The sequence below is a fragment of the Peromyscus californicus genome, unplaced genomic scaffold, assembly GCF_007827085.1.
Source record: "Peromyscus californicus insignis strain IS unplaced genomic scaffold, ASM782708v3 Scaffold_1__1_contigs__length_55948999, whole genome shotgun sequence".
Classification (NCBI taxonomy): domain Eukaryota; kingdom Metazoa; phylum Chordata; class Mammalia; order Rodentia; family Cricetidae; genus Peromyscus; species Peromyscus californicus.
In genome coordinates this window covers 29,868,753-29,940,841 of record NW_026294492.1, presented here as the reverse complement: position 1 = coordinate 29,940,841, position 72,089 = coordinate 29,868,753, and the positions used below count along the sequence as shown (strand labels likewise).

Sequence of the window (72,089 nt, the reverse complement as noted above, 5' to 3'; positions counted from 1 at the left end):
GTTGGAGCAGTTGAGCCCACTGTTTGGGGGCAGGTGATGGTAGGAAAATAAATGAGAGAGGGATCAATAGGGATCAGGTTTCAGACATAAGGGGTCCCAGAGGCTCAAGACAGCATCAGAGCTCTTCTTATCTCCCGGCTCTGAGAGCCTCTCCCAGCTCCCTCAGGGGTTTACCTCTGCGGCTGAGCCGGCCCTGAGATTGCAGTCTTCTCACTGACTGCCAAGGAGCATCTGGGGTGAATGCAGATCCACCCTGCTGGCTCACACATGTGTCTCTGAAGAAATCAATGTAGCTAGGGAAGTGGGAGCTGTTGAATTGACTGGGCCACTTGCCCACTCTTATAAAGATTGTCTTAGGGTTTGGGGGGGTAGCGGGGAGTTCGGCCCCAACTGGGATGTGTGACTTGGGTTCCTCATAGGAAAGGACTTCTTTTGTCAGGGGGAAGGGAACAGATTGTTTAAAAAAAAAAATGAGCCGGGCGGTGGTGGCGCACGCCTTTAATCCCAGCACTCGGGAGGCAGAGCCAGGCGGATCTCTGTGAGTTCGAGGCCAGCCTGGGCTACCAAGTGAGTCCCAGGAAAGGCGCAAAGCTACACAGAGAAACCCTGTCTCGAAAAACAAAAAAACAACAAAAAAAAAAAAATGAAAGAAAGAAAGGAAAGGTAAGAGTTACCTATTACAAATTCATTACCAAGGATGGACTAGAGTCTCATCCTAACACTGGCTAGCACAGTCCCTGACAGATTGCGTCATTCAATACAAGACATTCTGAACTTTCAGAAAGAACATATGAATTTATTCCATGTAGTTTGATGCAAATTTTAATTTAATTTGGAGTGATGATCATAGTAACTTGGAGAAGCGGTGCCAGTGTAGGTTTGCTCTTCATGCTTTATAAATATGAGCTTAAAAATATATTAATGGCTGTAGGGCTGAGGATGTAGCTCAGTGGTAGAACACTGGCCTAGCAAGTGCAAGACCCTGGTTCAAACCCCAGCATTGACAAAGAAGGAACATTCTGGGAGCTCGGAGATGGCAGTGGCTAGTGGAGAGGCAATTTGGAGATAGGAAGTTTGTTGCTGTTGACTTGCAGTAGCCAGCCTCCATCTGAATGCCCTTCATTATCAAAATCTTTTTTTTTTGTTTTTTGTTTTGGTTTTTGAAGACAGAGTTTCTCTGTGTAGCTTTGTGCCTTATTGGAACTCGATCTGTAGACCAGGTGGGCCTCAAACTCACAGAGATCTGCCTGCCTCTGCCTCCCGAGTGCTGGGATTAAAGGCATGCCCACTCCATTATCAAAATTTTTTTTGTTGTTGTTTTTTTGTTTTTCGAGACAGGGTTTCTCTGTACTTTGGAGCCTGTCCTGGAACTCGCTTTTTAGACCAGGCTGGCCTCGAACTCACAGAGATCCTCCTGGCTCTGCCTCCCGAGTGCCAGGATTAAAGGCGTGAGTTTAACCCAATTCATGGAACTATTTTGTCCATGAGAAAATAATTTAATGATGTCTGCTTATGTAAATTATAAAAGAAATAGGGGGTTGATTTATAGTTTACTTCCAATAACATTGCATTTATAGCCAACTTTTCTGAAAATTCTTTTCGATGTATGCAAAGCAAGCTGTAGAATATTAGTTAAAGATGTATTACATTCGTTTATGCTGTGGAATATTTGTTTAATGATGCAAAGATGTGTTACGTTCTTTTATGTTGCATTTGTTTAGCTCTGTGAAGCTGTGTTACGGTGATCTGCCTAAAATGCCTGATTGGTCTAATAAAGAGCTGAATGGCCAACAGCTAGGCAGAAGAGAGAAATAGGCAGGGCTGGTGGGCAGAGAGAATAAAGAGAGGGGAGAGAGAAAAGAAGAAGGAAAGGAGGACATCAGGGACCAGCCACTCAGCCACACAGCCAGCCATGGAGTAAGAAGGAAAGAAAAATATATAGAACAGAGAAAAAGATAAAATCCCTGAGGCAAAAGGTAGATGGGATAATTTAGGAAAAGCTGGCTAGAAATAAGCCAAGCTAAGGCCGGGCATTCATAAGAAACAATCAGTCTCGGTGTATTTATTTAGGAGCTGGGTCCCCCAAAAGAGCAAAGGAATTAAAAACAAAACAAAACAGAAATGAAAAACAAAACAAAACAAAAAACCCCAACTACAAAACCATATGGAATCTAGAGCTGGGGATTAGTGAGATATTTTTTGGTGAAGCAGATGTGATCTGCCTGTTCCCACACTTAGTCAACACATAAGAACCTAAAAAGTCCCACAGAAGAGAAATGCCTACCTAAAAGCCTTCAGGAATGTCCCTTCCCCGATCTCTACTGGGTAACCAGCGAGATGGCTTCTTGCGTGCTCTGTGGGGGACAAGTCTGCTCATGTCCCTGAGTTTTATCAGTCTCCTGAAGATACGCCACAGACACTGTGGGCATCGCTTTGCCTATCACAGTCCTGAAACAACAGACCCCACCCCCACCCCACTGGACCCTCCCCAGAACCTCTGTTGAGATCAGGCTATGCTGTTCCTCTACATTGTGTAAAGCTGGTTTCTGTTTGTTTTCTTTTCAAACTGTTCATTGCTCTGGAAGGCTCCATTTTAAACGGAACCATCTATCAGGCACAGACTGACACATGACTTATTCCTGGGGATAGAAAGGGAGCCATCCTTTAGGTTTAATGGGGTCAATTGTGACTGTAGGGGTACATGGACATATCAGAAGAACCAGGCCCCAAAATTTATCAGGCACACCACATCAAGGAAAGACTGTAACTCCAGGCTGGCCTCAAACTCACTGAGCAGCCAAGGATGACCTTGGACTTCTGATATTCCTCTTAATGGGATGACAGACGTGTACCATCACATCCAGTTTGTGTAATTCGAGAACTGAACCCAGGGAGGGCTTCATTGATGCTAGACAAACTGTATACCAACTGAGCTATATCCCCAGCCCTCTTCAGATTTATTTGATTAATGCTGAGGATTGAAGCTACAACCTTATGTTTGCTAAGGAAGTGTTCTACCCAGCCCCAGATTGCTTATAATCTCTCTTTTCCCTTCCTTCTCAGCTGCCAAATTCCTAAGCCTCAAGGCATAACAAGTATCACACACCCATGTGCTTGTTCGTTGATTCAAATATATGCCCCAGAATGGAGTGGGTGTGCCAACTATTCAGTCTACTTCTCAAGATTTAGGCTAAAGCTAGGTGGTGGTGGCGGCGGCGGCGGCGGCGCACGCCTTTGATCCCAGCACTCGGGCGGCAGAGCCAGGTGGATCTCCATGAGTTCGAGGCCAGCCTGGTCTATAGAGTGAGTTCCAGGACAGGCTCCAAAGCTACACAGAGAAACCCTGTCCTGTCTCGAAAAACCAAAAAACAAACAAACCAACCAACCAAACCAAACCAAAACAAAAAGATTTAGGCTAAGTACCTACTTCTCAGAATAATATTATGAAGACTTTGAAAATGGTTGATCATGTGTTTGAATGGAACAAGGAACGTAATGGTTATATGAGTTTGTACTTTATACAGTTTATACAGTGGGTTTGTACTTTCTTATTCCTACAGTATTAGAGCCTACATTCTTTTTTGTTTGTCTGCTTTTATTTTTCAAGACAGGGTTTCTCTATGTAGCCTTGGTTGTCCTGGAACTCACTCTGTAGACCAGGCTGTCCTGGAACTCACAGAGATCTTCCAGCCTCTGCCTCCCAAGTGTTGGGATCAAAGGCGTGCGCCACCACCGCTGGGCCAAGTCTACATTCTTTATTTCTGCGTTATATACTTATACGACTCTGTTCAGTCATAATAGAAGTTTTGTTTCTTGTGCTCACATCCATTAAATGAGAAAATGAACACTGTGTTCTGCAAATGTTACAGGCTGTAATCTTTAATGCTTTTTAAAAAATGAAATTGGAATTGTCAATATGTTTTAAGTAACTTTCCAGTTGATGCCAAACATATGTTATGTACTTACTCAAATCCAGTGTTGGGTATCAGTGATTAAAAATCCAGAATTCATTTTTTTTTCTTATACAGCATTTCCTTAGAAATCTGTGGCAATTCTGAATTTGGGGATGCTCCAAAAAATACTGCTCAGAAAGAGGAATTCAATCCAAATGAGTCAGTTTGCCCTTCTCCAGCTGAGTCACACGCCACATGGGTTTTCTTAAAAATGATTTTGCAATCCTCTAAATCAAGTTTCTTTTGTTGATATCATGATGGAATGATCAAAATTTCTTTTTTTTTGGTTTTTCGAGACAGGGTTTCTCTGTGTAGTTTTGATGCCTGTCCTGGATCTCGCTCTGTAGCCCAGGCTGGCCTCGAACTTGCAAAGATGCTCCTGCCTCTGCCTCCCAAGTGCTGGGATTAAAGGCGTGCACCAACACCACCACCCGGCAAAATTTCTTATGGCAGTGAAAATATATAATACTCTCAGACTCCTTGGAAATGTGATCATAGCAGTACTTGAATTTTATTTCAACCCTTTCTAATATTTTCATTTAAAAATATTAAAGATAATGTTCTAAAGCTTTAACTTCTTCATTTTATTAATTTTTTTTAAAATTTTTGTGAATTTTGTCCTGATTGCAGGGAAATTTGAGGTGTCATTGAGTTTGAAGCAGGCCTTTCCTCACACCTCAGGGGGCTTAAACTCGGGAGTCAGTGTCAGACGTTCATGGTCACACACAATATCCATTGAGTCAGTGGCCTCTCGTCTAGCGATTTAGAGGGATGATGTTCCTGGACCACAGAGTGAGTTTTAGAAAGAGTTTGTTATGAATTCACAGGTGGGAGAGAAGGGATACTTCCTCCTCTGCAGTAGTCAGATGCCAAGGAACTGCTACTCTGGGGACTTTTTGTAGGATTAATGGTGGAAACTGGGGTGAGTCCCGGGAAGGGGGATGAGCTGATCATCCACTTGGCCCAACCATGAGTTATCCAGTTGCTGACTCTCAGTTTTAGTCATGTCTCACATACAGCTTCTGGACAAGGCTGAGAGATAACAAGGAACCAGGAACCAGAACTTTTCTGGTGTCTCTGGCCTCTTGGAACCACTGCTCCGGAGTCGGTCTTAGGGTTTCTATTGCTGTAATAAACACCATGACCAAAAGCAACTTGGGGAGGAAAGGGATGATTTCATTTTATAGCTTGTAGTCCATCATCCAGGAAAGTCAGGGCAGGAATTCAAGGCGGCATCCTGGAGGCTGGAACAGAATAGAGACCATGAGGAATGCTGATTATTGGCTCGCTCTTCCTGGCTTGCTCAGTTTAATTTCTCCTATCACCTAGGACTATCTGTCCAAGGGTGGCACTGTCCCCAGTGGGTTGGGTCCTCCCACATCAGTCACAGTCAAGAAAATGCCCCACAGACTTGTCTACAGACCAATCCTATAGAGACATTTCTCAATTAAGATCCCCTCTTCCGGCCCCCAACTGGATCAGGCCCTCTAAATAGGTGAGACAGTTGATTGGCTTGATCTGTCTGGGAGGCATCCAGGCAGTGGGACCGGGTCCTGTGCTCAGTGCATGAGTCGGCTGTTTGGAACCTGGGGCTTATGCAGGGACGCTTGGCTCGGCCTGGGAGGACTGGACCTGCCTGGACTGAGTCTACCAGGTTGATCTCAATCCTTGGGGGAGTCTTTGTCCTGGAGGAGGTGGGAATGGGGAGTGGACTGGGGGGAAGGGGAGAGGGGTGGGAGGGGGGAGAACAAGGGAATCCGTGGTTGATATGTAGAATTAAATTATATTGTAAAATAAAATGGAAAAAAAAACGTAAAAAAAAAAAAAAGATCCCCTCTTCCAAGACATATCCATGTTTGTGTCAAGTGGACACAACCAGTCAGCACAGGGTCCCCGCCCCCACCCTGACCAACTTCTGTCTCTTGTCTCATCACTTCCAGCTTTATCTGTTTATGCACACATTTGATATAGCTTTGATCACGAAATGTACATTTGCAGTTTTCAACTGTAATTGACTTTGTTCCCTGAGACAGTTGGAGATATCCGAAGACATTTCTGAAGCAGTAAAAGCAAGTGGTGTGTTGGAAGGAAAGGCAAAGTCCACCACTAAATATTCTACAATTTCAGCTCCATAGCAGCAAAGAATAAACTCATCCCCAATGTCAGTGTGCCAAGGTCGAGAAACCCAGGCACACACACTGCCTACACACACACACACACACACACACACACACACACACCACACACACACACACGAGAGAGAGAGAGAGAGAGAGAGAGAGAGAGAGAGAGAGAGAGAGAGTTTTGAATTATTCAATTATTCTTTAATTTTTCCGTTAAATAATATTTTTTGTCACAAGGCTCTTACACTTCTCTTTTTTATAAATGGACAATTGATCTACTGGCTTCTATACATTTACATGTCACCAATAATGATATGAATACCCCTATGTTTATGGTTCTTCTAATAGTTTGGATTAAATTTCAGTTCTTCTAAGTAGGGGCTGGAGAGATGGCTCAGAGGTTAGGAACACTTGTTGGTCTTGCAGAGGACCCAGGTTCGATTCCCAGCACACACCTGGTGATTCACAATCGTCCACAACTCGAGTTTCAGGGGATCCTGCTCTCTCCTCTGACCTCTGTGGCACCAGGCATGTAAGCAGTGAACATACATACACACAGGCAAACCCTCACACACATAAACTAAATAAACCTAAAAGAAAATTTACCTTCCTAGAGAGTGCTTTTCACTACCTATTCTAGCTGAGAGTCCTCAGACATTTGATATTTTACCACCTTTAGGATATTTCTAGCCCGGTCTGAGAGCAAAAAGAAAAGCCTTTGAACAGCTAAGTAAAATAAGACCTAATTATAGCATAATAACTTTATGACAACACAAATCTATGTCCTCATCTGCCCTTGTAAAGTCAAGTACATTCATTTTAGTTCCTCTATGTGCTTCTGCTTGAACTCCCTCCCCTCTGTCCGTTGACTAAACATCTCTCTCTCTCTTTCTCTGTATTCCAAAGTGATAATAGCCCAGTTTGTCCTCGAATTCATGGAGTCCTCTTGCCCCTCCCATGTGCAGGGATTATGGGCACGAGCCACGGTACCCAGCTTAAGTTGCCCATTTTCAGTAGCAGCCTGGGGTGGACACCGCTGTAAAGATGGGTAAGACACAGGTTCTGTATCCACGCTGACTTGTTTGTATCTTAAAGAAGTTTGGACAATGGATATGTGTTTGTGCTCCCATCACTACTTACATGATAGTTCAAAGCGGGTGACAGAGAGGAGGGTGAAGATATCTCCCCAAAAATCACATTGTCTACTCAAAAAGCTCAAATGCCTCAGCTACAATCTCCCCCCCCACACACACCATTATTTCCCACTTACAAAATCATAGCATTGGAAACTGTGGACAAAGGCACACCAAGTTTTAGAAACTCCTTATAGCCAATGCATATTTTGTTAAAGTTAATGCTTATTAGGGCTTTGCTGTATAAAGTGCAAGAGACATAAAAGTAATAGTATTTGTCAAAGTAATTTTACTTAGGGGATATTTTTAAACATTTATTTTTGTTGTTTTGTTTTGTTTGTTTGTTTGTTTTTCCATACAGGGTTGCTCTGTGTAGCCCTGGCTGTCCTGACACTTTCAGTCCTTCTACTCAGTCATCTCTTACAGTGCTGTGTATGGTAGAAGCTAACTCCCAGCAGATATGTATTCTAGAAGACAGAAGAAATGGAGGACATGAAGGACAAACAAATGATACAGATATTCCATTGGCCAGAACTTTGTCATGTGCCATATGTAGCTGCAAGGGAGGCTGGTAAATGGAGTCTCTAGATAGGGAGTCATATCCCTAGAAGAATCTTGCACCACAACAGGATGGGAGACATAAATTCACAGTTGAGGCATGGGATCATCTAAGAATAAGAATCAATTCATAGTGGGGCATAGTGGCACATGCCTATAATCCAACAATTTGGGAGGCAGGAGGATTAGAAATTCAAGATCAGTCTTGTCTGTACAGTGACTTTGAGGCCAGTATTGGCTACATGGGACCCTGTCTCAAAATAAAATAAAATAACTAATTCTTTCACAAGGCATCAGTGATGTCAGTTGGATAATGAATCATTAAATCTGTCTCAGTAGCAAACTCTTATTCCTGGCACCTCCAAAATGTCAGAAAGTAAGTAAACAGCAGTTAATGGAAATGTGGAGTCAGTCCATTTATTTTCTAGATATTTCTTGAATATATATGTATTTTAAAGTTGAATTTTTAAGACTGAGGTTGGAAATCTGGAGGTTATTAGGCAATCTATCTGTTTTGCTACAGCACAGGGCTGAAGTAATCTAAAGCTGATAAGTAGGTAAAATTTGTTTGTTGACTTCTGCTTTCTTCATGGAACAATCGGTGCTTCTGTGTTTCTGCTGATGGATGTGGTTGCAGAACATTTTTTTTCTTTTTTTCCTGTGGTCTCTGCTTTGTGACTATCAAAAGCATTCATGGTGTGCCCATCATGTCTGTTGAACAGCATGGTATGATTCTGCAGTGCCCTGATCATGGAGTCTTCCACGACTGCAGTCAGTGTTCTAGGTCTTGTAGCTGTGGTTTCTACACTCCTGCTTCTCTAGCTCAGAGCTGTGGTTTTGAGAGTCACTCCATCAGTATGCTTAATCCTTTTGTTGTTGTTTTGAGACACATCTCACTGTGTAGCTCTGGCTGTCCTGGAACTCACTATATAGACAAGACCGACCTTGAACTCACAGAGATCTACCTGCCTCTGCCTCCTGAGTGCTGGGAGTAAAGGCACTGAGCCACCATACCCAGCAGTATTCTAGTTTATTTTATTTATTTATTTATTTTTTTAAATTTTTTGTTTTTTTAGACAGTGTCTCTCTGCATAACTCTGACTGTTCTGGAACTCACTAAATAGACCAGTCTGACCTTGAACTCAAAGGGATCTGCCTGCTTCTGCCTCTTGAATGCTGGGATTAAAGTCATGTACCACCATGCCCAGTCTCCAGGAAGTATTCTTTATTCCCCAAGATTTATTTATGTTTATTTGTTTGTTTACTTCACAGGGTTTCTCTGTGTAGCTCTGGCTGTCCTGGAACTTTCTCTGTAGACCAGGCTGACCTCAAACTCACAGAGATCTATCCACATCTGCCTCCCGAGTGCTGGGATTAAAGGCATGTGCCACCACTGCCCAGCTTATGTTTATATTTTTATGTACACGAGTACTCTGTCTTCATCACACCAGAAGAGGGCACCAGATCTCATTACAGATGATTGTGAGCCACCATGTGGTTGCTGGGAATTGAACTCAGGACCTCTGGAAGAACAGCCAGTGCTCTTAACCTCTGAGCCACCTCTCCAGCCTGTATTCTTCATTCTTTAATGCTTCACTACTTCTAATTTAAAACAACTGAAATGAATTCTGTCAGTTGAACTTTGACTGATACTGTTGACTTTATATGCTATCAAGACTGCCCCTGCCCAGTGTGGTAACTCCCATCTGTAACCTTAGCACTCAGGAAGAGAGCCATAAGATGGAGGCTAGCCTGGGCTAGCTCACAGAGTGAGCTCCAAGACAGCGTGGGTTGCAGAGTAAGACCCTGTTCTCAAATAACAATAATAACTGGGCAGTGGTGGCAAACACCTTGAATCCTAGCACTTGGGAGGCAGAGACAGGTGGATCTCAGTTCAAGACCAGCCTGGTCTACAGATTGAGTTCGAAGACAGCCAGGGCTACACAGAGAAACCCTGCCTCAAAAAACCAAAAAACCAAACTAAGCCAAAACAAACAAAAAACCCAATAATAACTAAATAAAACTTCAAAAAAGACCATGAATGTATTTAACAATACTTCAACAAATGTTTATTGATTGAAGTCCTTTTACTAAAAGGTATTGAGGTAAAATTTTTATCTAGAGATAAAAAGACAATAGCTTACAAAAATTATAGGTTGCTTAAAAATTATATTCCTGGGAAAGTAGTTCTGTCCAGAAAGAGAGGAAAAATGAAGGGTTCCAATTCTGGTATAATCAGCATAGATTATACATGTAATAATTCATATGTAATTATTTATATAGTGAAAAACGGAAGAGAATTTAGCAAAAAGAAAAAAAAAAAACATAAGCCTTTCTAAACTTCATCTGCCAGATGGAGACTAGGGATCTGCATGGTCTGCTTTATAAAAGGCTGTTGTGACAGTCAGATGGGTCCGGTTTTGTACACAGTGAAGTTCTACTCGGTGCACAAACATACATGTGTGGATATCGGAGGAGAGTTTTGTGGCTGGTTCTCTCCTACCCTGTGCTGCGGTTCTGGGACTTGAACTGTCAGGCCTGGCAGTAAGGGCCATTACCCAATAAGTCATTTCATTGGGCCTAAAGGACTTTTTGCTTTTGAAAACATTCATAACAGGCATTTTGTTTTTGTTAGAATACCTCTTATGGGGCTGGGGCTGGGAAGATGCCTTAGTGGTTAAGAGAACTTTCAGAGGACCCAGGCTCGATTTCCAGCACCCACATGACAACTTACAACTGTAACTCCAATATCAGAGCATTTGGTGCCGATGCTGTTTCTTCTGACCTTTGTAGGTCCCAGGCATGCACATGGTGCACAGACATACATGCAGGCAAAACACTCACACACATAAAATAAAATTTTAAAAAATAAAAAACCCTCTCACATGCTTATTTCAATTGTTTTACCAACTTAAACCATACACATTTTGATATGTCTAGTGCACAAAGGAGCCATATCTGTTTAGTTATTTAAATAAATAGAATATTTTTATGTGACCTCATTTTAAATATGATTGCAGAGTAAACTATAGATCAGTCTTTGAGATACTCAAGCACACATAATTTGCATTCACTGTTTCATGTAATTTAGGGTGTTGGGGGGCAAGGTCTCACATAGTCCAGGCTGGCCCCTAAGTCTCTGTATAGCCAAAATGTGATAACTAAAGAAACTCAATTTTATGCTAGGCATTCACCTTGATTCCCACCAGTGGTTTGTCTCTCAACTCTAGTCCCCGCAAGATAAATTCTCAGTAACCCTGACTCAGTGACTCCTCCACCCAAAAATATACAGCTGTAAGATATGACTGATTTTTAGCTACAACCCACAGAACCAGGGAGGCTACATAGCAGGGGGGACCCTAGGATGACTGTGGCTTATAATAAGTTTTGCTTTTACTCAATCACTGGGCAAGCTTCAGTGAAACATTTCACTATTAGGATAAGAATTTGTACTGTATCAAACTGATAATAAAAAAATAATAAAAGATATGACTGATTTGTATTTGTTTCTGTAATGCAGATACCCAAAGATTGTTTGGGGTCACTTAATTTGGGGTCACAAACTCTATAACAAAGGATTACCTCAGATTCCCGCCCGTCTTTTCCCTACCTCCTGCATGCTGGGATTAGTACAGCACCCCTATGCCTGGCCTCAGTAGTGCAGGGGGACTTAACCCAGGTTTTCCAGCATGCTAGACTAGCGCTCTGTCAACTAAGCCACATCCTCAGCCGTCATATACTTTTTCCTGACCCAGATAAAGAGCTTAATTCAGGCTGATAAGCATCTGGTCATGGTCTACACTATGTACCAGGTGGTGTTGTAGGTGATAAATGAACATCAGTTATTTCCTATGCTATGTTCCAGTTCTGATAGCGCTGTCCAAAGTGGTAGCCACTTGTATTTGTGGCTCTTGGTCATTTCAAGTGTGGCTAGTATGTTTGCTTGTTTTTTTTGTTTTTGTTTTTGTTTTGTTTTTTTTGTTTTTTTTTTCGAGACAGGGTTTCTCTGTGTAACTTTGCATCTTTCCTGGAACTCGCTTTGTAGACCAGGCTAAGCCTCGAACTCACAGAGATCCGCCTGCCTCTGCCTCCCGAGCGCTGGGATCAAAGGTGTGTGCCACCACCACCCGGCCTCAAGTGTGGCTAGTATGATTCAGACATTGACTCTCAAGTTTTGTTTCCATTAATTTAAACAGCAAATATGACCACAAGTTGGCCAAATCCAACAGCTCACTGGTGCTACTAAAACATTTCTATTTTAAATAAAGATGGACTATTAATACTTTGGTTTGTGGATGAGGATGATAAAAGTATTGCAGCAGTTGGGGGAAGAAAATTGCAATAAAAGAAACAATTACATAATTCTGATTAAAATCTGTCCTACTGGGGCTGGAGAGATGGCTCAGTAATTAAGAGCACTGGCTGCTCTTCCAAAGGACCCAGGTTCAATTCCCAGCTCATACCTGTCTGTAACTCCAGTTCCAAGGCTTCTGACACCCTCACACAGATATACATGCAGGCAAAACACCAATGAACATAAAATAAAAATAATTTATATATATATCTGTCCTGTCTGATTAAATGTTGCTTTTTTTTTTCCAAGACTGGGTTTCTCTGTGTAGTTTTGGTGCCTGTCCTAGATCTCGCTCTGTAGACCAGGCTGGCCTCGAACTCACAGAGATCTGCCTGGCTCTGCCTCCTGAGTGCTGGGATTAAAGGCATGCATCACTGCTACTGGGCTTAAAGTGTTTCTTTCTTTCTTTTTTAAAGATTTATTTATTTATTATGTACACAGAAGAGGGTGCCAGATCTCATTACAGATGGCTGTGAGCAACCATGTGGCTGCTGGGAATTGAACTGAGGACCTCTGGAAGAACAGTCGGTGCTCTTAACCTCTGAGCCATCTCTCCAGCCCTTAAAGTGTTTCTTAACATATTCAGAATAGAAAGACATTGCCGAGTCAGGAAAACCAAAGGTAGCAAGGTCAATAAAGGGAGATATAAAAACCTTAGGTTACCTTTTTTTTTTTTTTTTTTTTTTTTTTTTGAGACAGGATCTTGCTATGTAGCCTAGGATGGCCTTGAGTTCTTGATCCCCCTGCCTCTTGGAGTGCTTGGGTTCAAGGCATCTGCCACCATTATTGGCTATAAAATTATCTTTTTAACATCTAAAATACTCTCAATTGATATGTCAGAGAGAAAAGTAAAGATAATTTTACTTATTTATTTAGTTTTTTCAAGATAGGGATTCTCTGTGTATTCTTGGCTACCCTAGACCTTGCTCTGTAATCCAGGTTGGCCTTGAATTCAGAGATCCACTTGCCTCTGCCTCCTCAGTGCTGGGATCACAGGCTTGTGGCACCATCACTCAGCCAAGATAATTTAAATATTTCTAAAGTTAATGGGAAGTGTCTATTATGTATACCTAGAACCTGAATTTTATCATCTGGCATATAAGTGAGTAGTTCTAAGGCCAATTTCATTTTTTGCAGATTTATCACAAATTTTCCCCTCTGATGAGACAGATTCATTATTAGTAGAGGCTGACCTTAAACTCTGGGTCCTTTTATTGGCATTATAGGCACTCATCACCATTTACCAGCTTTTTATCTTTTATTTTATTTTTGTGGTGCTTGGGATCATATTCAAGGTCCCACAAACACTCTACAATTGAGTTACATCTCCAGCATGATCAGATTTCCTTTTCTTTCTTTTCTTTAGGGGGGTTTCACTATGTAGCCATGGATGGCTTAAACTCACCATGTCGACCAACCAGGCTGACCTTGATCACTCTGCCTTGGCTTCCTAACTCCTGGGATTAAAGGTGGGCACCACCATCTCCAGCCCCGGACTTTTTTAAAACAACAGAGTCCAAACACCGTGGAGGTAAGCTGGAGCTCCCAAACAGATGTGCACAACTCTCGAAAGCATACACCACTGTGGTTACACTTGACTACGCTTGGAGTTAATATCGCCTCAGACACTTCCTGTATGGTGTAATCTTCCCGAACAGTGACTTTTCATCACTACTAACCAAAGTCTAGTTGAGTAAAAGGAACAAGTTACAATACTTGTTCCAGGTGATTTCTGTCAAACTAACAGAAAGGGCCCTAGAAATAGGGTGTTTGGGGTTCAACAAAATTTTGCAGAAATAGTGGCTTCTTTGTATATAGCTGGATTTCAAAAACAAACAAACAACAACAACAACAACAACAAAACCATGGGTCTTGACGTAAAACATCTTTACAGCTCCACCCAATCTTCTGGAAATGGGACTCACAGTAAAGTGTACAGGAGGGCTTATTAATTTTTTACAGGAGTTCAGGCATAAAACCGAAGTGTGGTGTATTCAATAAATAGCATCACCGTTGAAAACTGAGTTTGGGTATGAAAATCCCACAATTTGTAACTCCACTTCAAATGATGTAGGGATCAGAAAATGGTGATACTTTTCAACAAAATGTGATATGGTATCAGGCAGTTGTTTGATCTATGAGCAATGTTTCAGCTTGTTATGGATAAGTCATTCAGACAGCAACAGTAGGTTCTCTGAGGAAAGCGTGGTGGTAAAAGCATACCTTTAATACTGGCACTTGGGAGGCACAGGCAGGCCAGGTCTACATAGAGAGTTTTAGGACGGCGAGGGATATGTGGAGAGAATCCCATCTAAAACAATTTTTAAAAAGAAAGCAAAGTGCTAGATAGCTCATCACTATATCCTGAAAAGATTCGAGAAAAAGACGATAAATCCCAATAATAAATCATATTTGAACAAGAGATAAAGAAATTACACAGTGCTTAGTGGCCAGAAATGCCAAGAAAGTCAGGAGTAACTCCCTCCTGAAGGCCATCACTGTCTGGAATCTCTTATGCATTACAGACTTGACTTTTGGCTATTGATTCCCCAGGGTCCAAGGGGGCTTTACTATGTCCGGCGTGGGATATTGGGGGGGAAAAATCTACGTATATATACAATGTTCTTTTTTTTTTTTTTTTTTTTTTTCGAGACAGGGTTTCTCTGTGTAGCTTTGTGCCTTTTCTGGAACTTACTTGGTAGCCCAGGCTGGCCTCGAACTCGCAGAGATCCGCCTGGCTCTGCCTCCCGAGTGCTGGGATTAAAGGCGTGCGCCACCACCGCCCGGCCACTATGTTCTTATGTCTGTTAACTTTATTCCTCTAAGACAAAATTACATCAATTCAGCTATAGCTCCATCAGGCATTCTAACTCTAGACATAACAAGCTCTATATCCATCTACTCTATTTCTCTGGGATGAAATCCTGTCTTCATAACTACAGTTCCATCCAGCTCCCCAGCTCATAGTCCTGCTAAGGACTAACTCCTATGCTTCCAGCCTCATCTTCGTCCTCTGTATCCTCTTTCTCCATCTTGGCTTCTCTCTACTCCTGGCACGCAGAAAACTCTACCCGAGATCTGCTTACCCTCTAGGGAACCTCTGTCGTCCTTTCTTCTCTCTCTCTCTCTCTTTCTCTCTCTCTCTCTCTCTCTCTCTCTCTCTCTCTCTCTCTCTCTCTCTCTCTCTCTCTCTCTCTCTCCCCGTGGCTCCCTGCCTTCTCAGGAATGTTGTTTTATCTCTCACCTTGATATGTAAAAACCTCTTTTGTTCTCAAAGTGCTCTGGAGAATCACTAGGCCTCCTCAAGGCGAAGGAATGGTCTGAGCTTCCTTAGCTCAGGAAACAAAGCTATGTGTCTCCAGCCAGCTTGTCTCCTAAACTCAGCAGGGCAGTTAGTAACTTAGTAGGTTCAGCAGGTCTGGGAAGCTGAACTGTTGACCAATTGGTCTGGGCACGCAAGGATTTCGTAGCAGAAGACAGTTGGAATATTAAAGGCTGGGTAACACCAAATATTCAAAATAATTGGCTTTGCCTTTTGACAGACCCTTGGCCAGCTAAAGTTCAGCTTTAATACACAGTTGAATCTCTATGATATATTCTTGCGGCCCACAAGATTTGGCCACTTTTCCAAGCCTCTAATTAGACTGGCTATTGTTGAGGAGGGCAGGCAGCAACCAAGAATTTCCATTGCCACAACTCACTGGGGATGCAGCAGCAATACTGTAGGGCGAGCCTAGGAAACCGATAGTCAAAGGTCTTCATAGCAGAGCCCCAAATGTTGCTTACAATTTCAAATCTCATTGCTGACCTGTGTGAACAATAAGACATCCAGGTGATATGGTACTGGAGAGCTAGGAGCTTGCCCCTGCCTTCTCCTTTGTCTTGTTCTCATTTTGTGACAGGGACTCACTGTGCATGTAGCTAAGGGTTGGCCTCAAACATGAGATCTTCATACCCTGTCCTTCCAAATGGGGGATTATAGGAGTGCACCTCAGTGTCTGAATTTTGGTACCTGCTTTTCAGATCTTACAATCAAGTTGATACAGTACATAGCTGAGAGATATAAGCATGCATCTATATATCTATATCTATCTATCTATCTATCTATCTATCTATCTATCTATCTATCTATCTATCTATATGCATATATGTAATAGTTCACATGCAATAATAATAACCATCATTTATGTGCCATTTCATGTGCTAATCACTGAAAGGGTCATATTGATACATTTTGACACAAGCTCTCTACCAGAGGCATTTATTATTACTCTGTCCATTCTACATTAATCAGTTTCAGGAAAGTTTAAAACAAAACAAACAAAGAAAAAACTGCTCTAGGGATGCAGTTAAGAACCCGGCTATTGCCAGAGGCAGAGGCAGAAGAATCTCTGAGTTCAAGGTCAGCCTGGTCTACAAAGTGAGTTCCAGGGTGGCCAGGGCTACACAGAGAAAAACTGTCTTGAAAAACAAACAAACAAACAAACCTGACTCTCTCTCTAGGTCTAGAACCCAACCCTGATACCAGAGCCAGGGTTATTTATGAATGAAAATGATTTCATGACTGTCTGCTACTACAATGGACGTGTAGATCTAGTTTATAGTCACTTATCTTGATAGTAGTTCATTCTCTAATTTCTACCAACCCAATAATTCTGGGAAGTGGTGAGTACAATATAGATTTACCACTTTAATTCGTATAAGGGAATTTAATTCACCTCCACGGTAAAATGCAACCAGAATACTCTGGTTTAGTATAACTTTTTTTTTTCTTTTTGTTTTTTTGAGACAGGGTTTCTCTGTGTAGTTTTGGTGCCTGTCCTGGATCTCGCTCTGTAGACCAGGCTGGCCTCGAACTCACAGAGATCCTGCCTCTGCCTCCCGAGTGCTGGGATTAAAGGTGTGCGCCACCACTGCCCGGCCTAGTATAACTTTTATAGGTAACTTGTATTTAGTGTGAGAACTGCATTTTAATTCGGTATATAATCCATAGTTTGAAATTTTGGGCTTCGAAAATTGAAAATGTTTTAATAAGTATTTGGATTGTTGTAGAAGTTCCAATAAGCCTGTAGTTGGACATGAATATAATTTTTAAAATTCACCTTTTATGTGAAAATATAGATACAACAGCCAGGCATGATACTACAGGCAAAATAAGAAAAACAAGAGTTTGAGGTCAGCATGGTGTATTTAAGTAGCCAGGCTCTCTCTGAAACAAAGGAAATACTATCTTGTTTTGTTTGTTCGTTTATTTGAGACAGAGTCTCTCTACATAGCTCTGCTGTCCTGGTATTATGTAGACCATCTTTAATTTAAACAAAAAAATATTTTGGTGCTGGGCATTCAATCCAAGGACTCGACACACTTTCAGTGAGCTATAGCTCCTGTTCTCTGTCGTTTTGAGAAAAATAAAAATATGTTGGGACCTGTCACTTCACTGAAGAAATTTTCTCTGACAAGCAAGCTATAATTAATTCATCCTTGTTTCTCAGTCTTTGATGCTAAAACTACTATAAAATAGAACAAAGAGCCAGGGGTAGTGGAGATTGCTTTTAACCCCATGATTAGGGAGGCAAGGACAGTCAGAGCTCTGTGAGTTTGAAGCTGGCCTACATAGGAAGTTCCAGGCCACCTAGGGTTCCATAGTGAGACCTGGTGTCTTAGTGTTATACTGCTGTGAGGAGACACTATGATCATGGCAACTCTTATAAAGGAAACCATTTAATTGGGGTTGGCTTACAGGTGTTCAGAGGTTTAGTCCATTATTAGCATGGCAGGAAGCATGGCGGCATGCAGGCAGACATGGTGCTGGAGAAGTAGCTTCCAGTCTTACATCTGGATCTGCAGGCAGCAGGAAGAGAGAATGAGCCACTGGGCCTGGCTTGAGCTCCTGAAACTTCAAAGTCCTCCCCCTCCCACTTCTTCCAACAGGGCCACATGTCCTAATCTTTCAAAGAACCCCACTCCCTCAAAGCCTATGGGGGTCATTTTCATTCAAACCATCACATCCATTCTCCAAAATAAATTAATAAATATTTACATACTTATATATGCATACTTAAATAGGGAGAGAGAACGCTAAAAATAACCTAGGTTTTTAAACTTACATATATTTTAGATTTAATCACATTATTTGTGTTTTGCCTGACCTGAATGTATGTTTGTGTACCACGTGGGTGTGTGTTGCCTGCAGAGATGCCAGAATGGAGCATCAGATCCCCTGGTACTGGAGTAAAGGATGGTTGTGAACCACCACATGGGTGCTGGGAATCCAACCTGGATCCTCTGTAAGAGCAGCCAGTGCTCTTAACTGCCAAACCATCTCTCCAGTCCCAAATCTAGGCTTTTTAGACTTCAGGTTTTTTTTTTTTTTTTTTTTTTTTTTTTTTTTTGGTTTTTCGAGACAGGGTTTCTCTGTGTAGCTTTGCGCCTTTCCTGGAACTCACTTGGTAGTCCAGGCTGGCCTCGAACTCACAGAGATCCGCCTGGCTCTGCCTCCCGAGTGCTGGGTAGACTTCAGGTTTTTAACCCCTGTACCTGAACTTTCCAACAGGACAGACTTTTGCATTTTTTTTTGTTTGTTTTGTTTTTCGAGACAGGGTTTCTTTTTTTTTTTTTTGGTTTTTTCAAGACAGGGTTTCTCTGTGTAGCTTTGCGCCTTACCTGGAACTCACTTGGTAGTCCAGGCTGGCCTCGAACTAACAGAGATCCGCCTGGCTCTGCCTCCCGAGTGCTGGGATCAAAGGCATGTGACACCACTGCCCGGTCGTAAAAGGTTTTAAGCAGAACAGGCGAACAGTTTCTCTTACTGCTATTTATTTTCTCAATGCACTAGTTTTCACCTGCGACATTTCCTTATCTGTCCCCCGGCTCCGCAACTCCTTCGACACATCTTAAATTTAAAAACAGATTTCTGCTGGGTGTCAGGGGCGCACGCTTTTAATCCCAGCACTTGGGAGGCAGAGACAGGCAGATCTCTGTGAGTTCGAGGCTAGCCTCGTCTACAGAGCAAGATCCAGGACAAGCACCAAAACTACACAGAGAAACCCTGTCTCGAAGAACAAACAAATTTAAAAACACATCTCTAACTTTCACTTTTGTATGCCAGTGGCCTCACACATGGCTGGTTGTACGGTGTGCAGAAACACTTGGAATTGGGATTCTAAAATGCTAAGTGATGCAAAGTATAAAGGAGAAAACAGCATCTGTTAAAAGCACGATCAGTGGAAAATACACGTATCTTTCTTGGGGAAGAAATGACTGGGGGGAAGAAAACCAGACTAGAGCAGGAAATGAAGAGGCAGGCGCATTTAGGACTGCAGGGCACAGACAACTGATTTTAGGCAAGTCCCCAAGGTTTAAAGTAATGGGGCACTTAGGGAATGAATGATAGGCTTCTCTCTGGAAAGAAATGCCGTATCTTTATTTACCAAGGGCCAGTCATTCAATTAGTCATTGAAATCGTGCGGGGTGGTGGGGTGGGGTGGGGGTGTACTGTAGTGGAACTAGATTACAAAGATAAAAAGAACAAGCACACCTAGTTTCTAAAGACACCTTGAGATAGGTGTTAAAAGACCTTTTGCAAAAAGAAGCAACTGAGCCCTTAACAGCAGTCCTCAGGTTTCACAGAGGAAGTGAGTTGTGGGTTGGGAACCAACAGAGCTGCGATACCGTTTCCTATTTTGGAAAATGACTGATAGTGAAATGGATCATCCAGAACAGGAAGAATGAGGCTAAGGAAGGGGTTTTAGATGAAGGCTGAGAAGAACATGTTAACTGTAGCCGGGACTTGGACGATGTCTGCCCGCAGAGGGTCGGGTTTGCAAAGAACCCATGCAACCCACGCGGGGGGCCCGTGGGGATCGTCCCGTTGACTCGCCACATTCCGTCATTGCCAACAGCTGCCCTCCAACATTTCGTCCACTGCTGGCTGAAATTCTTGCACACGCACTTTTTAGGGCCGGGTTGGGGGTAGGTGTGCGTGTGTGTGGGGGGAAAGCCTCGAGGGTTTCCCCCTCATCTTTTTTACAAAGGAGAAGAAAAGCATTCAAATGAGCGGGAAGGCGGTTAACACCCGCAGCGCCCGCTCTACCGAACGTCGTCGCGCCGCTGGCCCAGATTCCCCGGGCACGGGCACGTCGCCTGGGGCTCGGGCCTAACAGCGCCAACCGCCGCGGCGGCGGGGCGGGGCGGGGGGGGGTGAGCGGAGAGCGAGGACGGCCGCAACCGCTGCAGAAGCCGCGCGCAGCGGGCGTTGCGCGGTCGGGACTCGAAGCCCGGCCAAGGAGTGGGGGGGGGGGGGGGGGGGGGGGGGGGGGGGGGGGTTTGTCCAGGCGGGGGATGTTGACGGACGGCTCCTCCAGCCAATGGGAAGCCAGATCGCCTTTTCCCTGGCCAATGGGAAGCGGAGGCTCGGCGAGGGGCGGGGGCGGGAGCTCTGGGCTGAGGGATTCGATCCCGCCCGGCGGCAGTCGAGGCGGGGAAGCGGATTAGGGAGGAGGGAAGACCGGAAGCCACGGCCCGGGCCCCCATCCTGACTTTCGCGTTTCCCTCCTCCCGCCTCGCCCCGGGGCTGGGAGAGCTTGCGAAGCTGGCGGAGGGAGAAGAAGCTGGAGGCCGGCTGGGAGAGAAAGGGAAGCGTCCCCTCAGCCCGCGCTCCCTCCTCAGCCACGGGCTCCTGGAGCGCGCGGCGGCGGCGGCGGCGGCGGCGGGAGGGGGGGAGGAGGAGGCGGGCGACGACGCCGGGGCCGCTCCGAGGCGCGCTCCTGAGGCGGCGCAGCCCGCGGCGGGGACGGATCGGCGACATCTGAGGCCCGGCTCCCACGCCGCCACCTCGACCGCCGCCATGTCCTCCTCCACCTCCTCCTCCTCCCCCAAGGAGGAGACGTACGAGGAGGACCGGGAGTTCGAGAGCCAGGCCAAGCGCCTCAAGACCGAGGAAGGAGAGATCGTCTACTCGGCGGAGGAGAGCGAGACTCGCCAGGAAGCGACGCCGCATCAGGCCGGGAGCGACAGCGACGGCGGCGGCGGCGGCGACGGCGAAGGAGGCAGCGGCGGCGGCGGCGACGACGACGACGAAGAAGAGGGCGACGGCGGAGAAGGCGACGGCGGAGAAGAAGAAGAAGGTGACGGCGACGAAGGCGACGACGGCGATGAAGGAGGGAGCGGCGGCGACGAAGGCGGCAGCGGCGGCGGCCCCCGGAGCATGCCCCAGTCCATGGTAACAAAGCGCGGCGCCGCGTCCGCTTCCCGCAGGGCCCCCCGCGGAGGGGGGGGCGGGCGGCGGGGCTCGGCCTGGTTTCCGCGGCGTGGATGCCCCGATCGTGTCGGGGGGGGGGGGGGGACGACGACGGGACGGGACTCGGGTTTCGTAGGTCTCGATGGCTTTCCTAGGTCTCGATGGCGGCACGTTGCCCGAACCGTGGCGGCGGCGGCGGCAGAGCGGCCTCACGGAGCCGACCGAGCCGGGCCCTGAACTTGGGGAGGGTCGCTCGCGCGGGTTGCGGGGTGGGGTGGGGGGACGGCGGGGGGGGGGGGCGTCGCTTCCGCCCCGGGAGCCCGTGCCGCGCGCCCTCGGCGGGATTCGGCTCTTTGTTAGTTGAGCAACTCTGGCTGGGAGGCTGGGCCGGGACCCCGCTGGGATGCAGCCCCCCCCGCCCCCCCCCACCCCGGCCCGCAGCATCCTCGCCCCGGGCGGGGCTCCAGCACAGCAAGGCTTTCCTGGGCCTCGATCCCCGAGAAAGCCGCGACTAAATGATCGAGGACGCCCCGGTACCCCAAACTCTAGTTCTCGTGCTAGTGGGTTTTGTTTTTTTTTTTTCCTTTTTCTTTTCCTTCTTGGCTTGCTTTTGAGACGTGTTTGCGGTCCTGGAGTCCATGTTGGGCTACCCACTTTTTGGGCGGTGGCTCAAGACAGTTTTCCCTTATAAAATGTTACCCCCCCCCAAAAAAAAAATGTGCGGGCAATAGTGTGCCCCTGCTTTCAAGTAAAACGTTCGCAAATGACGTGTGTTCGTCATTGGTGGTGTACTTACTCCGAGTTTGTCCTCACGGGAGAAGGAAATGAATTCAGAGCTGTGTTTAAACGCATTCCTCGAATCCTCCTTATCAGAAATGTTGTTGGCTGGAGACGGAAGGAATGTGAACAGCATAACCCACAGCTTCAGTTCCCTGGAGAGTTTAAGGAAACAAAGCCATCCAAAAGGTTTTTGTCCGGTGTTGGAGCCCTTAAACTGCCCTGATGACTTCTCTTTCAACATTTAATACATTTGAGAGCAAATCTTAGCGGCATTTTAGGAAGTTAGACACGTCTTCCACCGTTAAGGTGTTCCAACCCTTTTAGTCAGTGGCTATTTGTCTTTCAAAAGTTTTTGAATTTTTGTCTAGCTTAAATTTTTTTAAAAAGTTACATATGTGGGTAAACAAGCACCCGTGGCAGCTTCATAAGTTGGATTCCTTGGGGATAGAGTTACAAGTAGTTAAGTTGTGAGTCGCCTGACCTGGGTGCTGGGAATCAAACTGTGGTCCGCTGTGCAAGAGCACTGTGTGCTTTTCGGATGGGCCCTTTCTTCAGCCCGTTTGAGCTTTTAAAATTACATTCGTGTGTGTGTGTGTGTGTGTGTGTGTGTGTGTGTGTGTGTGTATTGAAGCGTGCGTGTGTGGCGGTCAGGGGACAGCTGCTTACATCATGTGAGTCCTGAGGATTGAACTTCGGTCACTGGCAGCACCTTCACCACCTGAGTCGTGTCACTGACCCAGTTTGAATTTTTATGTAAACATTCTGATATGAGTGTTTTTAGATACAAGAAATGTGATGGGTAAATTTAACCACTTTTTAGAAGGAATTTATCTTTCTTGCTATAACTTTACTCACAGCTGATTCTTGAAGGTATTTTGGCCAAGATCAGGCATAGTTTCCTTGCAGTTTGTTGTTATTTTTGCATTTTTCTGTCAAGCTTTTTGAAATACTCAAAATGTACCTTGGGAATGTGAATAAAGGAGATGATGGTTTTCTTAGAGACTCTTAAGATCACAATCAACTATTGTAAGAGTTGAAAATAGGGTTATTGTAAGTGATGTTTTGGTTCTTTTGCCAAAAGCCTCGGTTGTTGGTGAAGTACTTTTAGATGTCTTGGAAAGCTACTTAAAACAGCTGGCAGAAGAGATGGATGGCTCAGTGCTGAGAGTGCTTGCTAATGCTGAAAACTGGGTTCAGTTGCCAGAGCCCACACGGGGGTGCTGTCCTCTGACTTGGGTATGCGTGCCTTGGTGTGCACACTTACACATGTGCATACACACACATACACGATGCAATTTTTTGTTTCAAAAATAGGTTATTTTTGAATGCTAGGGAGAAACAGGTAATTAACATAAGTCAAACAGTGGAGATGGCATTGGGCAAAGGCTTGAGGTAGATCAGGAGTCTAGTTTTACTTAGCATACAATTTTTGTGACCTTGAGAAAGTCAGTTAACTGCTGCTCTAGTTTTCTTAGTCTATAAAATACGAAAGTTGAATTGTACATGCTTTCCGTACTTGAAGCTGTAGTTAACTAGTTAATACAGCTTTGAAATGATCAAAGCAGGAACTAATGTATGTAGTTATAAATTCAGGTTGCTGGTCATCTGTTAGTGCTTAGGGCAAGGTGCTTTCATTTAACTTAATAACTGGAGCTAGGGTAGTAGCTTGCTGGCCTTGGTGGTGCACTTCACTAGCATGTGTAACTGTTTTTGACCCTAACAACACTCCTCTCCAATAAATTAATTTGTAAATTTAACACTAGAATTGATGGGCCAATGTGAAGTTTAATGAAGACTCATTTTTTCCCTTTTCAGTTTTTTTCCTTGTAATTTTCCGTACTATTTTGAAGTCTCTGTAGTTATGAAACATGTACATAATAAAATTACTATTACCAAGGTGGAGACTAGTGCTCTACCATGTTGAAATATGTTTAGCCCAACTTCAGTGGTCCTTAGCCTATAGAAGAAATACATCTGTGGTCAGCCTGTTCAGAGTAAATACAGATTAGGTACAGTGATAACTGTTTTTTCAACTCTAGTTGGAAATTGGTGGAGTGAAAAGTAAGATTTAAAGGGTTCCTACTGTTTGACTTTTCATGATTTAATAACTAAGTTTGAAGAAGAATGTGAATAAGAATAGTTAAAATGGGACTGGATCCTTAGCAATGGTCTCAATGTTTGAAGGTAGAGAAATATGAAGACTGGGTGTGGTGCATGCCTGTAATTCCAGTACTGAAGAGGTGGAGATGGGGAGGGAGCATTGCTGTGCCACTTCAACTATCTAGTGAATTCCATAGCAACACTATGGAAGGAGAAAGAAGAGAATGAGAGGGGGTGGCATTGAGATTGATTTGAATGGTTTGGATTGGACAAATAAGATACCTCTCAGTGTCTACTGGTACTTTTCATAGAGCAAAAATTCCCCAGGTTTTTGATTCACTGGGTTATACTCTTGAACAAAGCTTAGTTATAGGGGTTCATGCTATGTATTACACTTAACTTATTCTTTTGGAATAAATAGCTGGTGATTTGGGGGGGTGGTTCGAGACAGAGTTTCTCGGTATAGTTTTGGTGCCTGTCCGATCTCGCTCTGTAGACCAGGCTGGCTTCGAACTCACAGAGATCCCGCCTGGCTCTGCCTCCGGAGTGCTGAGATAAAGGCATGAGCCACCACCGCCTGGCCAGCTGGTGATTTTTAAAATTTATTTTTCAGCGCCGGGCGGTGGTGGCGCACGCCTTTAATCCCAGCACTCGGGAGGCAGAGCCAGGTGGATCTCTGTGAGTTCGAGGCCAGCCTGGTCTCCAAAGCGAGTTCCAGGAAAGGCGCAAAGCTACACAGAGAAACCCTGTCTCGAAAAACCAAAAAACCAAAAAACCAAAAAAAAAAAAAAAAAAAAAAATTTATTTTTCAGACAGGGTCTCACTGTATACCCTTAACTAGCCTGGAACTCAATAGAGATCTGCTTTCCTTCTGCCTCCTGTGTGCTGAGATTAAAGATGTGTGTCTGTGCCTGACCAATTTATTTTTTATTGTATGTTTGTCTGTATACCACTGTGTGCATGCCTACTGCCCATGGAGGTCAAAAGAGGCCTCAGATCCCCTGGAACTTGTGTTAAAGATGGTTGTGAGCCACTGTGTGGTACTGGAAACTGAGCCTGGGTCCTCTTCAAAAGCAGCAAGTGCTAAGTCATTTCTCCAGCCCTCATAAATAGCATTCTTAAATTTAGCAGGCATAATCTTCAGACTCTTTAGTTTCTAATCTTTTTAATTTAAAGAAAGAAAGTAGACCTTCAAATATTAGGGCTTCACTTACCAAAACGAATTTATTTACCCAAAATAAATTGCAATGGAGTTCCAATTTATTTTAAAGATCAAGTTTTTCAAATGTGTTCCATTAATGAGTAAACGGGCAGATCAAGGATTGAGTGATAGCCAGCAGTTGTAGTCCCAGCTACTCAGGAGGTTAAAAGTCTGGAGGATTACTGGAGCCTACGAGATCAATACCAGCCTGGGCAGTATGATAAAACTGTATCTTAAAAACAAAGTCAGGGAGGCTGGAGAGATGGCTCAGTGGTTAAGAGCATTGGCTACTCCTCTAGAGGTCCTGAGTTCAATTCCCAGCAACCACATGGTGGCTCACAACCATATAGAGTGGGATCTGATGCCTTCTGGCGTAAAGTCATACATGCAGATAGAGCACTCATATTCATGAAATAAATAAATAAATCTTAAAAAAACAAATCCAGGTATAGTGGCACATGTCTAATACCAGTAATTCTAATACTCATAAGTGGAGAGAGACAGGAGGATGATGAGTTGGAGGTTAGCGTAGGCAACAGACTTTCTCAGAAAGCCAAGAAAAGTCAGGGATGGGGTAGCAGTTGGGAAGAGGCAAGATAATAAGTAGTTAAAGGCTAGCCTTAGCTGCACAGTGAGTTTGAGGTTAGCTTGGGCTCTGAGATACTGTCCGAAGAGCAGTAACAACAAAATTGCCCAAACAGAAAGCTCTAAAAGGAAAGAAAAGTGCCCAAATGGCCAAAAATCATAGGTAATCCGTTTGCTAGTGAGGTAACTATTTAGGGTTTTCAAATTTTAATAAAGTAGACTCGTAAGATAGTAAGACAGTTAGATGAAATGGTTGCCCCTAAGATTTCCAAATGAAAGATTATAGCAATGTAGAAAAAAGCAATTTGATTGGCTTGTGAGAAATTGTCCTTGAGACTGCCCTTGAATGGCTGTTTAGCATGGTTATGACCAGACAAACCTTGAGCCTGTTAGTGGGGACCCATTGAGCCATCGTTATAGTTTGACCCAATTTATTTACAGAAGGGATCGACAAATTGTAAAAGAGCACATGTATATTGAAAGGGTGGTTGCATTTGCCTGGGTATATTATATACACCTGGAATATTACTTCCAGGCTGGGAAATAATAGATAGAATAGCACGAGAGAGATAGAATAGCACAGGAGAGAGCCTTGCTATCAAAGAATTTGAAATGAAAAGACATCTATAGGAGAAAAGAATTAAAAATGCTTCCTTAAGCCTGAGAAGACATACTGAAAGTATTAGTAGGTGTGTAGTCTGGCCTTGAACCATGAATGATGATGATGTGAGTGATGGAATTGTGGGTCTTTAGTTCGTATATATAGGTAGGGATTAGCAATACTGATTTACCCACTAGTTTAGAAATCAGGTGATAGGATAATGCTATTAGACTCAGTGGTAGAATGCTTGCCTAGCATGAGAGAAGTGTATTCCTTGATGCCACAACTACATGTATAATACATACATGATCTTAAGGTAGGTAAAAGGTTCTGTGCTGCAGAAAATTTCAGATTTCTTGTCACAGATACATATCAAATTGAAAAAAAATAATGATTTAAGAAGAGTGTTAATGGTTGGGATATGGCTATATTTGTGTTTGTCTTGTGTGCATGAAACTGGGGGTTTGATTTCCTGTGACACATGAACAGGGTATTCTAGTGCATATCTATAATCTTAGCAGGAAGATCAGAAGTTCAAGGTTGTTTTCTGCTACATAGCAGGTTTGAAGCTGGCCTTGGATATATGAGAGCTTGTCTTTAAAGAAAAAGTTAATATTTTTGGGTAGAAGGGAAGACAGAAAACTAAGCCTTGGAGGGAGTGGCAGAAATATAGTTTTGAAAAGATTGTCACCTTTTCAGTTGGGAATAACTGGAATTTTAAGTTTTTAAAATGAATGATAGAAAAGTTTTTGTGCTGGGAGATGGTGGCACATGCCTTTAATCCCAGCACTCAGGAGGCAGAGCCAGGCAGATCTCTGTGAGTTCAAGGCCACCTGGTCTACAGAGCGAGATCCAGGACAGGCACCAAAACAACACAGAGAAACCCTGTCCGGAAAAAAAAAAAAAGAAAGAAAGAAAAGTTTTTGTATTATAGAGATGGGAATTAGATATGGCAGGGCAGCATACTCCCTTAGCAATAAGGAGGTTAGTGAGTTCTGGGCTAGCCAGGGCTGCATAGTGAGATCCTATCTCAAACAGAAGTATGTATGGGAAATATATTAAAGTTAGAGAAATACCAAGATAATTTAAGAATGGTAGATTGATTGGGAATAAGGAGGGTACAAGGAGTATGAGGTGCTTTTTTGCCTTGAGATTGAGAAAAATTACCTTTCCCCCAAATACTGTATTATAGTTAGCATCTTCTAGTTTTTATTTTATAAGTTCTTTTTAACAATTTCGCTAGGCCTTAGTGGCTGGTGTACTCCTTTAATCCTAGCACTCGGGAGGCAGAGATAGGCGGAGCTCTGTGAGTTTGAGGCCAGCCTGATCTACAGAGTAAGTTCTAGGACAGACAGGGCTACACAGAGAAACCCTGTCTTGAAAAAAAATTTTTTTTTCCTTGACACAATATTACATCTTTATGGGGTACAGTTATAATTTGTATGTAATACATTGACCAAAGCAGAGCAGTAACATTTTCATGTCCCTCAGCTTTTGGGAATGACTTTAGTGTAGATAGTGAATTCTTTTGAGGGATTTTTAAAAATTGGTCTGTAATCCATTTTTGTGAGAAAGACCAATTTGAAAACTAGCCATCTTTTGCACTGTAGTCATCATAGTCATTATTCATGATGGGCAATTCTTAGAGAAAAACTGGCAAAGGTAAAGGCCTATTCAAAAGTTACTGCCAAGATACAGTAAGAGGGAGACTCTAGAGACACAAAGCTGAATTCAGAAGGCAATTTTTTTTTTTTTTTAAAGATTTATTTATTTATTATGTATACAGAAGAGGGTTGCCAGATCTCATTACAGATGGCTGTGAGCCACCATGTGGGTGCTGGGAATTGAACTCAGGACCTCTGGACCTCTCGAAGAGCAGTCGGTGCTCTTAACCTCTGAGCCATCTCTCCAGCCCCCAGAAGGCAATTTTTTTATATCCAAGATTTTTTAATTGGATTAGCATTGATGTATCTCTTGAGTATGGGAAGGTAGATTTTATAATAGACTAAAAAATGAAGTTAGTAGCCAGATGATGGACAGTTGCAGAAATATGAAAACAGACAGTTAGATTTGTCTAATTGAATTATTTTTTTAATGAAAATGGTAAAGGTTAAGTAAAAGAACATCATTATTGTTAGAATGTTGAGCTATTTAGTGATGAAATGTCATGATGCCCACAACCCTGTTTCTTGTAGTTTAAGGAGAAAAGTGTCTATCCAGATATAAAATGCAGGGCTAAAACCCCCCAAGGCGGGGGGTGGGGGGGTGGGGGGGGAACGACACAAATAATATTGAGTATTTATGAAATAAAAAGCTGTAAAATTATTACTTTATTTAATATGTAAGACAAACAAAAAGATACACAAGAAAAAAACACTCATGAGCCCACCACCTACATACTTTAGTAAATCAAACATTGCCTATCACGACATCTCCCTTACTGGCTTGAATACTTTTTAAAGAAATTTATTTTGTGCATGTAAACAATTCCCTATGTCCACTGTGTGTGGGTTCTGGGGATTGGACTTGGTGGCAGGGTGCTTGTGCCTTTTATTTACTGAGTTGATCTGCTGTTTTTAGAAATAAAAATTTCAGAGACAGGTGAACCTCTGAATTTGTGGCCAGTCTGGTCTACACAAAGAAACCCTGTCTTGAAAAAACCAAAGCTGGGGAAATTGGGATTGGAAATTTACTAGAAATAAAATTTTTAAAACAAACATTCAATCTATCTTATTTTTCAGGTCCTTTGCTGACTTGTGAATTGTAATTTGGTTTGTCATTTTGTGTGTGTGTGTGTGTGTGTGTGTGTGTATAATGCAGAGTTGAATTTACTGAAAGATGAAGTTTAGCTTGTTGAAGTTGACTGGACATTGTTTCTCTTTTCTAGGAAGGAGGTGGAAGTCATCATAAAGTTTCTGTCTCCCCTGTTGTGCATGTCCGAGGGCTCTGTGAGTCGGTGGTGGAAGCCGACCTTGTGGAGGCGCTGGAGAAATTTGGGACAATATGGTAAGGACAGCAGGGACTCATCGACATCGAAAAGAGTGTGGGAGAACAAGCCTTGCTGGATTCCTTCCAGTCGGTATTCATCATTGTATAGCTTGTTTGCCTGTGTGTGCTTTTCTATGGAAAAAACTCCCCCTCCTCCCCAAGCAGGGCAGGCTGGCCTGGAACTTGTATTCATCCTGTCTCAGCCTGTTGAGTGCTAGGATTGTAGGTGTCTGCCATCTTTGGAACCTTTTTTTGTTTTCTAACTTTTTGGGGGTTGGTTCGAGACAGGGTTTTTCTGTGGAGTCCTAGCTGTCTTGGAACTCGATTACATAGTCCAGGCTGGCCTCAAACTCAAGGAACTCTCCTGCTTCAGCCTCTCGAGTGTGGGGATCAAAGGTGTGCACCACCACCACCTGGTGGTTTTAACTTTTACAGTTTACTTACTTACGGTGCATGGAGGTCACAGGACAACTTGAGGGAGTCGAGTCTCTCTATCGTGTGTCCAGAGATTAAATAAAGTTAGTTCCTCAGATTGTCCCCTTTAGTGAGCCCCCGTGCCAGACCCACCTTTGGAACTTGTAAGCTTGTTATTACTGTGTTTTGTGTTCTGCTGCTAGGGATTGAACTCAGGGCTTCGTACCCACTACACATGCCAGGCAGACACTCTGCCACTGAGCCTTAATTACGCTTAATTAAGTTTTAACCTTCCTGGGGTGATTAGTAGGTGCTTATGTTGACATATCACCTGCCATCCAACAGGTTTGTAGGTAAAAATTTCATTTCTCTTGTTGCTGTTTGGCCTTTCTTTCTCTATTCTTTTTAAAGAATTTGTTCACCGGGCTGTTTAAGCACATGCTGAAATGTCTGTGACATTTAAATTCTCCCTTTCTTTGTCTTCATACAAAGTCACTGTCCTGGGAACTTTTGAGTTTGCTTCTAGTTTTAATGTCTTATTTTGGGTATAGGGTTTTGTTTTGTTTTTTTTTTTCAAGAGACAGTCTCAGTAATGGCGCATGCCTTTAATCCCAGCACTCTGGGAGGCAGAAGCAGGCGGATCTCTGTGAGTTTGAGGCCAGCCTGGTCTACAGAGCAAGTTGTAGTACAGCTAGGGCTACACAGAAACTTTCTCAAACAAACAAGAAGAGAGAGAGAGGGCTGTCCTGGAACTCACTGTAGACCAGGCTGGCCTTGAACGCACAGAGATCCACCTGCCTCTGCCTCTTGAATGCTGGGATCAAAGGTGTGTTCTTTGATCATTCTAGAGGAAATGTGTTCTTTCCTGGGATTTAATTTATATTTTGGACTTACAGTTGCTGTAGCTTTAAATCTAGGACCTTACTGTTTCACTGTTTACTTTTTAGTGATGTGGGTGGGGATAGCTAACCAGCCTCCAGGGTCAACATATACTTATTACCTGCTGTGTACCAGCCTCTGTTTCTATCTTCTGAGGATATAAAGTTATAGAATAGTTACTTGTGGAGATCTTATAGTATGCCAGGCTGTTTGCTAGGCAGTTTGTATGCAGTAACCAATCTTGACTATAGAACTCTCCAGTTTTATAAATGAGCAAAGTGATAAATTACTGAACGATAAAATGATGTGGGTTTTTTGTTTCATTTGCTTTTACTAATACTGCTCTTTTGTCAGTTTCTATTATGAAGCTGTGGGCCCTGGATGCCTGTTATACAGAGTGGTTTGAATACCTGACTTGATAAGATTTTTTTGTTTGTTTTGTTTGTTTTTTAAGACAGGGTTTCTCTGTAACAGCCCTGGCTGTCCTGGAACTCATTCTGTAGACCAGGCTGGCTTTGAACTAAAGAGCCACAGGCTTAGTTTAATCCCTGAGTGCTGGGATTGAACATACCCGGTGTTTTTTTTGACATGATTAAACCATGTTGGTTATATGTCAAGACAGTTGAAAGTTCTTATTCCTGTCCACTAGGAATATGCTGTTTCTCCTGTTGTAAAACATGCACTGTGATCTCTCTCTGTCTCTGTCTCTCTCTCTGTGTCTCTGTCTCTCTGTCTCTCTCTCTCTCTGTCTCTCTCTCTCTCTCTTTCTCTCTCGTCTCACAGTGTAGCAGTCCTGGTTGGCCAGGAACTCACCTATGTAGGCCAGGCTGGCCTCAAATCCACAGAGATCTTCCTGGCTCCATCTTTTGAATGCTGGGGTTGCCCCATGTATCATTCATTTTGTGTATTAAAATATAGAACCTTCAAAGGAATATATTTTCAAAAGTGAATACTTCATCCTCCTGCTCATAGTTAACCATGATTGTTTTTCTAGTGGTTGTCTTTTCACAGACTTAAAATACTTTGGAGTAAATTACTCAGATGAACTTGGGTCAATTTATGGTTGCTTCTATTTGGTTTTAATAAGATAAATATAGAAACAGTTAATTCTTAGTTACTGTTGTGTGGGTATTTCTGCTATTTCTTTTCCTTTTGGGACGGGCTGGCTTTGAACTTGCAGTCCCCTTCTGCCTTCACTTCCCAAGTGCTGAGATTACAGCTTTTCCCACCATGCTCAGATAGTTTCTCCTGTTTACGGTTTTGCTTGGTGATCTTGTGTGGAGTTTTAATTTCTGTGTCTTGAGGTTTTCTAATACTGCATGGGATGGGGGTATAAGTGACTGGTAATTGGGCTTGAGTAGGGCATGAGATGAATACGCTTTCCACCATGGGACGATTGTAGTCTGCTTTTACTTGACAGACTAAGTGATGTTGCATTGGAATTTCTTCCTTTCAGCTACGTGATGATGATGCCGTTTAAACGACAGGCTCTAGTGGAGTTTGAAAATGTCGATAGTGCCAAAGAGTGCGTGACATTTGCTGCAGATGAGCCTGTGTACATTGCCGGCCAACAGGCTTTCTTCAACTATTCTACAAGTAAAAGAATCACTCGGCCAGGAAACACTGATGACCCCTCAGGGGGCAACAAAGTCCTCCTGCTCTCCATTCAGAACCCTCTCTATCCAATCACAGTGGTATGTATTGGAGTAGAACAACTGACCTGGTGTAGTTTTCTTACCTGTCTACTAGTTTTGTTTGTTTTGAAACATGGTTTCATTATGTAGCCCTGGCTGGCCTGGAACTTGCTGTACCAGGCCTAGACCTTGTTGGCCTGAAACTTAAGAGAGCCTACCTCTGCCTCCAAAGTGCTTGGGTTTAAGATGTGCAACAACATGTTTAGCTGTTTGTTTGTTTATTTGTTTTTAAAGATTTATTTTTATTGTATGTTTGTATGTGTATGGGTGTTTTGCCTGTGTGTCTGTTCAACACATGTGTGCTGTGCCCTTGGAGGCCAGAAGAGAGCATCATCTGGAACTGGAGTTGTAGATGGTTGTTAGCTGCTCTGTTGCTGCATACCTAACCTAGGGTCTGAGCCGTCTCTAGCCCAGTGGTTCTCAACTGGTAGGTCACGATCCCCTTCACAGGGCTCACATAGCAGATGTTCACATTATGATTCATAATAGTAACAATTACAGTTATGAAGTAGCAGCAAAAGTAATGTTATGGTTAGGGATTCACCACAACGTGAGGAACTGTATTAAAGGATTGTGGCATTAGAAAGGTTGAGAAACACTGGGCTAGCCCCACTTTACCCTTTTAAACAATGTGGTTATTAGCTGAGTATGGTGGAACATGCCTGTGATTCCAGCACTCGGGAGGCAAAAGTGGGTAGATCTCTTATTTTGAGGCTCTCCTGGTCTGTGTGGCCAGTTAGGACTACACAGTTAGATCCTCTAAAAAATGTTTAGTAATTAAGAGGAATGATAACCTGTAAATTTTTACTTTTTAGATAAAACAAAATAGAATATAGTTTTAATGTCTTTCTAAATATAAAAAATGAAGAAATATTCTTTTTTTTTTTTTCTCTTCATAGGATGTTCTATATACAGTATGCAACCCTGTTGGAAAAGTACAACGTATTGTTATATTCAAGAGAAATGGGATACAAGCAATGGTTGAATATCCTTTATTTGTAAATGTGTTACTGATGTATAGAAGTGTTTGTAATTCATATTTATTTCTGCTTGAGTCTTTCTAGGCAAGTGGCATTTTTCCTGCTAGAGCAATCTTCTTGACTTAAATTTGTTACTTTGTTTTCCTTTATGTTGATAGAGTAATCAACTCAGAGATCTGCCCCCTTTCTGAGTGCTGAGATTAAAGGTGTGCACCACCATACCCTGCTTACTTACATTTAAAAAATGAAACTGCAGTACTCTAGGGAATTTTACTATTTTAGTAAAAATAACTTCGTACCATAGAGTAGTCCTTTAAGATACTGGGGATTGAACCCAGGGACTCTACATATGAGGCCAAGTACTCTAACACTTGGGCCCTATTCTTACTTTGAGAACAAAATAATTTTGTTTGCAGGTTGTAGATTGATTGATTGCCCTTCACTCAGAGGATAGAACCTGCTCCATACTCTACTTTATAGTAGTACTTCTAATGATTTGGAAGGATTAATGTAGATAACGTTGATGGTGTTCTATTTTCTTTCTTTAAAATAAATCTTTATGAGTAAAGATTTATTTATACTTTTATTTGGGAAAATGTTTCCAGAAACACTGTTAGTTTTGGTTATCTTTTTAGTTCCTTGGGAATGAAGAACAACTAAATTGAGGAAGCCTTCAGCCATGTTTCCTTAATAGAGCTTTATGTTTGAGTCGGTCCTTTGTGCCCAAAAAGCTAAAGCAGCACTCAATGGAGCTGATATATATGCCGGATGTTGCACACTAAAAATCGAATATGCCAGGGTAAGCATTCCTTTTCAACACTCTACTGAAGAAATACTGATGCTTTGGGTATTCAATTTAGACTCACTCATCTTCTTCACTCTCAACAGCCAACTCGTCTCAATGTGATTAGGAATGACAATGACAGTTGGGACTACACTAAGCCTTATTTGGGAAGACGAGGTAGGTATCTCATGAAGTTTAGAATGTACTTGGATCTGCTGAGAAAATTTTACAAGCAGTTACATTCTTTTTTCTGAGATGAGCTAGTTAATTATGGAAATCTTGTTGCTGAATGCTTTTGTTGCAAAAGTCCGTGTAATGCTGGAAATTCACCTTGGACGTTAGTGCCCCCTACTGGTATGCGCTGAGCTTATTTATATTTAGTTCAACAAGGAGCCCTCACATACAGGCACGCCCGCAGTTCAAGGACTTGCATTTCTCCAAGCAGCTCTCTCTCTTTGGAGGAGAGGAAACTGATTCAGAATATTCCTTACAAACTGCAAACTTGCACACTGCTTCTCTATGGAAAGGACTTTTCCCCCAAGCTGGACGAGGCATTAAGAAGGATAGAGGACTCCGGCAGGCTGACTCTACACCTCATCATGCACAACATCGGCATCAGCAAAAAGCCCTCTGAAAAACTCAGACTCGCAACTCACCTTGACTGCATACTACATGCACCATCACCCCAAGTTTTTAAAGGACGACATTTAACAGTACTTCAGACTTGCATGGAATGAACACCATGATAGACTGTGCCCATTTATTCAAGTTGTATGTATACTGATTTGCTTTCCCTTAAGGTTTCAGTTGTAGAATTTAAGATTTTTCATTTATGAAAACTAGACATTTTGCAATGTTGTAAAGTTCACTGACCGTTGATGTAACTGTTTTCAGCTTAGACTTAGATTGTTAATATGCTTTTAACAAGGGATCAGTTTATCTACAGGTCTTGGGAATTGATATGCTCAACCAATCCACACAAGCATTAAGCATTTAATGTGGATTAGAAAGGTGTAAATTTGGCTGGGGATAAACAGGTAGAGCATGTACTTAGCATGCGTAAGCCCCTGTCTTTGATCCTCAGCACAAAAAAGTGCACATTTGCTGCATTTAAGTTCACTTTGGGTTTTTGTTTTTTCCTAATTCTGAACACTGAACAGAGATTCTAACAAATGAAAAGGTGCATTATATGTAAAAGATGTTTTTCTGTGTGGTTTGATTTTTGTAAAGTGGCTGTTTATAAGTTGTCATATTTTGTAACAATTTAAGGTTTTTCACTTATGTTAATTTGTGTAACCAGAAAATTGAACATTTCAAATACAGTTGAAAGTAACATGTTGTTTTCAAGGTAGAATATATTTAAACTTGATAAATCTGAAAATCAAGAGCATTTCATTTGAAATGCCTTTTCACCAATAGCCTATAAATGCTAAATTTTATGAGCATAGATTTCACTGATAAATTGTTCAACTAACTGTGGTAATTCTGGAATATACAAATTAAAATGTCGATCTTGTAAAAACAAGGGGGCTTCAGTATTGGCTACATCTCAACTACAATATTAATGTTTGAACTACATGTTAGAAAAACTCAAGATGAATGTGTCTATACAAGTCAGCTTGAAAAACTTTTTATAACATCCAAAATATCTTGAGCAGTGAATACTCTAGTGCATGTACTTCAGCCAAGGGAAAGAAAGAATAAAACAATGTGATCCTTTGCATGTTCAGATCCTTCGAAGTTTTTGGGTGATTGGCTTCTTTAGCTCTCAATTTCCAGGGAATCATTTCATCCTGTGCATGGAATTGTAAATAAGTTTGTTTTGTAAAATGTGTCTTTGTTAGAGCCCCAGTTTTGTTACTTAGGGAAATTTGCTTGATCTCTCTTTGGTGCAGTTGAATCCAGTACTGGAAAACAAATCCTTAGGAACTCAAATAACAAGACAAATGGTTGATGAGAAATCTGTTGTTTCTGTGCACTGACGGTATTGAAACCTTGAGTTTGGTCTTTACTCATTTGAAACAGCTTGGGCTGCATTATGTTACTGTATATTGAAACATTTATAGATTTTTTTTTTGTTTTTGTTTTTTGTTTTCAAGACAGGGTTTTTCAGTGTAGCCCTGACTATCTTGGAACTTGCATTGTAGACCAGGGTAACCTTGAACTTTAGAGATCTGCAGGCCTCTGCCTTTCTAGTGCTGTCATTAAAGGTGTGTGCCATCATGCCCAGTGAAGCATTTATACATTTTAACATTGCTTATATGTATAATTTTTTAATTATTTATCTAATGTGCATTGATGTTTTGCCCACATGTATGTCTGTGTGAGGGTGTCTGATCCCTTGGAACTGGAGTTACAGACAGTTGTGAACTGCCATGTGGGTGCTGGAATTGAACCCTGGTCCTCTGGAAGAGTAGCCAGTGCTCTTAACTACTGAGCCATCTCTACAGCGCCTATATGTATTCTTTTAAAAGGCCTGAACTTTACACAAAGCCAGCTTAGTTTTTTTCATGCAATTCTAATTAGATAATGAAATATGTACAGTAGATATTTAATAGAGATATAATTAAAGGAAGTAAAATTTATATTTATACTTTTAAGGAAAAAATACTCTTGTTTTCCAAATTTTTATTGACAGAGCTTTCTGGCTAGACTTGCAGTTTATAAACATAGTTTCTGTAGTGATTTAAGCTTGAGTTGAATTGACAGATCATTAAAATTATTTACCTGCTTTTCCCAAAGACCTTCATGGAGAGCCAGGTATGGTGTGTGTGCTTATAATCCTAACAATTGGGAAGTAGAGGCAAAGAACCAGGAGTTTAAAGTAGTCAACCTGAGCAATATGAGACCCTGTCTCAAAAAATAAATAAACAAAAAGACAAAAGAATCTTTATATATCTTTACTGAAGAAATTTTACTAAAGAAATCCTCATTAAAATACAATTTTCTAAAAAAAATTCATTTAAAAATACCTGATTACAAGCTGGGTGGTGGTGACGCACGCCTTTATTCCCAGCATTTAGTAGGCAGAGGCAGGCGGATCTCTGTGATTTGGAGGCCGGCCTGGTCTACAGAGAGAGTTCTAGAATTGCCAAGGCTACATAGAGAGACCCTGTCTCAGAAAAACAAAACAAAAAACACTGATTACATTTTATTACAAAGAATCCTTAGCCTGAACTCCAGGGAACCCTTCCATAAATGTTACACAAAATTTACATACTGTATATATGTGTACCTTTTTGAGAAGAAAGTGCATAGCATTTATCAGATTTTACTTGAATATAGAGTTTAAGAAAACACTATAATAGGCTTAATGTTTGACTTTACTGTTCCTTTTGTTTTATGTGATTTTATCTTTGATAGTGGATGTTTTAAATAAAAATATACAGCTGAAAGATATCTTGGAAATACTTTCTTTTTGAGATGAGGTTTCACTATCTGCCTCTGTATCCTGAGTGCTGGGAGTAAAGGCATGTGCTACCTACCACACACACCCATCTTCTACTCTTTATTTTATGTATGAAGATTGTGGGTTTCTATAACTGTACAACAAATTAGTGGTTAGTTGGACTCTTTCTTTGTAACATTTTTAACTGTCAGTAAAACTCAAGCCATGAAAACATGGTTCTGAGAAGAGATAAGGAATTGAATTTAGTTTTTGGTATCTACTTGAGGACACAATACCTGAGGGATCAGCAGACTGGATTAATTTAAGAGAATAGACACAATACTGGGAAACGCTAGAAACCATGTAAGAAAAAAGAAATTCTTTTAGCCAGGAGAAGCAGTGGTTGAGGAGGTGAGGTCAGGGTTTTAAGTACTAAGTGTAAGGAGGTGAGGTCAGGGTTTTAAGTACTAAGTGTAATACATTAGACTGTGGATGGAGGGTCAGTTTCTGTTCTGTATAGAAAGTAATTTTCTTGAAATTTAGGTTTTCTATAAATGTAAAGAGAGATAGTGAATACCTTATTACTGGTATTGGTTAAGCAGTGGCCAAAAGGGATTATTAAGAGTGTTTTTGTTGTTTGGTTGTTTTTTAATATGGAATAAAAGTTTAACTAGATGACCCTCTTTAATCCCTTCCAGTGATATGATAGTGTGGTTAGAAGAGGTAATTAGATATAAACTTCTCTAGACTGAAATGAAAGTTAGTATTTCTCATCTTCCACAAACCTTGTTTGTTCAGGTGACTAAGGATATTTTGAGCACTGTAATTGGATCAGCAAATTTCTGAAAGTATTACATGAATTTGAAACTTGTGAACTGGCAGAAGTCCTATTTTGGAAACCTGGAAGTAATTCTTAAAAAAAAAAAAAAAACAAAACTTTCAAATAAGATTTGAGGAAATTGGCATGCCTTTTTTGAAAATATAGCTAAAATAAAAATTTCAGAGTATTGTAGTCTCATCCAATAATGTAGCCCCCTTGGTTAGGTTTATCTTGGCATATTTAAACTCTGAAGGTTGCTCATACTTCTGCTTGATGTTATGGTCGATAGAAAATGACCTATCTATGATACAACATAAAGCCAGTGATGTGCAGATTTTCAGCTCTCAAGTCAGTAGGTGTTTGTAAATATGTGTATGTACATATAAAATACTCTGTGTTTACTGATTGTGAAACCATGTAATACAGGTTGTTGTTGGCTTATGCTGAAACTTCTTGAAAGAAGCCCACTTTGAAAATGTGTTGCTGTTGAAGCTAATAGTATGATTCAGGTACTGTCTTTCAAAAGTACTGCACTTACAAGCTTGTTTTAAAGACATGTATTGGTAAAAACTTGTGTACAGTGTCAAACTCTAGCATTGTGTACATTCACTTCCTGCAAAGCATCTAATCTTTTAAATTTGAAAGTGTGATTGTATTTGGCATTTATCCGAAACATAATTTCCAGTGGAATTTGTTAGATAGAATTACTTTCTTAAACTTTTGGTGTTTGTATTTGCATTGGATATGAATGGATGTTTAAAATTAACCAGGAGTAATATTTCTTTTATGAAATATATGGATGTTTTGAATGGGTGTTTCCCATGTGAAAAGTCTGTTAAGTACTTGGATCAAAATTGTTAAAACCATGTTTCTACTTTTGTGTCAGATAGAGGAAAGGGTCGCCAGAGACAAGCCATTTTGGGAGATCATCCTTCTTCGTTTAGACATGATGGCTATGGTAAGTTGTCAAGGCAGTAGGAAGGTAGTGTAGATCAACTGCTAGAATATTTGCCTTTCTGATGACAAATGCTCTGTTTCTTGTCTGTGTATTTTCCTGAGCTCCTAATCACCTGATGTAGTTTATGTGAGATCAGCCCATTACAATGTATTTTCAAGAAGTTGTCCAAAACTTCTTTTCTTAGGATATTGATACATTAAATAGTCCTTGAAATAAATTGGTTGGGGAATTAAACACACTTTTTTTTTCTGTTCCTGTGGTTTGGTTTTTGCTTTATTTTTATGTGTTATGGATGTTTAGCCTGCATTGTATGTGCCTAGTGACTGAGGAGGCCTGAAGAATGCATTGGATCTTCTGGAACTGGAGTTAGACAGTTGTGAGCCTCCATGTGGTTGCTAGGAATTGAGCACAGGTCCACTGGAACAGCAGCCAATGCTCTTAAACACTGAGCCATCTTTCCATCTTTTTTAAACTTGAAAAATTTATTTTTTGTCTGTGATAAAATTTGTTCAAGATTTTCTAATAGTTGATATGACAGAGGAAGTTGAAACATTTTCTTGTTAAAACAGTAAGTGTTGTACAGCTTTTGGGATTTTGTTTGTTGTCCCCCCCCCCCCCCCCCCCCCCCCCCCCCCCCCCCCCCCCCACACACACACACACAGTGTCTCACTGTGTAGCTATCCTGGATCTTGCTCATAGAGATCTGCCTGCCTCTGCCTCCCAAGTGCTGGGATTAAAGGCCTGTGCCACCCCCACTCAGCTGTGTTTTTTTGTTTTGTTTTTATTACATTTTAATTTTGTGTGTGCATGCCAGTGGAGGTCAGAGGACTTAGTTCTCCTCTTCCACCACGTGGTCCCAGGAATTGAATTCAGGTCATAGGAGGAAAGTTGGTTGTTATTTTTGGAGTTCAGTGTCTCAGTGGCAATCACTCAAAGGCTAAAACCTGGTTAACTATTTGCCACACGAACTAGAAACTATGAAAGAATAAATGAGAAACAAGGAGCTCTCCTGTAGTAGCATTGAAACTGTTAACTTTGCACAGGTTTTGAGGAATAGTGTTCTGTTATCAGGTGTATTTTACTGAAAGAACTGGGTGGACAAATAATGTAGCTTATGTAAAGAGAAATGCACCATTTGGAGTGGTCGTTGCTAAACGGGGACCATTGAGATGATAGAGTGTTGCTTTCAGGGGATAGTTGTCTCAGGGTTGAGTGGGAACATCTATTCTCAGTTATGTCAAAGAGAAGTGAAAGAAGATGAAGCAGGAAGAAGCTAGGAGTGTTTCCTGGGGGTGCTCCTGGGGGTGCGGAAATTGTTTACAAACGTGCAGGTCACAACTGTTGACCTTCAGAGCAGCAGTTAAGCAGACCAGCTTTAGTGCATTTTGTGTCACATCATGGATGTTCCTAGGTAATGATCTAAAATAAAGAGAAAATAGAAGAAAATAATTATGAGTCAGGTGAGTAGTCTCATTTAGATTAAATTTGTTGCTTTATTTTTAAAAGACGTGGTCTCACTGTATTCCCTGCTGGCCCGGAACTCAAGGTGTAAACCAGGATGCTTTTGAAATCACCATTCTTAAACAGTGAGCTTTAAGCAGTCATAAGTTGATGCCTGGCATTTTTGGATATAGTTTCTGAATCAAAGATTTTCTATTTTGAAAGATAGGGCATGACTTCAAAATGTTAATGATGTCATTTATATTACATATTCCCATTATAAATGGATTTTTAAAAAAAAATATGTGAAACATTAGTTTTCTTTCTTTCTTTCTTTCTTTTTTTTTTTTTTTTGGTTTTTCAAGACAAGGTTTTTCTCTGTGTAGCTTTGTGCCTGGAACTCGCTTTGGAGACCAGGCTGGCCTTGAACTCACAGAGATCCAACTGCCTCTGCCTCCCAAGTGCTGGGATTAAAGGTGTGCGCCACCACCGCCCGTCGAGTTTTCTTTTTTAAAGCATCAAGATTTGCATCTGCTCTTTAGGACTGGCTATACAGAACAGTCTAAATCATGTAGATAATTTAATTCTCTTGACTCATGGTTGTAGTTAAAAAATCACAGCATTTTTATTCTCTCGTACTCGTTTTGGATGTTGCTTAACCTGTATCTCATTAACATGAATTTTGTCCAACTCGAGCTAAGTGGAAGTTTGTACTGCTTATCTGCTGCAGGTCTTTTTACTTCCCATGGGGAAAGGAATAGTGACTTTAGGGAACTGTTGTGGCATAAGCAAATGGTAGTGGCGAGGAGGCAGTATAATGAATAACGACTTGCAATATGATGATCAAAGTCCTTGAGTCCTACAAAAAATAAACAACAAAAAAAAAACCCTACAGTTTCTTTTTACAATGAGGAACCCAGCTCGAGATTTGGTATTTATTGTATACAAGGAGTACATTGTATACGTTCTAGATTATGCTTCTGTAACCACTAACTCAGGAGCACCCTAAATGTTTAGGGCTTATATTTTTATTTATTTATTTATTCATTTATTACAGTGGAGGAATTTTTATTGGTGTTTTTTTTTTTTTGGTTTTTCGAGACAGGGTTTCTCTGTAGTTTTGCGCCTTTCCTGGAACTCACTTTGTAGACCAGGCTGGCCTCGAACTCACAGAGATCCGCCTGGCTCTGCCTCCCGAGTGCTGGGATTAAAGGCGTGCGCCACCACTGCCCGGCTCGGTGGTTTTTGTTTTTTAACGTGTATGTGTGTGTGCTTCATGTACATCACGTGCTAATTCCCAAGGAGACTGAAAGGTATCAGATCCATTGGAATGGAAGTTGTAGGCAGTTGTGCAATGCCTTACATGAGTACAGGGAACTGAACCCAGGTCTCCTGGAAGAGCAGTAAGCTCTCTTGACTGCTGACGTCTCTCTTTAGCCCCCTGGGTTTATGTTGTTGAATTACAGATCTCCATCTCAGTTGTTGTTTCTGGGTTCTTCTTAATTGCTGTTAATTTACTCTCTGCTTGGTTTTTGAGATAGGGTTTCTTTGTGTGGTCCTGGCTGTCCTGGAACACTCTTAGACCAGGCTGGCCTTGAACTCAGAGATCAGTCTCCTTTTGCCTCCTGAGTACTGGGAATAAAGGCGTACGCCACCACTGCCAAGCTCTCTCTGCCTGCTTGTAGTACCTCCATTTCTTCACAGTTGTTCCGTGCTGTTATACACTAAAACACCTTGAGAGTGAAGTAGATGCAAAAAAACTTAAGGTTTACAACTCTTAAATTTAGCAAGTTGATTCTGAAATAAAGATTTTTGGTTTAAGAGATGTAGCGAGTAGAGAGATTTTCCGTTAGAATTTTAGATACTTTCTGGTGGGTCTTGTGTTTTTTTTTTTGGGGGGGGTGTTTTTGTTCTTGTTTTTTTTTTAAAGAAAGTGGGGGAAAAAGGAGATTTTTAAGCCTGAGAGATAGCTTGGTGGGTAAAGGCACTTGCTGCCAAGCCTGACCACCTGAGTCAGATTCTTGGAACCCACAATGGTCCTTTTACCATGGCACACAACATCCATCTCTCTCTCTCTCTCTCTCTCTCTCTCTCTCTCTCTCTCTCTCACACACACACACACACACACACACGCACACACGCACACACGCGCACACACACACACGCACGCACGCACGCACGCACGAATTCTTAATGGAGGATGATAGAGGACCTGTATACAGATGAGGTACTAACTAATGAATCCTAGTATTTATTTTCTGAAAGTACATTATAGTCCAGTATATTTGAGGAGACAACGTTTTGTAGAACTGAAAATGGTTTCCCTTTTGTGGAGGAGTTGTTTGAAGCAGGGTCTCACTTTGTAACTTTGGCTGGCCTCAAACTTACAGAGATCCATTTGACTCTGCCTCGATAGTACTGGGATTAAAAGCGTGCACCATCACACTGGCTTGAAAATATTTTTTCTTATATTAATTATAGAGGTAGTTTCTTTTTATTCTATCTTCTCTAAAAGACATTGGCAGGTTTTTTTTAAACAGGTATTATTTATATACAGTAGAATAAATGGTGTCTGTATGGTGGGTTTTCTGTTGTTCTGTTCCTTTTTTCTCTTCTTAAGGATCTCATAACCTAGGCTGTCCTCTATAGAACTGAGAATGACCTTCAGTTCTGGATCCTCTTCTTGCCTTATCTAACAAGTAGTGGATTGTAGGTATGTGTCACCATGCCTAGCTGAATTACAGCATCATACATACATACGTACATATATACATACATATCCCAGCGTTTTACACTGGCTCCCACAATTCTAGTCTAGCCTAGTCTTAAACCTTTTGAAAATATAAATTTTGTATATGTGGATATAGCTGTGTGTTGGGTATGGTACATATAAATGCTGATTTGATTTTGTTTCCTGTGTTTATATTTAAATATTCATATACTTAAGGTTTTCTTGGTGTACATGAAGCAAATTTTGAGAGTTTAATTTGGGGGAATGAGGTTTTAGCTTAGTGGCAGAGTGCTTGCTTAGAATATACAAGGTCTTGGGTTTATATGAAGTGCATCTACTAATTTTTGTAAATGGAAATGTATGTGTGTGTTACTTATTTATTATTTTGGTCATTTTTACAGGATCGCATGGTCCATTGTTGCCTTTACCAAGTCGTTATAGAATGGGCTCTAGAGATACACCTGAACTTGTTGCTTATCCATTACCACAAGCTTCTTCCTCTTACATGCATGGAGGAAGTCCCTCTGGCTCCGTTGTAATGGTTAGTGGATTACACCAGCTCAAAATGAACTGTTCAAGAGTCTTCAACCTGTTCTGCTTGTATGGAAATATCGAAAAGGTGAATTTCTTTTTGTTAGTTTATTTGGTGGAGAATCTAGTAGTAATTCAGAAAATGCTACACACTTCTGTCAGGAACATCTTAAGTTCTTTCAGTCATGAACTCACATAAGCTTAAAACCCAGTATGTATGAACGTACAGAAATGATTTTTTTTTTTTTTTTTTTTTGCTGACAAGTGATCAGTATAGATTGATAGTAATAAAAATATGTTTTAAGTCAGGCGGTGGTGGCGCACGCCTTTAATCCTAGCACTGGGAAGCAGAGGCAGGTGGATCTCTGTGAGTTCGAGGCCAGCCTGGGCTACAGAGTGAGTTCCAGGAAAGGCACCAAAACTGCACAGAGAAACCCTGTCTCGAAACCCCACCACCACCACCAAAAAAAAGTTTTAAAGGACCAGTATAATGAGCAGGGTCCAAAGCACCAGCAGTTCAGTCACTTACTAGTATACCAAAGGCAGGAAGCCTGTGTAGATAAATGCTATGCTAGCAGTTGTTTGACTCCTGATTTTTCTACTTTGTGATGTTGTAAACATGATACGTTTCATAAAAGTCGTACTCTGAATTTAAAGTTTGCCATACTAGCAATGTGTGTAACATTTGTTCTGTAGTCCTGAGAAGCAGCACCAGGCCAGACTTTCTTTCTAGTTATCATCACATGAGTAAGAAACTGATACAGATATTCTACAGTATACTGTCAGCCAAGCTATGATGTTGGGTAGACCAGATACATTTAAGTGCATTTTCAGTTTATAATGTTTTTACTTCAGTGGTAGAAGAAAACCTATATTTGGTTTTAGCATTTAACATGTTAAACTATAGAATTTCCAAGAGCAGTTATACTCATGGAGCTAGATATTTATAAGTGAGTCTCAGAGCTTGACTTGCTTTGGGGGTGGGAGGGGGGTTTGTTATATACTTGTTTCTTTATTTTTTTATTTTATGTGTGTGAGTGTTTTGCCTGCATGTATGTCTGTACACCACATGTTTACCTGGGCCCATGAAAGTCAGAAGAGGTTTTGGATCCCCTGGAAGTAGAGTTAGGAATGGTGTGAGCCACCATGTGGGTTCTAGAACTAAATTCAGGTCTTTTGCAAGAGTACAAGTGCTTTCGATGGCTGAGCCAGCCTCAATCATCTTGTGAGGAACAGTGTGTTTATATTTGAGCTCAGTTAATACTTGGAACTACCCACTTTGACAGAGTGTTCCAATAGTGTAATAATGTTATTTTCCTCTTGTGATTTTAATACTCTTTCCATAGTGATAAGAAAGTATAAACATGTGAGCCCATGGTCTGGGAGTGGGAGAATGGCCTAAAAACTTGATACTCCTAGTTCTTAGTTCATTAATTCTAAAACCCTGATCAGCAGCTCTTGAGAGTCCCAAGTTATCGCCATTATTTCATTATATTAAGAAGAGGGGAAAAAAGAAAATATTTTGTATCTTGTCTGAGGGTAGGTAGACAACTAAATTCAAGAAGTTTAATCTATATCCTTTGTGTTAAGAATTGTCTCTTGACTTAGTTTTTGGTATGTTTGACTAATTCTTCTGTTTCATTTCATGTTACCTCAAACTTTTTATACTTTTTAAACTTTTGTCTGTTGTATTTTATGTGTGTGGGTGTTTCGCCTCTGTATGTTTATGCACCACTTGCATGTCTGGTCCCGAAGGGCCAGAAGAGGGCTTTAGATCTTCTGGAGCTGGAGTTACAGAAAGTTGTGTGCTACCGTGTGGGTGCTGGGAATTAAACCTGGATCCTCTGGAAGAGCAGCCAGTGAGTGAGTGCTCTTAACTGCTGAGCCATCTCATGTTAAATGATGGATTGCGGTACATAAAACTTAAACCATTCTAATCCTTTAAGTTTAAAGATACTCATTTAAACTTTTCCAGTGGTTTAATTTTTTAAAGATTTATAAATGTGTATGACTGTTTTGTCTGCATGTACGTATGTATGATGTGTGTGTGCCTGTGGCGGTCAGAAGAGGAGGGCATTGGATCCTCAGAATGGTAGTTATGGATGGTTGTGAGCCACTGCATAGGTGCTCAGAATCAAACCCGGGTCTTTTTCAGGAGCGACAAATGCTCCTAACCCCTGAGCTTTCTCTGGTACTTTTCTAATTGATTTAATTATTTGGGGGGGGCGGAGGCCTAGAACCACATTTATACTTACATAAATATGCATACCATATAATAATTGCTAGATAATTTTTAGGATATTAGTGAATTAAATCAAAGGATAAAGTATTGCCTACAGCAAAACAACTGACTTCAAGTAAAGCTGCAAATTTCTGGTATTACCAGTTTGTACACGTATGGTATATAGTGCTAGGATATCCTTTTAAAACTGAACGTGCTAGAGGTAATAAATGGTGAACTTAAGATTTACACATATTCTCTCTGTACCCTTGAGGTTAACATAAGAAGGGAAGTGTATTCAAGTTGTCGTCATTACTGTGTGGTTTAGTAGTTCTATGTAACCAGCACTGCACTTCCTGCTATCATGCTGTCTCTAGGCTGTCTTATTTTTTGGTTTTTCAAGACAGAGTTTCTCTGTGTAGCTTTGGAGCCTGTTCTGGAACTCACTCTGTAGACCAGGCTGGCCTCGAACTCACAGAGATCCTCTCCTGCCTCTGCCTCCCGAGTGTTGGGATTAAAGGCGTGCGCCACCACCGCCTGGCATGTCTTGTATTATTTATTGCCTTAACATTTCTAAATTGTTTATGGCCATATAAAGATGAAGACGGTTATGTTTACCATTCAGTCTGTAGCACTAGCACAATGCTTATCAAAACATACTAGATACTCAGATATTTGTTTAATATTGATTAGGCTGAGTACCTAGGGATGTAATCATTATTATCTTCATTTTATAGGGACAGTCTGGTATAGAGGAATTAAGTAGCTTACCTCTAGGTCACAGCCTTGGGACAACCCTGTGCTCCATGGGCTGTGGAGTACAATTACAGTCTTCCCCTTTAACTCCACTCAATTTTGGTAAGAGTTAAGGCTATCCTGTAAAAATGACAGAATAAGGTTAAGATTCTAAGAAATGAGCCGGGTGGTGGTGGCGCACACCTTTAATCCCAACACTCGAGAAGCAGAGGCAGGAGTATCTCTGTGAGTTCGAGGCCAGCCTGGGCTACAGAGTGAGTTCCAGGAAAGGTGCAAAGCTACACAGAGAAACCCTGTCTCAAAAAAAAAAAAAAAAAAAAAAAGGATTCTAAGAAATGATCTTGGGGGGATTTTTGTGTTTGCAGGTAAAATTTATGAAGACCATTCCTGGTACAGCACTTGTAGAAATGGGTGACGAGTATGCTGTAGAAAGAGCTGTCACACACCTTAATAATGTCAAACTCTTTGGGAAAAGACTTAATGTTTGGTAATTACTTGCCATAATTATTAACAATGTTTTGAAATGCTTGTTAACTTAAAGAGTATTTTGTAGTAACTGAGCATACATCTGAAGGTAGCACGGTTAGTATTAATGTTGACAAGTTGTAGTAGTTATACTATTATTCTTTCTAAAGTTCTGTTTGTATGTGTACATGAATGTAAGCGCCCAAAGAGTTCAGAAGAGGGCACCATATCCCCTGGAGCTGGAAATAGGTGGTGTGAGCCACCCAGCCTTGGTGCTGAGAAACATCTGCAATAGCAATAAGAACTCTATGAGCCATCTCTTAATCCAGATCTCCTAGTTTTTAGTGTTAGTACCATAAAATGTTAAAACAGATAAGTTCTTAAATATTCTAACCAGTAAGAATGATTGATTATAACCCAAAGTGAATACAAGTTGGTGTATTCTGTACTTATTTTTTTCAACCAACTGTATTTTAAGAAAATATTTGAGAAAAAATGGTATCTGTGCAGAACATAAATATACTATTCTTTAATGTAACTATTTATTTAGCATTTATACTGTGTTAGATATTAGAACTATTCTAGAGGTGATTTACATTATACAGAAGGCAATAAAGTCAAGCATAGTGGCATAGACCTGTAATTCCTTCACTTGGGAGGTTAGGCAGGAGGCCAGCCTGGAGTTTTTGAGACCCTGTCTCAAAAAAATACAAAAGGGTAAATAATACAGAAGGTTCTGCATGGGTTATATGTAAATACTATAGTATTTGATTGAATTAAGCATCTTTTTTGTTTTTTCTCTTGGGGGGTGAGGGAGTAGGGGTTGGGATTCCTGGACCAATCCTTTAGATACCAATGGATACTTTTGTACTGTACTTAAATAACTGTGTACACCTTTTTATTCATAAAAGTATTTTGTGACTACCTGCTGCTACTTATCTTATTTTTCTTTTCTAATCTTTAGTGTATCTAAACAACATTCAGTTGTTCCAAGTCAAATATTTGAGCTGGAGGATGGTACAAGTAGCTACAAAGATTTTGCAATGAGTAAAAATAATCGCTTTACAAGTGCTGGCCAGGCATCTAAGAATATAATCCAGCCACCTTCCTGTGTGCTGCATTATTATAATGTTCCACTGTGTGTCACAGAAGAGACCTTCACAAAGGTAGGTACTGAAGAAAAGTGTATAGAATGTTGATCTTTGTGTTTCAAGTTTCTGTGATATTTCATAGTTCGATCTCATTTTAAAACTTTTCTAAAATCCTGCTTTTTTTGTTGTCAGGCTAGAGGTCAGTGGTGGTAGGTGTTTTCCTCTGTTGATTTCCGCCTTGTTTATATTAATGAAATTTGCTTTTAAAATTTAATCCCAGCACTCGGGAGGCAGAGCCAGGCGGATCTCTGTGAGTTCTAGAAACCCTGTCTCGAAAAGACCAAAAAAAAAAAAAACAAAAACAAAACCAAAAACCTTCCCCCCCAAAAAAATTAAACTTGCTTCTAAAATTCATGAACAATTCATGAATTTATGGTCTTTGGGGAAGGTCCATGTTCATATTCTTTTTATCCAGCTTTAGTATATGCATTTCCAAAGTGAGCATTACATACACTGTGTTTAAAGACAGGGTCTCTTACTGAACCTAGACCCTGCCAGTTGGCTGGACTGGTTAACCGGAAGCTTCCAGGATCATCTTGTCTGCAGAGCGTGGTGTATAGTCCTAGCACTTGGAAGGCTAAGGCAGGGGGATTGCCATGAGTTCAAGGCTGTCTTGGGTTACATAGTAGGAGTCTGGCTCAAAAACAACAACAACTAAAACAACAAAAAAATAAAAAGCAACAGAAAAGTTACTTTACTGTAAGTCTCACCTATAATAAAATGTTGTATTCCCTTCCCTATAACTTGTTTAACTGCAGGAGCATTTCAGGAACAATGTGCTTTCTGGAGTGGTACTTTCTTTCTTCAGTATTTAGTTACTCTTCATAAAATCTGAGAAAATATATTGTAACTTTAAAAAACTCTGTTATTGTATATGAAATGATTTTCATAGTTTAGAATTTCACTTTTTTCAGTTTTTTCTTTTAGAACTTGATAGTATCCTGAATGTACATTAATTCATATAATAGTAAAGGCTTAACTGCTACTCTACAGCAAGGCTTTCAAAAGAGACTTCTATGTGGCTTGATTTCTGACTCGGTTTTCCTTTCCCTGGCAGTTGTGTAACGACCACGAAGTCCTTCCATTCATCAAATACAAAGTGTTTGATGCGAAAGGTGAGTGAGCATCTCTGGAAAAGACTTTGCAGGAAGCTTGCTGACAAGAAAGAAGTAATGGCTGGATTGGCATCTGTTTTGTTTCAGCTTCTGCTAAAACCCTGTCTGGGCTGTTGGAGTGGAAATGCAAGACTGACGCCGTGGAAGCTCTCACTGCACTCAACCACTACCAGATCCGAGTCCCAAGTAAGCCGTCAGTGGGCCGTGCTGTCAGACGTTGTTGGATTGCAGAGAGTTAGGGAGAGAAGGGGTGCTCAGGAAGAGAGAGCTGCAGGGACTTGGGGGTCTGAGGCAGTTTATCTCCAAAGGGTTGTTCAGAACCTAAATAAAGCCACAGGGTGGCACGTTCTGAAATTCTCCCAACTACCTTAAAGAAAATAAACCTTTAAAAAAAATTCAAGGCCGGGCGGTGGTGGCGCACGCCTTTAATCCCAGCACTCGGGAGGCAGAGCCAGGCGGATCTCTGTGAGTTCGAGGCCAGCCTGGTCTCCAAAGTGAGTTCCAGGAAAGGCGCAAAGCTACACAGAGAAACCCTGTCTCGAAAAACCAAAAAAAAAAAAATTCAGAACTCATGGAGTTGTGTTGGGGCTTAATAAAGACATTTTAATGTAGACTGGGCATGGGTGAAAGGAAGGAAGAGAAATGCTGAGGGAAAGTAAGATAACAAAAGCTAAGGATAGAGACCTCTCTAGAGGGAGTATTCCAGTAGTCTGTATCATCGCACTGACAGTGATTTTGATCTTAGTAGGGATCTTTGTGGGTTTGGATGCTGGGAATTGATGCTTCTGCTTTATCTCTTATGTCAAGTTGTGTGTTTTTAAATTTTTATTTATAACACAGAAAAATGGGCATAGAATCCCACAATACAATCCCTGTATGTCTGCGGCTGTATGCAAATTACCATAAGATGAAGCAGATTAAAATAGTAAACATTTGCTGGACTGTAATGGCACATGCCTTTAATCCCAGTTTGAGGTCAGCCCAGTCTACAGAGTACCAGGTCAGCCAGGGCTATACAGAGAAATCCCGTCTCAAACAAAAAAATTTGTTAACTTTCTCAAGGTCAGCAATTTGAGTGCAGTTCAGCTGAATCATTGTCTCATAAAGTTGTAATCAAAATGTTGGTTTTACTATCATCTCAAAGTTTGATTGCCTGAAAAACTCACTTCTGAGCTTACTCATTAATTACAAGCCCGTTGAAGCCATGTGGGTCTTTATATGGTAGCTGGCCTCCCTTCAGAATGAGTGATTCAAGATTGATTAAGAACATCATTGTTTTTCATAATTTAATATTGGGAGTGGTCTAATTTCTTACTAATTCTGTTTTGTCATATACATACCATGGTGCAGTTTAGTCATCTTCCTTTGTGTCTGGAATGCTGGAATTAAAAGTATCTGCCATATGTGGCACTAAAAAAAAAAAAATGTATTTTAGCTGATTTGGAGTTGCACACCTTAATCCCAGCACTGAGGCGTTTGAGGCCAATCTCTTCCCTAATGAGCCCTCTGATTATTTCTGTCTATCTTAACTACAATAAACATGTTAACAACTGGCTTTTTTGTTTTGATTTTGTTTTTTTGAGACGGGGTTTCTCTGCGAAACTGTCCTGGAACTCACTCTGTAGATCAAGGTGGCCTTGAACTCAGAGAGATCCACCTGCCTCTGCCTCCCAAGTGCTGGGATTAAAGGCTCGTGCCACTACCACCTGGCTAATAGCTGGCATTTTTTAATTTTTCAGCATATTTTTATTATTTGGGAATTTCATGTCATGCACCCAGATAACACTCATTCCCTGCCCTTCCAGGTCCACCCCCTCAGCCTTGTGATCCCTCCATTGCCCCCAATCCTCCTCCCCCACACACCAAAAAAAGAAACAAAACAAAAATAAGAAATCCAATTTGTGTTGCACATATACTCACTGGAGCACGGTCAAACTCTCAGTAACCAGCCCCTTAAAAAAACAAACAAAAAAAAAAAAAGAGTCCTTCCCCACCTGTACTCCTGCTGGAAGCCCATAATTATGGAGAGCTGTGCATTTTTACTGTGTATTTATAGGTCAGTTCCCTTACTACAAGACATTGAGGTGTATATTTTGGCAAAATGATTGTCCTTTAGGAAGGTTGTTGTGGTTATATAACCACCTGTGATACATTGAAATGCCCGTTGCTCCAGCATTAGAATATTGAGTCACACCTTGAGGTTTTAGCAGTATGATAGCTGACAAATGATACTCCATTGTTTTAATTTGTTTCCAGAAAGGTAAATTGCTTTGTTTCTGTGTTTTGGTTTTCTTCATATGTTATGAAGAACTAAGTTTTGAAGTTTTTATGTTGTGTAATTTACTTTGATCCTGGACCTCAAGGGTATACAATTTCATCTTTGAAAAGCACTAGCTAGGTGTAGTACATTTGTAATTTTAGCATTCAGGAGGATCAAGAATGTGTGAGGCCAGGCTAGGCTATATATAAGACCCTATTTCAAAAATGAAATAATAAAGAAATGTATGGCAAAAATGAATTGTTTAGTATGGTTATAGGGAAAAAGGAAACAAGACAACACCCTGCAGTTCCAGGGACAGCCTGGGCACCAAATTGCATGACCTCATTCCAGTTAAAAGGAAGGGTAAAATTTTAAAAATCATTTGAAGGTTTTATGTGTAGAAACATACTTTAAATATTATAACACCCAAGTTTTTGTGAAGGGCCAGGCAGAAAATAATACTTCCAGCACTCGGAAGGTAGAGGCAGGTGGATCTCTGTGAGTTTGAGGCCAGCCTGGTCTACAGAGCAACTCCCAGAATAGCCAGGAATAGCCAGGACTGTTATACAGAGAAACCCTGTCTCAAAAAGCAAAAACAAACAAATTAAGATACTGTACTGTTGGCAATATGCTCTATGTAGGTGCACTCTGCTGTGACAACTGTTTAACCCTGATATTATTAATCTTTAGTGATGAATTAATTTACTTGAGAAATTAGTATGTTCTTAAGCTTAGAACAGTAGGAATGTAGTAAGAGACTGTTTCTGGAGCTTACTGTCTATTAGGTCAGGTGGTTAATCTTTACCTTCTTGGAACTGGAGAGATGGCACCCACATTAGCTCACTGGAACTCCAGTGCAGGGGTCGGGCACCAGAGATGCGCATGGTGTATTTACGATGAAACACTCATACACAGAAACAAAGTTTTACATATTGCCTTCTTTGTATTCCTGTTTCCAGTACTATACCTGTAAAATAATTTACTAATTCAATCTGACCTCAACATTTTGATGGAATATTAACTTCCCTTTTTTCAATTTTACAGATGGTTCCAATCCCTATACATTGAAGCTTTGCTTTTCTACATCATCCCATTTATAAGAAGAGAAGAGCATGTTAGATTTACGTTCATCTTTATTACAGTTTTAAAACTATACTTCATTAAAAATATTCTAAAATGGTTGATCTAATGTTGCCTTGCTTACTATAAGATCCTGTTCTGTAATAAACATATTTTGCCTCAAGTAAATTTGTTGTTAATTTAAATATTGTTTTCACCTTAAGATAGAATACCATAACGTAGACTGTCTACAGCTTCGTTGTAGATTTTTACAAACGTATGATTTCTAACATAATTACAAATTTTGTTCCATGGTAAAATATATTTGCATTCTTAGTGCTAATTTGTTGCAAATGTTTTCCCATTGTGTTTGAGATTAATGCAGGTGAAAGTATTGCATTTTAATACAGAATTCCTACAATAGAAGATTGAATGTTATAGTTACTCATTAAACATAATTTGTATTTATTATTTTAAACAAATTTGAGAATGGTATTGCATTTGTTGACTTTCCAGAAGTACAGATTTAGCTGATTTCAATTTCTAAAAGGCTTCATAGACATGAACACACTTGTACGGTATGCATTCAAACTCAAATTGGTGTGTTTCTTTTCAAAAGTCATCATCCATTTGTATTGACATGTTTCTGTTCTAGTTCCATCTTGGAGGTTTTATAAAGTTATAATAATAAGTTAATGTGTTCATCTTCATTTTTTTGCATGTGACCCAATCTTAAAAGTATATGTAGTATTTGACATTGATATTTTAATACTATAGAGGTTAAAATTAATAATAATTCCTCTTCTATATAATCATTTGGGTTCCATAGATGGGTTTCAGAGAACTTGTTAGCCCTCCCAAAATTGTGTGTAGAATTTGGGATATTTGCATTTTTATTTCTTAATCTTTGATCCATCATAATATATGTATTTTTCTATATGGTGTAAGATTTAAGAATTTTATTTTTGATCAAACAGCTATTTGTCTCAACACCATTTATTAAACATTCTCCCTCTGGATTGGTTTCTTTCTCTTTTAAAGTAATCTTTTACTAAGGCTGTTATGAAGTTTATACCTTTTTAATAATTAGAAAATGGATATAGCCTGTTTTCATCTTAAAGAAAGTTTTCATCTGAGTAGTCCATAGTTAGCAGAAGCAGTTTTGTAACCTTTAGATTATTAAATAAAAATTTCAAGTTCCATTTAAGTCTTAAAAAAGACATTCTTTTGAGACAGGGTCTCCTCTACGTATATCTGGCTATTCTGAAACTTTTCTTAGAGTTTGATGTGTAGACCAGGCTGGCATTGAACTCACAGAGATCTGGCTCCCTCTGCCTCCTGGGTGCTGGGATTAATGGTGTGTGCCACCACACCTGGCTCTTTATTTCTAATTTTAACAACAAAAATTCTGAGTTCTTTTAGAATTGAGTCAAAGGCTTAAAGTTGAAAATCTGTTTTGTTTGTTTGTTTAAGGGGTGTTAGTATGTGTGTGTATGAAGAGTGTATAATGTGCATAGTAGTACCAACAAGCCAGATGAAGGCATTGGATCTCCTGAAACTGGAGTTAATAGGCAGCCATGGGCCATCCAGTGTGGGAGCTAGAAAGTGTAGGATACTAGGTTATATATTTTCTTCATTTATTGTCACTTTAATACCTAATTATACCCAATGGCACCATAAATAAATTTATTTATTTTGAGTTTTTGAGACAGGTTTTCTCTGTGTAACAGCACTGGCTGTCCTGGAACTCTAATTCTGGCCTCAGTTCACAGAGATCCACCTGCCTCTGGCTCCCAAGTGCTAGGATTAAAGGCATGCGCCACTACAGCCCGACCATAAGCAGAAAATTTTAACTTACTATCAGCCTCAATTTTAAGAGGTAATTTGTAGATGTATGTAATGACCTTTTTTTTTTTTCCTGCCTTTGAAAACTTAGTGTGTGTTTTCAGTGTTAGAGATTTTTTGTGTGTATGCTAAGATTTCGGGAAATAAACATATGGCTAAAGGCAGAGTTTAATTTAGAGTTTCATGAGGTGGAATTGACTGATCCCTTGTCGTTAATGATTTCTTCCCACAAAATGACAAGTGGATTCTTCCTGGATGAGCTAGTATCTGACAGCTGCTTGGCTGTGTAGCGCCATGTACTGCTCCTGTCACTGACGCGCTTGAGCATCCTTGCCCTGCCGTCTGAACGGAGTTCTGTGAATGCTCCCTTTCCTAGCCTTGAAGCCATTCTTTCCCACCTCAGCCTCCTCATAGAGGACGCACAAGAGAGCACTTTAGATTTGCTAAAATATAAGGTAGGTAGAAGGGTGGGGGGGTGGACAGGTAGATACTGACTTTACATCTATTTTTCAGTGATTTTAAATACTGAATTTACATCTCTTCAAATCGCATTACGTATTTATAATCTGCCAAATAGGGGTACAGCTGCCTTTTAAAACCTCTCCAGCTCGTACTGTGTAATAACCCTGTCTCCATACAGATCTGCTCCAAATAATAGTCTCAGGATGAATAGAACCCGTTATTTTTATTTATGTGTTCAAGGAAAGCAGAGCTGGGTTGGGAATGTTTTGCCTTTGTGTGTGAATGGTACATAGATTGTAAAGCCAGACAGTAAGATCACCCGGAAAACATCCTGGAATGTTCTCCTCCTCCTCCTCTCTACCAGCTGTGACACATTGAATGGAGCAATAGTCCAGATGTGTGTGATAGCCCACATTGCTTCCCCAGTGAAGAACCTTGACTGTAGGGGAGTGAGCAAGAAGCCATGTGGAGGAAAACATGACTTGTGTTAAAACCGGTCATTAACTCCATTGGATTATGGCCAGCTCATTCCTAGGTCTAATTTCCTGTTGATATATGATTTAGTTTGATTGGTTCAAGAGTTCAGTGCTGTTTTTTGTTTGTTTTTCTTTATTGGTTTTTTAGACAGGGTCTCACTATGTAGTTCTGGCTGTCCTCTAACTTACTGTGTAGACCAGGCTGGCCTCAAACTCAGATCTGCCTGCCTTCCAAGTGCTGGGATTAAAGGAGTGTGCTACCACCGCTCAGCTCTGTTTTTTTAAAACAATTTTATTAATTATGTATACAGTGTTCTGTCTGCACGTATCCCTACAAGCCAGAAGAGGGCACCAGATCTCATTACAGATGGTTGTGAGCCAACATGTGGTTGCTGGGAATTGAACTCAGGACCTTTGGAAGAGCAGCCAGTGCTCTTAACCTCTGAGCCATCTCTCCAGCCCTCTTTTGTTTTTGTGAGCAGTTTTTACTACTTTTGACTTGTGTGCCATGGTGTGCATGTGTGTGTGTCAGAGAACTACTTGTGAGAGTCCATCTTCTCTTTCCCAAGGATTAGATGCATATTGTCAGGCTTGGCAGCGGGGGTACCTGCATCTTGCCCGGTCTTACAGTGAACCCAGGGCCTCATGCATACTTGGCATTTCCACTACTGCCCAGGTACATTCAACTATTACTTTGTGGCTGTGCAATTACACATACGGAAAGGTCTTGAAATGACATGGATAAAATAGGTAAGGTTCTCATGTGTTTTGTTTTCTGAGTTATTTAGAATGGGTCAATGTATTGTTTAATGCACGAGTTTTACTTTTGTAAAGCCATTTTAGTGAATAACAGGATCAGACTGCTTGCTGGTACCCCATAGCCTGAGAAATGCTTCAGAGCATCCTTAGAGCTAGTGTGATTCAGAGGAGCAGCTTGGACTGGGAAAGTTCTATTCCCACTGTATGGGGAGCTAGCTGAGGAGATGGCTGAGCAGTGATTCTGTCCTGGCTGATAGCATTGGCTGCCTTTTATTCGGGTTATGGATATGATGGATGAGGACAGGACATGAAGGGAGAGGGGAATGGTAGTGGTGGGGCACATAAGCATTGCATTTGCTTGTCTGGAAGCTGAGTTCATTGAAGACTAGCCTTTCTGAGCGTGAAGAAAAGTCTGCGTTAGCCCCACCTGGCAGCACAGGCCTGTATTGTAGATGGATTTCTAAACGGTCTTATTAATAGAAAACATGGAGCCAGATATAGGGGTGAAAACCTGAGATCAGAGGAATAGGAACAGCCACATGCTAACCTCACCTCACCAACTCCGCAGCTTCCAAAAGGCAAGATACTCACACCTGTATGCCTTGCTGTGCTGCCATCTGATTTGCTTTATTTTGTCCAGCTACATCACTTCCTCTTCCTGCCCAGCTCTGTCACTTTCTGTCTGTCTGTACAGTGTTGGCTGTTACCCGTGTTACCAGCCTTGAACTCACATAGATCTACACACATCCCTGCCTCCTAAGTGACAGGATTAAAGGCGTGTGCTACTATTGTCTGACTTCTATATAGTGGCTGGCTTTTTCCTCTGATCTCCAGGCAAATTTTATTGGGAGGCACAGTATGGTGGGGTATACAATACATCACCACAGTGTATTCCAGCTATTTAGGAGGCTGAAACAAGACAAGTGAGTTCAAGGCCAGCCTGGTCAACTTAGTGACACCATGTCTCAGAATTTAAGGCTGGGGACAGAACACATGCCCAATGTAGATGGGACACTAGATTCAATCCCTAGCACCCCCCACTTAGAAGCTAGAGGTCTACCAGGGTCTACCTTGGGCTGGTGGCGGGAATCACAGGAATGTATTGGGATGCACTTGATCCCCAAGTCATGTGCTTTGAGAAAAATCTAAGCTGAAGATTGGTGGCCCCAATGAAATCTCACAGACATTGGCCATAAGTGGTAAGTGGGGTTGGTCCAGAGCAAGAGGGAGCATTAAAACATCAAACTCGCCAGGCGGTGGTGGCGCACGCCTTTAATCCCAGCACTCGGGAGGCAGAGCCAGGCGGATCTCTGTGAGTTCGAGGCCAGCCTGGACTACCAAGTGAGTTCCAGGAAAGGCGCAAAGCTACACAGAGAAACCCTGTCTCGAAAAACAAAAAACAAAAAAACAAAAAACAAAAAAAAAAAAACATCAAACTCAATATAAAAAACAAGAACATTGACTCTGTTACATAAGAGAGATGGTACTGAAGTGTTGAAGTGATCTGGAATAGAATAACAGCAATCTAAACCAAAAATTCGACTGTACATGTGTATGTTTTGCCAAACTCCAAAGTTTCTTGGAAGAACATTCCTGTTGTGTTAGCAGACAGGTGACGGGACATATTATAGCAGAATGCATTTTTCCTTTTATAGGGGGTGGTGGTTTGAGACGAGGTTTTTTTGTGTAACAGCCTTGGCTGTCCTGGAACTTGATTTTGTAGACCAGGCTGTCCTCAAACTCACAGAGATCTGCCTGCCTCTGCCTCTGCCTCTGGAGTGCTGGGATTAAGGTGTGCGCCACCACATCTGCTACATACCTTCAATGGATAGAAACCTCAAGCAAGTAGCTGAAGGTAGGACAAATGGATGGTACTGGGACTTGAACCTGGCAATTTGGTTTCTAAAGTTATGCTCTCAATTACCCCCTCTAAATGCTTTTAAATGAATAGTGTGAAAATGGTTTATTGGATTTTCCCCATTATAGAAGTAAGACGTGTTTACTCCAAATGGGGAAGTTGGCAAGTGGGTTTGGCTCAGGTGGAACACTGAAGATGAACATAAAGCAGAAACAGGAGGCCAGGCAGTGCAGTCAAAACAAAAAGCTGTAAACAAGCTGGGCCTCTTACTCCCAGCTGTTTGGAAGGCTGAGGCAGGAGACTGGGGAATTCAGTATAAGTTCAGAGTAATCCTGAGAAATGTAGCAAACTGTCTCCAGGCAGGAGACAGGGAATCCAAGCAGTTAGGGATTGGCCCCAGCAGGGCCGGTGTCTAGTGAGTGACCTGGTTGTCTGGATTGCTGATGCTTCACCGACAAAACTGGTCTGCTTGATGACCTTTAGATACTATATCAGTTGATGGCAGAGGTCTGGCCCCAGGGGAAAAAGTCATCCGTCTGTGTACCTGAAGAACTACTGTTTTCCTTGTTCTCCAGCCATATAAAAGCATACAGCCCTTGATGCTTGGATGATACCCTTTATTGGAACCTTCTCCCTTTGGGTTTATTTTTTTTTTTTCTAAAAATATGCTGGTAGAATTCTGTGCCTCTAGAGTCTGAGGGCTTCATTCCTTGTCATCAGTGGGACAAAATCCTGAGGTCACAGACAACTATTACAATTATTACAGATAAAAAAACCGTGGGGGTGGGGTGGGGCAGGTGTCCCAGTGGTAGAGCACTTAGCATGTGCAGGGTCCTGGGTTCAATCCCTAGCATGGCAGAAAGCACAAACACAAGGAAAGTTACCATTTCTGTAGAGCATCCCATTGCCAGATGGGCCAGTGACTGATTCAGTCAACCTCATGCTGATGGATTTTTGCATATGGCATTTCAAACATCCGTTACAGGCTCCTGCTAGTCCTTGAACTGAAGTTTCTGTCAAAATACCACATTTCAAAATCTGAAGAATTGTCAGATGTTCTTTCCTGTCCAATGTTAAGCCTTACCAGTGAGAATTGCTTGGCAGCATAATTATTGCTACCCAGTAAGGGAAAATATTTTCCTTCTCAAGATCCCTTCCACTTCCCTCAGTGCTTTGACTGTTGGATGCTGTTACTCTTATTCTGAGAGAGCAAAACAACTGGTAGTTCCATCCCTAGTTTCAGAATTGTCTTTTAAAGTGCGTGTGCATGTGCGCACGTGTTTGCAGAGGCTAGAAGAGGGTTTTGGATGCCCTGGAGCTGGAGCTACAGGCAGTCATGATCTGCTTGATGTGGGTACTGAGAATCGAATTTGGGTCCTTTGTAAGAACAGCAAGTGCTATCTATCTCTCTAGCCCAGGTTGGTTTAATTCCCCCTCTCCCCTCCCTCCCTCCCTCCCTCCCTCCCTCCCTCCCAACCTCCCTCCCTTTCTTCCCTTTTACTTTCAGTCTTTTGACTTGTTTCAAGTGTCAAGATGTATCATTTCATACATGATCCAAAGAAAGACTGTCCTGAAAACTCGGGGACTTCACTGACACACGGGGCCTCAAGCAGCTCTGTTGAGCAAGCTCGACTTCTTGCAATTTAACTTAGAAGTGGGAGGAAATTAGACTTCGGGGGCCAAGCTCTTCTTAAGACCTAGCAAGGGCAGTGCATTTAGACAATTCCACATAAATGGCAAAAGCAGGCTTTTCTGTTACATATCTGCAGGTTTTTATGGCCTTTAGGTCCTGCAAACCTGTGGCGTGGCCATGCCTGATAGATTTCTTCACCTTATATAACCGTTAGTCAGCAGCCTGGATTCCATGCCAAGGCAAACACCAGTGCCAAGAACTGTAGGAACACAAGGAAAGAGGAGCTCTGCACAGCAGCTGGATGGAGAGAAAACTGCAAGCTGGGACAAGAGCAGAGCTTGGAGGAAAACGAGCCATAACCCGGCCCAACCGAAAGTTCTCTCAGGGAGCTGAGAAGCAAGTAGCAACAACCGGTTACTTGGTTCAGTATCTTCGAGAGGACTTGACCCTCCTCAAAGAAAAATGCCGTTGCTTACACGCTGTGCCCCTAACCTCTTCCAATGCCCCAAGAGCTGTGTCCTGCAGAGGAGCGCTCCCTGGCCTGGCCCCAGCTCCAGCTACTCTGCCCCATACCCATGTACTTTGGCCACATTATTGACTTCCAAACCTCGCTCGGATCATCTTTAAAATGAAATGGTTGGAGGTGGTGAGATGACTCAGCAGTTTAAAGTGATGTTGCCATGCCTGTTAACCTGAGTTTGGTCCCCAAGATGCAGGATCCCCATGGTGGAAGAGTATCAACTCCCATGTGTCATCTTCTCACTTCCACAAGCACTCTGCATGTGCTCCTGCCCCAGACAAAATGAATAAACGTAATTAAATTTTTAAGCAAGAATATTGGGTTAGTCAGCCTTGCTTTGAAACTGAAATAATTAAATGCACAGAGGTAGAATTTAAATGACTTTGGTAGTGATACAAGGATATTCATGGGGGAAGAAGATCCATTGTTGGGAGGAAGATCGACATATGACAAAGAACTGGGCCATATGGGATTAAGAAATTATCTCCTGCTCAGTGAATGTGTCAAATACGAGCCTCTCATCCCAAGAACTATCTTCCTTTTAGCAAATAGAAAGCAGTATAAACACTCCCAAAGTTAAAAGAATATTCATGTGTCAAATATGTGGTATGAGTAGGCAGTAAAGTGCTGGGCTCTAGGAAGGAGATTTGTATTAAAGATAAATTCTGGTTGGGTGGTGGTAGCTTATGCCTTTTAATCCCAGCACTCAGGAAGCAGAGGTAGGAGGATCTCTGAGTTTGAGGCCAGCCTGGTCTACAGAGTGAGTTCCAGGACAGCCAGGGCTACACAGAGAAATCCTGCCTCAAAAAAATTAAAAAAAAAAAAAAAAAGAAAGAAAGAAAGAAAGAAAGAAAGAAAGAAAGAAAGAAAGAAAGAAAGAAAAGAAAAAAGACATTATGGTTTGGAATGGGGGCCCTGGGCTGGAGATCTCCAACACTGATCCTTCTGCCTCTACCTACTGAGCACTGGCATTATTAGGTGTGTGCCACTGCACTAGCTTTGAATTAATTTATAGGGGGGACCTACCCTTTCTGAGGCTGAGCACTGAGGGACTTGAAGATCAGCAGACCGACCCCTGTCTTCAACAAGTAGGAGGCTGTTGGGAGCATCATCCATTCCTTTGCAAGGACATTTGAAATGTGCCCAAATCCTCTTGACAACGTGAACAAGGGACACTTACACCTTCCTGGAAGGACCAAGGTTTTCAAAGAAAAAACAGATTTTGAGGAGTCCTTGACCTGAATCTCAGCTCACTGGCTGGTGACCACAGACATAATGGTCACATCCTTGGCCCTCTCCTGGAAGTGTTTGAGGGTCCTGGACCTTCGTGTCTTGGTCTGTTGGCTCATGGCTCAGTAGAAGCAGGCACCGACCCTGGAGCTCTCATTGGCAAGGTGCAGAGACCGTAGGGATTGGAGGCTTGTCATTGGAATCCTCACTCATGCCCTGGGAAGAATGATCAGAAAACAGGACCTCTAGAGAGAAGAGGACACCTGAGCAAGAGAACTCATGTTGCTGAAAGGGAACGGAGGAAACAGGGGTTCGCATGGTAGGCCCAGACTCTCTGAAGTCACATGATCACACTGTTTCCTGTTTGGAGAGGAAGTGGAAGACAAGTGTCTATAAGTATAATAAGAGAGCCAATGACACCTAGATTTCTATACGAGAGAGAGAATCCACCTTCTAGTAACCTAAAAGTTAGAGTGAAATGTGGTTGGGTGTATTTCTGGATCCCCTGCATTTTTGTCTTTTTGTCCTCTTTTGTAAACTGGGTAAAATGTAAATTTCTAGAGTTAGGAGGATTAAGCATAGAACGCCATTTTTGTGAACATGTATTACGCACAGAAATATAAGTGTTTGGTGCTATTATTATACTAGAAAAGAGGCACTTTGCCAATATCAGGACTCTGGTCCCCCTCCCATCCCGCACTGTCCATCCATTGGGAAGCAAGTCTTGCATGGCAGGTGTGCCGATTTTAAAAACAGGGTTGAATGGAGAATAAACCTTATTTGTCTTTTGTCCATTTTTCGCTTTTTCAAAAGACTCTTACTATTAGGCAGGTGCTTGTGTTCCAGAATTTCCTTGAAGAAAAATAATTCCATGTGAAAATAACATTGCACCTGAGTACGAACGCTTTAGGCAGTCAATGGGTTATCCCTGCAATACTTAATATGCATATCCTAACCTTCCTGTGTCTAGATGAATGGATCACATCCTGCCCTGAGCAAAGGAATGTAACTAATAGACATTCCCTCCCCTGAATTCGGTAATTCAGCCTAGGCTGTCACTATGGATAAAAGAATGTGCCTTGATTCTCACTGGGAGGAAGCCAGCCACCGAACATCACATCACATCACACTTTCCTTAGAACACAGCCCTCAAGACGAGAAAATACTTTTCCAGCTACAGAAATCGTTGCTCCAAGTTCCCATAACTGGTTCGGTGTTCAGGTACAATCTGGGGAGTCAAATGCCGGTGTGGGGAGGATTTTCAATGTCATGGGAAACCTCCAGAATGGACAGACTGTGCACATAGGCCATATGAAATACACACTGAGCTTAAAAATACCCCGTAAATTAAGAAAGTATTCATGAGTGTAGCTCTGTAGGCTCAGGGATTTGCTTTAAAGTAATCCAGCTGATGGATGGAGGGGAGCCTGGGTATAGCTGGGATGGAGTTGGCCAGGTGTTGATATTTGGTAACTCTGAGGGAAGGAGTAGTGGGACTCACTATATAATTTCCTCAACTTTTGTAAATGTCTAAAATTTCCACATAAAAATTAACCCTCCAAATCCCAACAGACTGACTTTCTTGTGTAGGAGTGAAATATGTTCTTTTCTTTCTTTCTTTCTTTCTTTCTTTCTTTCTTTCTTTCTTTCTTTCTTTCTTTCTTTCTTTCTTTCTTTCTTTCTTTCTCTCTTTCTTTCTTTCTTTCCTCCCTCCCTCCCTCCCTCCCTCCCTCCCTCCCTTCCTTCCTTCCTTCTTTCTTTCTTTCTTTTCTTTTCTTTTTTTTGACACAGGGTTTCTCTATGTAGCCCTGGCTGTCCTGAAACTCGCTCTGTAGACCAGAGATCCACCTGCCTCTGCCTCCCAAGTGCTGGGATTAAAGGTGTGCTCCACCATGCCTGGCTATAATATATTCTTTCTAAATGATCCCCTTTCACCCCTGGCCCCACCTATGCCCCTTGTTTACTCAGGGAGGCCGGAAGAGGGTATAGCATTCTCTGGAGCTGGAGGTACCTGGTGAGGGGCTGGGATCTCAGCTCAGGTCCCCTGGAATAGATTGCTCTTGACCACTGAGCAATCTCCCCAGTCCCTTCCCATATGTTCTTAAAATTTGTTAATTCATGGTTGGAACTGGAGAGATGGCTCAGCAGCCAAGAGCACTTGTTGCTCTTGCAGAGGACCTGAGTTCAATTCCCAGGGCCCACATAATGGTGCAACCATCAGTTGGAACTCCAGTTCCAGGGGATCTGACACCCTCTTCTGATTTCTCAGGGTACTTAGCACACCTGTGGTAGTACACATATGTACATGCAGGCAAAATACTCATACACATTAAATAAAATATGTAAATCTAAAAAATAATTTGAAATGTAAAACTTCATAGAAATTGCATATAAATTAAATATAAAATACATGCCAGACATGGTGCACATGTAATCCCTCAGCACTGGGAGGTGGAGGCAGGAGCAGATACAAAGGCCATGGAGGAGGGCTGCTACTTACTGGCTTACTGGCCTCCAGGTTCCTGCCCTGTTTTGAGTTCCTGCCCTGACTTGCTTCAGTGATGGACTATGATGTGGAAGTGTAAACCAAATAAACCCTTTCGTCCCCAACTTGCTTGTGGTCATGGTGTTTCATCATAGCAATAATAACCCCAACATAGTGATTTTGGGTCAGCCTGGGCCACATGAGATCCTGCTTCAAAAAAACCATCCATCTTTCCATCCTTCCAGCTATCCATTCATCCATCTTCTACCATCTAATTGCTACTTACTATGCACTAGGCCATTTATTTTAGTTATATACTTAAATTTAGTATAATTTAGTATAATATAACACATACAGAACATATATACACGTAAGATATACATATATTAAATGTGTGTTGAAAACACACACACAACACACACACACACACACACACACACACACACACACACACACTTCCTTCTCCCTTCCCTGTTGTGAAGCAGAGAAGACTGCTCAGATATGGGTTTAAGCCAATAGAAGTCTTTATTATCAACTACACTGGGTGTCCAGGATCCCAGCATAGCACCAAGCCTTCCTCAGGGTGAGCTTTGAAGCACAAAAACCATGTCCTGGGTTGACAGACTTCAGTTAACAAGAACAGTTAGCCAGAAGCGGAACTACAGAAGCCAAAAAGCAAAGTTAGTACATTTAAAGACTTTCCCAGAAACTATGGACTTTATTTATTTATTATTATTATTATCATCATCATCATCATCATCATCATCATTATTGTTTCTCGAGACAGGGTTTCTCTATGTAGAGACTGTTCTGGAACTCACTCTGTAGACCAGGCTGGCCTCGAACTCGTCGATCTGCCTGCCTCTGCTTCTTGCCACCACCACGTGAACTTTGATGGACTAGGCGTTTGTTTTACCTTTGGCAGATGGTGCTGTGTGCCGAGTTTTACAGCCTCAATGGTACTTCCATGAGGGAGTCAGTTGGGCTAAGGTCATACTAAGGTCTAGGGCCCTGTTGCATCCTCGCACTGCTTGAGACAGGGTCTCCTATGTATCCCAGACTGCCGCTGGTCTGGAATTTGGAGCATAGGTGTTCTGCCTAAACCTCGGCCTGGGATCACAGGATGCAGGCGCGTGTCAGGACTTCCATTCCATCTTCTTTTTTTTTTTTTTTTTTTTTTTTTTTTTTTTTTTTTTTTTTTAAAGACTTATTTATTTATTATGTATACAGCATATGTGACTGCATGCCAGAAGAGGGCACCAGATCTCATTACAGATGGTTGTGAGCCACCATATGGTTGCTGGGAATTGAACTCAGGACCTCTGGAAGAGCAGTCAGTGCTCTTAACCTCTGAGCCATCTCTCCAGCCCCCATTCCATCTTCTTAAACAGCAATCTCTGTTGCTACCTGTATGTTCAGTGCCGTCGATGCCAACAACTTCCCCTGTCAGTTTCTTTTAAATTTTTATTAAAAAAAAAAAAAGAGGATAAGAAAATACGTCATTTTCGGTGTCTGAATGTTTTGCCTGCATGTGAGTCTGAGCACATGGTGTGTGCCTGGTGCCCACGGACATCAGAAAGTGGCATCCTCGGGGACAGGAATTACAGACGGTTGCGAGCCACCATGTATGTGTGCTAGGAATCGAACCTGAGCTCTCTGCAAGAGCAGCAAGTGCTCTTAATCTCTGAGCCATCTCTCCAGCTCCCTCTTTTTAATTTTTTAATTGATCTGGGAGTGTCGAATGGGAAGGGAGGGTGGAGGATGGACTCAGGAGACAGTGTCTTGGTGCTCTGCTGGTGGCCGTGTGGCGCCACCTGGTGGCAGCGAGCACGGAACTAGAGTGTGCGCAGTCGTCAATGACTGTTTAGGATGGTGACAGATCCGTGCCTTTGGCAGGATCCCGGGCGCTGCTGCTGGCCCCTGAGATGACGCTCAGGTCTTCTGTCTGAAGTCCTTTGGGGATGAAGCTGTCAGTTACAAGCCCAAATTCAGGTTCTGGGGAAGGGATTTCCGGAGCTGGCCTCAGGGCGCCGGGCAGGGCTGCAGGGCGCAGTGGGTGCAGGGTGCTGTGGGGTCCAGGGCGCAGTGGGGTGCAGGGCGCTGTGGGGTGCAGGGCGCTGTGGGGTGCAGGGAGCTGTGGGGTGCAGGGTGCAGTGGGGTGCAGGGCGCTGTGGGGTGCAGGGCGCAGTGGGGTGCAGGGCGCAGATGGAGGCATCCTCTGAGCCAAGCCGTCTAGCTCACCAGGGCAAACTCAGTTGAGAAGGGCGTGCTTGCTTTTGCCTTCCCGGAGCTCCTTAACATCTCCAAGTACTCCAAGTAACAAATCAATGTGTTAATGCGTGTGGGCCTCTGTGTATTCCTTTGTAACCTCCTTTCTTATCAGAAAGGATTTTAAAATTGGAATCACTTCATACGCCCCTCCCCTTTTACGTGACGGGTTGATAGCCTCAGATCTTAGTCCGGCCAAGTTAGCAGATCAGAATTCTGTGAGAAGGCGTTTTTTGAATCAGGGTCTTTTGCACCTTGTCACTAGCCTGAGACACCCTGAAGCTGGCAGATAAACCCTGCTCCCTGGCACAAATGTAGAGGTAGAGACTATCTGGGGCGGCGGTAGGGGTGTTGCGTCCATGGTGCTGTAGGAGAGGCAGCCCCACCTCAGGCTAGTTACTCACTCCCTCTCCTACAACATGCCAAGGAGATTGGCAAGGTCGGGAGACATTTCTGCTATGCTGGGGTGAGCCCACAGAACTTCAGTGGCTCCCTGAAGTGAAGGCCGCTCTGTGCGGGATATATCCCGCGCCTATGTTCTGTCTTGCTTTAGAGCTAAGCAGATTCGGAAGGAAGTGCTTTGCTGGGAACTCTTCAGCACGCAGGCCAGAGGTCACCTCCTGGCAGGTATGGATGCCCTAGAGGAAGGGCAGCCCCATCAAGGGCAAGACAAGATCCTTCACTGAGATCTGTCTGGAGAAAACCAGATAAAGACCGAGTCCCTGGAGGCTTTTCTGACCAAGGGCTAGATGGGCTTACTTTGTGAATAAACCCCGGGTCACTGTGCAAACAGACACACCTCACTATGAAGAATCCAGGTTCTGTCTGAGGGGTAAAATCCTGGTGTCAGTCTATTAAGGAAAAACTGTTGGCACTTTTGCGTCTGAATATTTGTGCAGCCATAAAGTGAGTGGTGAGCTACTCAATGTATGGTATCTTTGTCATCTAAGCATGAACAGGCTAAGGTGTTTGTTTTTGTTTTTTTTTTTTTTGGTTTTTGGTTTTTCGAGACAGGGTTTCTCTGTGTAGTTTTGGTGCCTGTCCTGGATCTCACTCTGTACCAGGCTGGCCTCGAACTCACAGAGATCCACCTGGGTTTGCCTCCCGAGTGCTGGGATTAACGCTGAATTATAGGGCTACAGCAGTATAATGGCTCTAGCCTCTGGGGTCTGGTAAAGTAACTGTGTTGGCAGGACCCAAAGTCTAGGTAGGGATCACACTGGGGGGTCCAATAAATCCCGTCCCTTCTGATCTTTCCTTCTAATATGTATTTGTTACTTCCCTCATTGCTGTGAGAAACTGCCCAAGAACAACTTCCGGGAAGGAAAGGTTTGTTTGGAACTGGGGTAGGTGCAGCGTGAGGTGGCTGGTCACTTTGCACTCACAGTCAGAAAGTAGTGAATGCGGATGCTCCGCTCCGGCTCCCCCCACCCCAGTCAAACCTCTGTGGAAACACCCTCCCAGAAATGCCCAGAGGTTTGTCTAAATCCCAGCCGGTCAAGATGACCACGGAGACTGACCATCACATGACAGTAAACCATGCAGGATCTAGATTTAGGTTTTTTCGTAGGGAGTAGCTTTTCATTGTAATCCATAGTTCCAATGTGAACCAAAAAAAAAAAAAAAAAAAAAAAGAATCCCGATCAAGAAGATAATGCACCTGGGTGTGGTAGTCCACGCTTTTAATGTGACCAGGCTGGCCTCCAACTCAGAGGTCCGCCTGCCTCTGCCTCCTGAGTGCTGGGATTAGAGGCTCGTGCGCCATCACTGCTGCCTGATCCCCATTCCATCTTTCTGACAAGACCAGAGGCAGGGACTTCCAGTAGAGAGACTAGGAGAATGGAAACACATTGTTGCAGAATATTTGTGTACACTGTAAAGATGTGTGCCTAAGGTGCCTTCTGATTGGTTTAATAAAGAGCTGAATGGCCAATAGCTAGGCAGGGAGAGAATAGGCGGGACTTCCGGGGAAAGAGAGGACTCTGGGAAGAAGAGAGGCAGAGACTCCAACGAGACACTAAAGAAGTCAGATATACGGTGTGGAGGAGAGGTAACCAAGCCACGAGGCAGAATGTAGATGAATAGAAACAGTTATAAGAGCTTAGTTGGGGGAAAAGCCTATGCTAAGGCCAAACTTTCCTAATTAATAATAAGTCTCCATGTCATTGTTTGGGGCCTGGGGATCCAAAGATGATCCGATAAGAAAAGTTTCTACACCACATTGGCTCAACTCTTGCGTCCTAGACTGTGCCAGCTGCTTATCTAGAGCGATTAAGGGAACCTCGAGCGCCCCCTAGTGGCCAAAGCATGCCATGACTCTGATCAAGTCCTGTCTAGAAACAAGGGCAGATGGGTCCTCACAGCTGGGAAAAGGGCATCCTGAACCACAGGGCCAGAAACCCAGGACAGCAGAGGGAAATGGGGTGTTTTCTTTAGAGGAAATAAAATGTTCAAGGACAATTTCCTTTTTAAAAACACTGGATTTGTGGAAGGGATGATATTCTGTGTGAGGTTTAGAACCACAACTGAGACGAGGGAATGAGTTCCTGGAAAGCATTTGGAGATTAAAACTGGATCCCTGGAGATAAAGTATTATTGATCACATGGTAATGTCATGGAGGGAGAATTCTGGGTAGAAGGCTTCTGGGTTCTGCAATCCCTTCACCAAGGCCTTCTGGGAGAGTCCCATGTTCAGTACTCCATCAGTGATGGGGTCTCTAAAGAGTTACAACCCGCATAGACTCCAATGTGCTCACACTTGCCGAACACCCCATTAAAGGTCTGTTGCTTCTAGAAAGAGCAACAGAATAGTTTGTCAAACCATATTCTCATTTGTGACTTATGTAGATAACTTTAGATCCACATTTTTCAGATGAAAAAAAGATTAATGATTTATTTTTTTAAAAAAAAGACTTATAAGTGGGCATTGTGGCACACACCTTTAATCCCAGCACTCAGAAGGCAGAGGCAGGCAGATCTCTCTGAGTTCAAGACCAGTCTGGTCTACACAGTGAGTTCCACGACAGTCAGAGCTAAGTAGTGAAACCCTGTCTCAAAAAAAAAAAAAAAAAAAAAGACACCCCCCCCCCCCCCCCCCCCCCCGTGTGTGTGCATCCGTGCTCACCCTTGAAGGCCGGAAGAGGGTGCTGATTCTCCTTGATCCACTCAATGTAGGTGCTGGGATCTAAATTCTGGTCCTTTGTAAGAGCAGCTCTCGACTGCTGAGCCATCTCTCCAAGCGCCAAGATTAAGTTGTCTTCTTAGAGTGTTTGTGGAGGTGGTGGGGAAAACGGGCACTAGAACCAAGGATCTGACCTCTCTGGATACCATTTGAATAAGAGTTTGTGAATCTTCAAAGATACATGCTCAACTATGTTCATAGCAGCACTATTTGTAATAGCCAGAACCTGGAAGCAACCTAGGTGCCCGCCAACTGAAGAATGGATTAAGAAAATGTGGCACATATACACAATGGAGTACTACTCAGCAGAGAAAAACAATGACAGCATGAAATTTGCAGGCAAATGGATGGAAGTAGAAAATATCATCCTGAGTGAGGTAACCCAGACCCAGAAGGACAAACATGGTATGTACTCACTCATAAGTGGATGCTAGATATAAAGCAAAGAACAATCAGACTGCAACCCACAGAACCAGGGAGGCTATATAGCAGGAGGGACCCTAGGATGACTGTGGCTTATAATAACTTTTGGTTTTACTCAAACACTGGGCAAGCCTCAGTGAAACATTTCACTATTAGGATAAGAATTTGTACTGTATCAAGCTGATAATAGAAAAAAAAAAGATTCTTTGCACAGGTTCCTCTTTTTGTTTAGAGTTGGTTCTATTACTTAAAGCCAATAAAGAGGTCATGCAGTGTGACACAGTGACACACACACACACACACACACACACACACACACACACACACACACACACATAGTTTGTGAATCTTGCCTTTCGTGGAGTCAGCTTTTCACTGTGAAACCCTAAACCCATCTCTTGGTTTAGTTCTGGCTGTCCCATGAATCCTTCCCCTCAACCTATCTCTGTAGCGCTGACTTAACCTAAGTGGTTTGCCCTGAGGACAGCAAGAGGAGAGTCCATTTGTTCCAGGGCTGAGCTGGTGTTTTTGAGATGAGTAATCCCTTTGGCAAGGACTAGCCCTGGAATAATGGGCTGTCCAAACATTACTGATACAGTGGAGAGCCTTTGGTTGCCTTAGGGGCTCTAAGTCCTTGAGGGCGAGTAATGACTCATTACTCTAAAATTCCAGGCAGCTAATAAGATTTTTCACCCTGTGGGCATTTGATAGATAATGGTGCTGGCTCCTCTTCTGGAGTGTTTCCTTTTGTGGCTCCTCCTCCAAGCTCAGCTCCGGGGATCCCAGATCTGGCTTTGGGGGAGGAAGGAGTCTTCCCACTGACGACGGTTTGCTTTTGAACTTAATGAGCTGATCTGAACCCTTAGGTACCATGGTGATAAGTGCCATAGAAATAAAGAGCCAGAAGGTAGGACAGAGAAAGGGCAGGTCCAAAATGTCTGCAGGCTGGCAACAGGGTTTCGGTGACACTGATGTTTACTTTAAGCCGACAGGACTGTTTATCCCACCCTCCGCGCTCTGTCGCCTTCCTTGGACTCCATAAATGCTTTCGACTTCCTTGTACACACATGCTCTTTGGGTGTGGAGTGGAAGACAGGTGCTGTCTACAGACCTACAGCTTGCACGAGTGTTCTGGGATACACATCCTCTCCCTGTAATTATCTATGTGAGGACAGAAAGTATTCACCCCGGTTTTTCTGGTAGACTTCCTCTTGTCCTAAGTCACACTGCAATCATCGGACAGGCAGAGATAAGTTGCTGATTCCTGGTTCTTCCCTGAGCCGCGACTAGGCTGTGGAGTCAAGAGAATTCCAGGACAGATGGCTCCAGAGATACCCAGTGCATCTGAGGCATTGTGCCTCAGACAGGAAGGAGCTCTGTAGAGTGATCCGGGTGCTCGGACAAACAGCTGGCACATCTGCATGCAGCCCATGGGAAACCCAGGGTCTGATTTTTCGCTCATTTGGTAACACAGGCCACAGAGGAACGCCTCTTTCTGGATTGACTGAGGGCAGATTGAGCCAGATGCAAGGCAAAGCAGACCCCTGGGGGTTTATGGGCATGTTCCGATCTGGTTCTGGCGGTGCTCCTTCCTGCGTGTCTGAGGTGGCTAAAAGGCACCCCTACAGCTTCAACAACTTCCCATCTGACCTGTGCGTCCCTGTCCCTCTCACCTGAGCACTAATCTCT

The 72,089-nt window shown here is 42.1% G+C and overlaps 1 protein-coding gene across 1 annotated transcript; it reads left to right on the top strand.

Moving 5' to 3' along the window:
- Window positions 1–20,854: 20,854 nt before the first annotated feature.
- Window positions 20,855–54,279, top strand: Hnrnpll (heterogeneous nuclear ribonucleoprotein L like). Its single transcript, XM_052746345.1, has 13 exons — window positions 20,855–21,341; window positions 29,514–29,632; window positions 32,364–32,601; window positions 33,501–33,586; window positions 34,284–34,380; window positions 34,470–34,542; window positions 39,460–39,531; window positions 44,104–44,321; window positions 47,576–47,697; window positions 48,640–48,841; window positions 49,884–49,941; window positions 50,029–50,127; window positions 53,246–54,279. Exons 1-13 carry the CDS (start codon window positions 20,967–20,969, stop codon window positions 53,299–53,301), a joined length of 1,815 nt encoding a protein of 604 aa, XP_052602305.1. The 5' UTR covers window positions 20,855–20,966; the 3' UTR covers window positions 53,302–54,279.
- The last annotated feature ends 17,810 nt before the right edge of the window (window positions 54,280–72,089 follow it).

What these genes read in the sequence shown, in the direction of transcription:
- Hnrnpll (XM_052746345.1), top strand. Translation starts at nt 20,967, where the DNA reads ATGTCCTCCTCCACCTCCTCCTCCTCCCCCAAGGAGGAGACGTACGAG. An exon ending in CTCTCTATCCAATCACAGTG is followed by an intron (nt 32,602 to 33,500) that starts GTATGTATTGGA and finishes TTCTCTTCATAG; the next exon opens with GATGTTCTATATACAGTATG. An exon ending in TAAAAATCGAATATGCCAGG is followed by an intron (nt 34,381 to 34,469) that starts GTAAGCATTCCT and finishes CACTCTCAACAG; the next exon opens with CCAACTCGTCTCAATGTGAT.